At 42.3% G+C, this 72089-nt stretch overlaps 1 protein-coding gene across 1 annotated transcript; it reads right to left on the reverse strand.

Annotated features, from left to right (window-relative positions):
- Positions 1-17437: 17437 nt before the first annotated feature.
- LOC117720901 (uncharacterized) lies at positions 17438-23292 on the reverse strand. Its single transcript, XM_034519611.2, is given in 2 exon segments — positions 17438-20641; positions 20644-23292. Coding segments are annotated over 2 exon segments (5154 nt in total). The 5' UTR covers positions 22727-23292; the 3' UTR covers positions 17438-17570.
- Positions 23293-72089: the final 48797 nt, after the last annotated feature.

The raw sequence follows: 72089 nt of genomic DNA on the forward strand, positions 1-72089 counted from the left end.
ACCCCCAAAAAAGATAGCTACACAAACATAATTCCACCTCTAATAACATATATAACAGGAAGCAACAATCATTTTCCGTAATATCTCTTAACATCAATGTACTCAATTCTCCAATAAAAAGACATAGACTATAAGACTGGATACATAAACAGGACCCAGAATTTTGCTGCATGCAGGAAACTCACCTCAGTGACAAAGAAAGACACTATCTCAGAGTGAAAGGATGGAAAACAATTTTCAAGGAAATGGTCCCATGAAACAAGATGGAGTAGCCATTCTAATAGCAAATAAAATCGAATTTCAACCAAAATTAATCACAAAAGATAAGGAAGGACACTTCATACTTATCAAAGGAAAAATCTTCCAAGATGAAATACCAATTCTGAACATGAATGTTCCAAATGCAATGGCACCCACATATATAGAAGAAACTTTACTAAAGCTCAAATCACACATTGAAACCTCATACAATACTAGTGGGGGATTTCAACACCCCACTCTCAGCAATGGACAGATCATGGAAACAGAAACTAAACAGAGACACAATGACATTAACAGAAGTTATGAACCAGATGGATTTAACAGATATCTATAGAACATTTCATGCTAAAACAAAAGAATATAACTTCTTCTCAGCACCTCATGGTACCTTCTCCAAAATAGACCATATAATTGGTCACAAAACAGGCCGCAAAAAATACAAAAGGATTGAAATAATCCCTTGCATCCTATCAGATCACCATGGACTAAGGCTGGTCTTCAGTAATAACAAAAACAATGGGAAGCTCACATACATGTGGAAACTGAACAAGGCTCTACTCAAGGATGACTTGGTCAAAGGAGAAAGAAAGAAAGAAATCAGATACTTTTTAGAATTTAATGAAAATGAGGAATAATCATACCAAAACTTGTGGGTTTCCTTGAAAGCAGTTCTAAGAGGAAAACTCACAGCTCTAAGTGCCTACAAAAAGAAACTGGAGAGAGCATACACTAACAACTTGACAGCACACCTGAAAGCTCTAGAACAAATAGAGGCAAATACACCCAAGAGGAGTAGACAGCAGGAAGTAATCAAACTCAGGGCTGAAATCAACCAAGTAGAAACAAAAAACTATACAAAATATCAACAAAACCAGGAGCTGGTTCTTTGAGAAAATCAAAAGATACATAATCCCTTACCCAGACTACCCAGAGGGCAGAGAGACAGTATCCACATTAATAAAATCAGAATGGAAAAGGGGAGACATAACAACAGAAACTGAGGATATTCAAAAAATCATCAGATCCTACTACAAACGCCTATACTCAACAAAACAGGAAAATCTGGAAAAAAGCACAACTTTCTAGACAGATACCAGGTACCAAAGTTAAATCAGGAGTAGATAAACAATCTAAACAGTCCTATAACCCCTAAAGAAATGGTAACAGTCATTAAAAGTCTCCCCACCAAATTAATGGTTTTAGTGCAGAATTCTATCAGACCTTCAAGGAACACCTAATACCAATTCTCTTCAAACTATTCCACAAAATAAAAAAGAAGGAACACAACCCAATTTGTTTTATGAAGCCATGATCATGCCCATACCTAAACCACACAAAGACCCAACAAAGAAAATTTCAGACCAATCACTCTTATGTATATCAATGCAAAAATAATCCATAAAATTCTCACAAACCAAATCCAAGAACACATCAAAACAATCTTTCACCATGATCAAGTAGGCTTTATTCCAGGAATGCAGGGATGGTTCAATATATGGAAATCCACCAATGTAATCCACTGTATGAACAAACTCAAAGAAAAAAAACACATGATCATCTCACTGGATGCTGAGAATGCATTTGAGAAAATTCAACATCCCTTTATGGTAAAAGTCTTAGAAAGATCAGGAATTCAGGCCCATACCTAAGCACAGTAAAAGCAATATAGAGCAAGCCAGTAGCCAACATCAAATTAAATGGAGAGAAACTTGAAGCAATCCCACTAAAATCAGGCACTAGACAAGGCTGCCCACTCTCTCTCTCTCCCTATTCAATATAGTACTGGAAGTCCTATCCAGAGCAATTAGACAACAAAGGGAAGTCAAATGGATACAAATAGGAAAGGAAGGAGTCAAAATATCACTATTCGCAGATGGTATGATAGTGTACTTAAGTGACACCAAAACTTCCACCAGAGAACTCCTAACCAAGATAAAAAAACAAAACAAACAAACAAACAAAAAACCTTTTCAGCAAAGAGGCTGTTTATAAAATCAACTCAAACAAATCAGTAGCCTTCCTCTACTTGAAAGATAAACAGGCTGAGAAATATATTAGGGAATTGACAACCTTCACAATAGTCACAAATAATATAAAATACCTTGGTGTGAATCAAACCAAGCAAGTGAAAGATCTGTATGACAAGAACTTCAAGTCTCTGAAGAAAGAAATCCAAGAAGATCTCAGAAGATAGACAGATCTCCCATGCTACTGGATTGGCAGAATTAATATAGTAAAAATGGCCATCTTGCCAAAAGAGATCTACAGATTCAATGCAATCCCCATCAAAATTCCAAATCAATTCTTCATTGAGATACAAAGAACAATTTGCAAGGTCATTTGCATAACAAACACCCCAGGATATGGAGAACTATTCTCAACAATAAAAGAACTTCTGGGGGAATCACCATCCCTGACCTCAAGCTGTACTACAGAGCAATAGTGATAAATACTGCCTGGTATTTGTACAGAGACACGCAGGAAGATCAATGGAACAGAACTGAAGATCCAGAAATGAACCCAAACACCTATGGTCACTTGATCTTTGACAAAGGAGCTAAAACTGTCCAGGGGAAAAAGGACAGCATTTTCAACAAATGGTGCTGGTTCAACTGGAGGTCAGCATGTAGAAGAATGCAAATCGATCCATTCTTATCTCCTTGTGGAAAGCTCAAATCCAAGTGGATAAAGGACCTTCACTTAAAACCAGATACACTGACAGTAATAGAAGAGTAGGTGGGGAAGATCCTCGAATACCTAGGAACAGGGGGAAAAGTTCCTGAACAGAACACCAATGGCTTATGCTCTAAGATCAAGAATTGAAAAATGGGACCTCATAAAACTGCATAGCTTCTGTAAGGCAAAGATCACTGTCAATAGGACAAAGTGGCAAATAACAGATTGAGAAAAGATGTTTACCAATCCTACATCCAATAAAGGGCTAATATTCAATATATACAAAGAACTCAAGAAATTAGACTCCAGACAACCAAATAACCCTATAAAAAATGGGGAACAGAGCTAAACAAAGAATTCTCAACTGAGGAAACTGGAATGGTGGAGAACCACCTAAAGAAATGTTCAACATCCTTAGTCATCAGGGAAATGCAAATAAAAACAACCCTGAGATTCCACCTCACACCAGTGAGAATGGCCAAGATCAAAAACTCAGGTGATAGCAGATGCTGGGGAGGATGTGGAGAAAGAGGAACACTCCTCCATTGTTGGTGGGATTGCAAGTTGGTACAGCCACTCTGGAAGTCAGTCTGGCTGTTGCTCAGAAAATTGGACATAGCATTACCTGAGGACCCAGTTATACCACTCCTGGGCCTATACCCAGAATATGCTCCAACATATAACAAGGACACATGCTCCACAATGTTTATAGCAGCCTTATTTATAATAGGCAGGAGCTGCAAAGAACCCAGGTGTCCTTCAACAGAGGAATGGATACAGAAAATGTGGTACATTTACATGATAGAATATTACTCAGCTATGAAAAACAATAAATTTGAGAAATTCTTAGGTAAATGGATGGCACTAGAAACTATCATCCTGAGTGAGGTAACCCAATCACAAAAGAACACACGTGGTATGCACTCACTGATAAGAGGATATTAGCCCAAAAGCTCCCAGTATCCAAGATACAATCCACAGACTACATGAAGCTCATGAGCAAGGAAGAACAAAGTGTGGGTACTTCTGTCCTTCTTAGAAAGGGTAACAAAATCCTCATGGGAGCAAATATGGAGACACAGCATGGGGCAGAAACTCAAGGAGGGGATGTCTACAGACTGTTCCACCTGGGTATCCATCTCTTGTGCACTCATCAAAGGTAGACTCTGATGTAGATGCTAGGAAGTGCTTGCTGACAGGAGCATTATCTAGCTGTCTTCTTAGAGGTCTGCTAGAGCCTGAAATATACAGAGGCCGATGCTCACAGCTAACCATTGAACTGATCCTAAGGTTCCCAAGGAGGAGTGAGAGAGAAGACTGAAGGAGCTGAAAGGCTTTGCAGCCCCATGGGGAGAGCAACAATACCAACCAACCAGAGCTCCCAGGATCTAAACCACCAGCCTTTGAATACATAGGGAGGGACACATGTCCACAACTGTATATGCAGAGGAGGATGACATTGTCAGGCATAGGTGGGTGAGGAAGTCCTTGGCCCAGTGAAGGCTGGAAGCCCCAGTGTGGGGGAAATCGTGAGTGGGGAGGTGGGAATGGGTGGGGGCATATCCTCATAGAAGTAATAAGAGGGTGGATTGGATAGGCAGGTCTTGTGTGGGGGGTGGGGAATGGAAAAAGTGGATTACATCTGAAATATAAAGTATCCAATAAAAAAATTTTAAAAATTAAAAAAGAAAGGCTAAAAAATAAATAAATCTTTCAAAATAAAAATAATAAGATAATAAATAAAAAAATTTTTTAATTAATTAAAAAAATAAGTTTCTCTTGTTTTCCTTGTAAGGCTTCTATATTACCAATCCACTTTTTATTTGGGATTTTAAAGAAAATGATTTATGGCGATTAAGAATAAAGTACAAAATATGAAGATGATAAAAACCATAACCTGTATTGAGCCAATTGCAGTGCAGTCGTTCAGCTTTTCATTTTCTGTTAGGATTTTCAAGCCATCTAGAGTAGCACTATTCAAGGTCCTCAGACCTTCCAACAGGATGCTTCCCTACCTTAACTCTCCCAGTGAAGACCTCCCAGGTGACTTGCTAAAATGTGCTGACTTCTCAGTTTTTCCTCAGCAGGTATGATCTCTCTCTATGTCCATGAGTCTTGGCAGAAATAAGGAACATCAAAATGGTGTTTTAACAGACAAAAATCCCAGGCATTTACCTTTACCAAGGAAGGAAGACACATGAGCCAGATGCTGGGATGAGAGACTGCTGTTTCAGAGACACAAGCACTCAGCTTACCTCCCTACTCCACTGACATCTAGAAAGGGTACTATCTTTTTTTCAGACACAATCTGATGGTGTGTCTCACAGAGCCCTGTAAGCAATCCTGCTTTGGTGTTCTTGGTGCAGATAGGAGCGCCCCACACTCAGCCCAGAGCCTTTTTCATTGGTGGCTCAACTATTTCACTTTCTTGTGTCAAGAAATCTCCACACTGTTGCCAGCACCATGATGGATACACATGTCTGTCCCAGGGCATCTGGGGGGCAACTTTCACATAGCACATGGCTATCACTCAAACACATTGAAACCTGCCCTGCAGGCTCTTCCTAGATGTGCTTTCAAACAACCGTAAATGATGAGGCAGGACATCTGTCCCCCTCTACAGTCATCCTGGCATGATTTGTCAGCAGTCTTTAATGGTTCATATTGCAGAATAAGGACAACTGGAGGTAGGAATGAGACAAGGACTATCTGGGCAAGGCTTGGACAGGAAACACTCAGTTGCACACATAGGAATTACTTTGGTGTTTCCAACCAAGCCTGGAGCAAATCCTGGCTTTGTAAGGAGGAGGTGCTCCATGGCTATGTCCCAGGAGAGTCTCCAGGAAATGGTTCCTCAGCTTCCTGTCAGTGCAGGGAGAACATTAGCAGGGAGCCAAAGGCAGTTGCCCATGACATCAGCAGTTCCTTCTTGGACATTCTATTGTCTCCTAGAGACTCCTGGGCATCCCCTGTGATGTCACCATTGTTGTAGTGACGACAAGTGCAGCAACGTGTCTCACTCAATGTCTACAGGATATTGTAGAAACATGTTTTCTCGACTGAGGAGACATTTTCTGAGGGCAGAAGTGGACACGACAGAGACAAGGGAAAAGAGGAAGGAGGCTGGCCTTTCAGCTGAGAGGAATGAAGGACGAAGGAGGTGGTCTTGGCGAATGTGGAGTAAGTCCTGGGCAGTGCATGTTGAGAATCTGGGCAGGGCTGGGCTTGAGCTGGCCTTTCCAGCAATGGGCACAGGAACTGGAGTCTCTAGGAAGCAAAAGGATTTCCATGATTATCACAGTTCTTGAACTTGAATGATTTCAGAACATTACTTTCTCCATCCCTAAGGCAAGAGATGGCCAGTCCAAAGCTGTTATCCTGGGCAGTCCAAGTCTTTACTTTTACTGGGTATTATGGGTGTTTCATGGGGACAGAGTTATATCATCAGGAGTCACAGAGGGTCTAAGCTATGCCAATTTAGGGCAGGACATCACTGTACTTCACTCCCATGGCTACTTATAGCTTCAGTGGTTATGTGACAGTAGCTCCAGAGAGAGATTTGCGATCCTGGCCATGACCTTATGTTCTCAGAACTCCTCTGACCTTCTCTTTCTGAAAGTACTCACTTTAGCTTTCTTTATCACTGGTCCTGGGCAGCAAGCATTTCTCTACTGTAACCAAACACCTGTCAGACTTGATATACCCAGACAGAGACTGGATCCGTTTGTCCCTTATGGAAGGGTTGGTGTTTCAGTAGGAAGAATTGATCAGTGTGTTGACCATGTCCTTCCCCTGCATGCCATTTTAATTTCATGTCCTGGGCCTAGAGTAACAGGGTAGGAGATCTGACTACTCTATGCACTCAAGGACCTGTGGATAGTGAATTTATCATCTGCCTTGTGAGGCCACAGGATTGAGGTCTCTAAAGGTAAGTTGAACTTTGTACAGTTGATAATGATCCTGAAGAAGCCATCTCTCAGGTCACTATAACTATCTGTAGAGAGACCGAGGAAACACCTGGCTGCTAACATCTCCTGGTCTCCATTGATTGATGAGAGAGCTGAAATTCACTGAGGTGGCACCTCAAGCCTGAACCAAACTCTTTGTTGTGTTGTTCAGCTCCAGACATGTTTTCCTTGTGTTTTGGCCTCAGGGTGGTTGTTGGTAACCACACACTACCCCTAGCTTTGGGCCACTATGTTGTGGCCCACACTGCTCAACATGTGGGGCTAAGTGCTGTGGTATAGAGAGAGAGAGAGAGAGAGAGAGAGAGAGAGAGAGAGAGAGAGAGAGAGGCAAGAGATGGGAAGAATGGAGACAAAACTGAGGGTGTGACCAAGTCTCATTTACTGTCTCTTGTCTCCTACATTGCCTCCCTCTTATCATCTCCTCTTGTCTCCTTCTTATTGTCTCCTGTCTCTTGCCTCCCTTTTCCTGTCTCCTCATTGTCTCCTTAGTGTCTCCTGTGTCTTTCCTTTCTCTGACTGTCTCCTCCTACTGCAAGGAAATCCTGGGTATTTATAAGCACAAGCAGAGAAACACAGCTGAAGACTCTTTATCATGTGCACCATGCAGCTGGGGTCACTAAACAGCAAATGAAGATATGTGGGCAAAACTCGATGTTTGCCAGAGTGGGCTCAGCTGTTATAGGCTGTTGAAAACCAAGTCTCCTATCAGCGTAATATGGTTCGAGGTGGCTGCAAAGTTGATAGTCACTTTCCGCTAAAAGTTGGCTTCCAACAGGTGATCTATACATGCTCTATGCATTCTCACTATGCAAGTTCACTGGGTTTCCTCTACCTGCAGGGGTTGGCAGAAGGACATCATCCCCTTCAAGTGTCCTCATGAAGAAGCTGGCCAAGGAGGAAAAGGGGAGGCTGACAGAAGAGCTGCAGCTCATTACCCAGAAGAGAAAGGAAGAGAGAGACCAACTGATCTTTCTCACGGAGGAGGGAACCACTAAAAAGAGGTGTGCATTGCTCCAAACCTGTGGTGTCAGATGGGGTCTGCAATGTCACTCTCCTCTTATCCATTTAAGGTGGTGGGTTCTAGGAAGCTGTACCCCAGAACATCCTTGTGCCCTACCTCATGTCCCTAAATACTTCTTAGAGGAAAGGCAGAACCTGAAGCTTGTTCAGGAGGAAGTTGGGACATGCACTCTTCTGCTTCCTCCAATGAAAAGTTGAATTGTGGTCTGAGGAGAGAAGTCAGGGATGGAGGTCGTGGAGAGTGAGTTCCCAGCATGCATTTGGAAAGCCCTTACCAAGCTGTGGCTTTGTGAGGTTCTAGGTGCTGTTTATGGTGAGTCTTTGTGCTTGGATGTCAGGTGACTGAGTGCTGGATGCTCCTGGCAGCAGCTGGAGGGCCCTGGTCTCACAGTGTTCATCTCAGTGCTTGAGTAGAAGGCCTGAGCCTCAGGACTGTTCCTCTATGTCTGTGTGCCTTATACTCTGAGACAGCATTGTTGCATGCATTTCTTCTGCATCTCATTGCATTCTCTGGCTCTGTTCCCTTTTCCCATTCTTGTGGTTTTGTCCAATTTTGTGAGTCCAGGTATGTGTGTGCACATGCACATATATGTGCATACATTTTATATGTTTCCACTTCCCTCCACACTTTGGAATCTAGGGTTCTGTGATTTGGCCTGGGGGTTTACCTGTATAACAGTTTCAGGGTGCTGTGAGTGCTGAGGTCTGGGAGGCCCCACTATACACTGCACTGCTCTTTGCCTATGTCATCACAATTGTCCATACATTTGTATTCCGTGGGCAGACTACACAGCTGTGGAGATGTCTGGTCTCATCTCCAGAATTATGTGTAATGTCTGTCTCAACACTATAATTATCCAAGATGTAGAATCTTTTTTATGGGATTCTGTATTGTATCCCTGTTTTGGCTGGACAAATTCTTGTGACCTAGGCTCTTTGAGACCACACCAGTCTAGACTGCCCTCCATCCCTACAGAGTGAACATAGGCCATCCTCCATCTGGAATCCTAGCATTTGCTGTGCTGGGGCAAGTATAAAAGTGTTTCCAAAGGTGAAGAACATGCCAGTACATAGAATCAAGAATGTGGCCTTCCAAGGCTGGGGTAGTACAGAATCCAGGCAGAGTTCATGTGTTCCTGAAAGCCCATGTTCATGGAATCCAATCTTCCTGGGGCCAGGTCCTTCCCCAGGCTAAATCCACAGTATGAAGTACTGAAGTACAAAGAGAAGAAGGTCATGTCTTTTCGGCACAACTTAGAGAAGGACATCTTTAAGGCCTATGAAACCCAACAGCAGCTCAAGAAAGAAACTAACTTCTATAGGTAAGTACTGGTCAGGGAGACCTGCATTTGTGGAATGGCCATTTCTGCATTCCTTTGAGTCTGGACTAGAGAGTCTAAAGGTCTGTGTCTCTCCCTTCTGCTTTTTAGCCATGAGTGTGCCTTGGGCCTTTTGGACTGCATCTTCATAAGTCTGAAAGAGACTGTCACACCTCCCAGCATTGGTCAGGCATCCTCAGGAGCTTTTCCATAGAACAGGTTTCAGATCCTGAGAGGTGCATTATGCAGTACTCTGCCTCAGGGACTTAGGCAGGGTGTTACAGAGCTGAGTGGGATGGAAAACACAGATAGTATGTCCTCTCCTTGTTTCTACTGACCTACATTGATCGTATTTTTCCCCTACAAGTTGATGTTCCCCAAATGCATTGGGCTGTCATGAATAGATGGAGATTTCTCTCTCTCTCTCTTTTTTTTTTTTTTTTTTTGAGAGTCATGGGCCTTATTGTTATTTCGGCTGCAGCCATCATTTTTTTTCTTCCCTGAATTGGCTGTTTGCTGATTGTGCAGCTCTGATGGATTTAAAAGGTATATTGTGTTAGATCTTCATGGGAACCTGGGTCCTGGTGGAGTTAATGACACTTGGAAGTGGGAATGGGAGGAAGTAGGAGGCTGCAGGATCTTACCATGCCGATGTTGTTTTCAGCAAGCTGCAGAAGAGGATAATGATTGAGAAGGATCTTCTACATGAGCATTTGGACACACTGAACCAGGCAGTGTACATTGACTTTCGTGTAATCCAAAAATATTTGGTTGGCTTCAACCTAAATGATAAAGAGGACCAGGAGAAAACCAGCAACCTCCAGACCCAACACCATCAGGTAGGGACAAGCATCTGAGTTTGACTAATACTGTCTGATGACATTTGTACATTGGATCCATCTTTGCTTTAGCCCAACACCTTTCTAATCCATACTCCCAACCAGCCACCCACCTCATGCAATGTACTTGTTCATTGCTCTGTCTATGCACATGTATTCTGGGACATTACTCTTTTGTGAGACACTGAATTATGGGCAAGTGTACCTTGTTGTTCTGCTTGAGCTGTAGTTCAGTAAGTTAACAGATAAATAACCTGTCACATTCCTGCATTTTGTCATGATAGGAGGGTTGCTGTGCATAGCTTTGAGTGAGTTCTGGGTCCTGAGACAGGGCCATGCAGAGGTTCATGTGACATGATAGGTCCAAGCACCTTGGAGGGATTATAGCCAAGAGCAAATGTCAAATGAGTGGTTCTCATTGTTCTTAACATGGGTGGCATGCGGCCTTCTCCTTTCTTCCTGTAACCCAATGAGGTCTTTTCCACTGCCTTGTTCTTGGTTTGCACTGATAGAAGTCTGAGAGGCAGCTTCTTAGCCCATGTTTTTGTGAGTGTTGCTGGATATTTTGCCTGCCTGAAGATTTAGCAGCAGTGGTTTCACTTATAAAATCAATGTTGACTCTCTTGTGGTGGTGGGAGGCAGCAGCCTGAGAGCTGACATTCCATAGGTCTTTACCAACCCTATGTCTTAATAACTGCCTTCCTCTCCCAGGTCTCAGAAACTGCAAGAGAGCTGAAATTGGCCACATCCCAGAAAGAGCACCTCCTGCAGGATGAGTTGCCACCTCAGGAGCCCCCTGCTAAGCTCCATCCTCAAGAGCCAGAGAATCCCTTGGATAAATCTTCTTCCACATAGTTCCTTCATCAGTGTCAATAAGCCCTAAGTGAGCCAGCCTGGCTGATTTGGGCTCTGATTCCCTTTCCTGTCCTTTCAAGACCAGTTGAGAGAGAACTGAGGTGACTGTTGCCACCAACTGTCCAAGAGGAGAAACAGCTGTAGTCTGTGCTGCTAAGTGTGCAGTGAGAGAAAGCTGCTCAACAATGTTTTCTTTAGGGTTTGTTTCAAGTTTTGTTTTCCATTGTTTGCATTTTTATTATGTTATAGGGAAGTTCTATGTTCTTTTTATCATTTTTCATTTTTGGTTTTTGCTTTAAATTCTTTATATTAACTGTTCTTTTTAAGCATATTTTTAAAGTTTTCATTTATTTATGAATAAAAATTGATTTGCAACTCTTGACTCTTAAGATCATCTTCCTTATTCATGTGTTCTGTCCCCTCCTGCAGACCTAGAACACACAGGCAGAGTTGGATCTTTGTAAGTTCCAGGCAGACTGGCCTACTCAGAAAATTCAAGCCACCAAGAGTACACAGGTGATGATGTCTTTTCAGTGGATAATGTAGCTTCCACCATGGATACACACTTTATGATGTATTTCCTACTCCTAAAATATAGCTCTCTATAGCAGACATTCTCTACTGACCAGGTGAGCCAGATATTATGTAATATACTGGCATTGCTCTACAGCTGCTGAGGAAATAACAACATTCACAAAGGAGGATACAATAAATCAGGAATCCCAGAAGTATGTGCCTCAGCTTTTCTTGCAAAACATCATCAGTGATGACCACACAACAGATAAAATGACCTTCTATGTCATGCTCTGAAACAACTTTTGATAGATGCTATTGTTCTTGAACATACATTTGCTGGGTTTTGTTAGTATTGTTTAGATTTACTTTTATTATCTATGTGAATGGTTCTCTTTTCTACTGTATGTCTGCAGTCCCTCCTGAGTCTAGTTCCCTCAAAGGCCAGAAGAAGGTATAATAGCCATGTTGTAGATGATTGTTAGGCACCATGTGAGTCTTTTGAGAGAACAGCAGATGCTCTAAGCTGTGGGCCATCCCCATACTTCCTGCAGTTGGTTCCTTTCCTCCTAGGGCATGTGGTGTGTTAGGTGGACTGGATCACATCCAGTCAAGGGGGAAATGTAGGTAGATGTGTAGGTACAGGTGCTTGAGCTGCTCATGGTCTTTGTTGAGGCTTCCAGGTATTTATGCAGGTCTCTGTTGTGCCCAATGCTCTTTGTGTGTTCAGGATCATGCTCCAGCATCCCTTATTTTTAATTTTAGAGCAGATCTTTCACCTCTAATGTAGGAGGACAATGTAGATAATGCTTATACTTAAAACTGAGAACTGAGGGTAGCCTCATGTAGGAAGTGCAGGGACAATGAATTTGTCTTGATAACAAGAAAAGTATCTTAATCTACGCACTTTGTGGAGGAAGCTCAAGAGCAGCCACAGTCAATGGAGTGTGCAGCTGTGACCACATGTTTCTGATGGAGATGAACATGTGCAAGGGTGGAGCCTTGGAGGGACAGTTTAAGCTGCTCTTTTGTCGTAGCAGACAGATCTGGGAGTCCATTGAGGCTCCTTCCAGGTGACTGTTATGTGATATATGATATGTGGAATGGAAGTGACTGATGGAGACTGGAGATCAGTCAGAGAGTTAAAGTGTTAAGGAAGTATTCCACAGATAGTCACTGTAAAGCAGATCATGTAAAAGCTCAGCAGCCAGAGCATCAGGGAAGCAGCTTTGGTTCCTGTCTCTCATAGGTCTTCGGCTTCTTATGAGCTGATCCTGACATTGAAGCCATCAGCAGCAGCACTCTAGAGGATAGGTGAGATGAGATTTAGAACATTCCCATGTTACTGTTGTATTTGTGGGGTCCCCTTGGATATCCTAGTACCTTGAGAGGACTTGGCACTCACATCTGTGCCCTCACAACAGTGAGTGGTGTGTTTGGTAAATCCTACCAGATGCATACATTAACCTGAAGTTTTCTACTGGCACACATGACATGAGTCAATAGCTAATGTCAGCCTTTATCAGACTAACCTGTCCTTAATGTACAATGTGGACTGAGGTTTGTTATATTCTCTCCCACCTAGCTAAATATTCCCAATCTTGAAAGCATTTGGTAAGCCATTCTCATGAAGCAGTCTTGAGATGGCAACAGTGTCATCTGAGTATCTTCATCCAGCCTACCCTGTAATTGTTATAGAAGATGAATTGGTTTCCAGACCTGGAATGTAATTTAGAGGTGGAGTGTTTGCCTAGCTTTCACAATGTAGTAGGTTGACCCCTAGTCTGGGGGCTACAGGAGAAAAGCAATAAAATAAAGAACCCAATTGTATTTGAGATGTAACCTACAACAAAAGGAGAATCTTCATAGGTGCTTTCAAGTCACTCTAACCTCTTGGCTACCCCACAAACCCAGCATCCTCCATGGATTCCAATTTTAATGTATTTTCATTAATGCACACATAATTCTAAGTGTGCAAACAATGTGCACAATGTCAGGAATGCATCCACACACACACACACACACACAAACACATACATAGGCATCACTGAGAACATCAATGCAGATAAAAAGCTCATGAAATACCTTGGTTGAGTGTAGTGAGCCGCTGTTTCAGTGGCTACACACGTGCATTTTCCAAGATGGGGCTGGCCTCATGTTTCCCCAGCAGTAAACAATTATTCTGCTCAGCTGCTAGGCAGAAAGAGCGCCAAGTCACTGGCCTATCCCGAGGCGTAATATTGGGTGGTGAGTGAACAGCCATTCAGAAGTGAATACGTCACTCTAGGGTGTATTTAAATGAGCCTCTTCCGGTTTCTTCCGTCTTTCCGCTTTATCGTGTGGAGTAATAAAAGGTCCTCGTGGCAGTACACCCGATTACCACCTCCCTGTCCTTATTTGCGGGCGAAAAGGGATTTTGGTGGCTCTAGTTTCAACTGGAGCCGAAACCCTGGAATTTCAAGGCACCGCGGAAGACCCCCCAAGTTTTGGGGCGGGTTAAAAAACTACAGGATATGAGGTACACCTTTGGAAGGTATGCTTGGGGTAGAAACCTTCGTTTCGGGGGGATATTCACCCATTGCCACGGAAGCAATAGCTAGCTTCTTGATTGCGTTGCTTTCAGCTATTAAGGCAAGTCAAGAGGTTTCAAGAGAGGTCAGCTCCAGGCTATCAGAACCAGAGTGTGTTAGTGTTAGCCGTCATCAGGCCAAGGAGCCTGGAGGTCAGGCCAAGGAGCCTGGAGGTCAGGCCAAAGAGCCTGGAGAGATAGAGTACTCAAAAGGAAAAAGGGCTACTGCAGAGTCCATTAAGCTTGAGGACCCTCCACCGGATGGTGGAGAGAGAACAGAGGTCAAAAGGACCCCCCTGTACTTCATTAAGGAGCCTGACTCCATAGAACTGGGCAGCTCTGAGGAGGAGAGCATAGAGGAGGAAGTAGCCGCTTGTGCAAAGGATAGCCGTTCTGAGATAAGACTAAGAAAGATCTTAAGTCACTCAGCCCAGCCCCACCGACCTTGGCCGGTGCCAGCGGCTCACTCGGGCTGGAGGGTCCCCTGCTGTGCTTCTCGCCTTGGGCTGTGGGAACAGAGTCCCTGCGATGGGGCCTGGGTCAGACCGGTTGCAGAGGCGTCTGCGCTCTGCTACCTGCAGCAGCTTGCAACAAGGCAGAGCAAGAGAGCGTAGCGGGAAAGGCAGACAGAGGAGGGAGATAGTCTGCCCTGGGAAGCGCAGCGGGCACACAGGGAGTGTCCCGAGAGCTCAGAGCAAGCAATGCCAGTGATGGAACAGATGATCTTTGAGGATGTCATGGCTGGGTGCTGTGCAGCCATTGTCCCTTGTAAGAACAAGAGACTACAAGATTGGCTAAGGGCCTGCTGTGGCCCAGGGAGGGGGGCTGTTTGTGCTTATTCCACAGGTGAAAACAATTCAATTTGGGTCCCTATGCGGCTGGTGCAGATTGTGAAGAATGAAGCTAGGTTGCAAGATTACGGTTCTGAGTTGGTGATAAGTATACCACTGTGGGCCATAGTCAGATCTTAAACTGTTCTCTTGCCAGTATATTCAAATGCTGAAGTACTGCCTAGTTCAAAGTTATTGAGAGTTACTTGGTTGCCCTGGCCTCAGGCGGATCCGCCAAAAGCCTGGGTCATAAATGCTACAAGTTTTCCATTAGACTTTACACTTTGTTTTGTGGTGTAAGGCTCGGGAAGCCCCCAAAGGGGAACCCCACTCAAGTCACGGGATGGCGCGCACCCAAAGGACACACGGAAGACCAACTTGATGCAAGAACACGAGGTAGTTTAATGGCGGAACGTTCCGGGCCGACACGTGTCTCAATGTGGGAGACAGGGGCATCGACCTCGTGGCTCCAGGGTTTAGGGTTTATATAAGCTCGGAGTGGGGAAAAGGAGAAACTTTCGCGCGGGTGCATACGATTGGTTGTTTTCCAATTTGAACATCTGGCCAAACCGGTCCATGGGGGCGGGGAGCAGTTCCTTATCAGGATCTTCATTCCTGGGATGCATTCCTGGGATGCCTCGGTAGCCCATTGTCCTGTAACTCTGCATTCTTTGTTTACGGATTAACTGGCCTCTGGTTGGCAAACCAGAGGGGCAACTTTAGCTACTCAGGCTAGGGAAAAAGAATCTATAATTCATGGGACCCATAAAATTTTCTTTTATTTTCCCTCTCCCTCTCCTGAATAATTTTAACCTTAAAATATCTAGCCTAGGCTCTAAAAATCATTTTCTACCTTATCAGGATCTTCCTGTGGTTGGCACTGTAGTCTCAACACCATTAATTGGACAGCATCAACTCTATTTTTGACGATGGTCATAACTCTATTTATCACACATGGGCCGAAAATCAAAATTAAGCAAATTATCATCACCGGTCCAGCTAAGGCAGAAAATAAGGTAGTCATCCAGGGAGATCGTGAGAACCAGGACTCGAACCAGCCCTGTTGGGCATCTCGATCTTTTTGTCTCTTATCTAGTCTTTCTCTAAGCCTCTGCATCGAGTCTCTGACTACTCCAGTATGGTCAGCATAAAAGCAACACTCTTCTTTAAGGGCTGCACACAGTCCACTATCTTTTAAAAACAACAAATCGAGCCCTCGTCTGTTTTGGAGCACTACTTCTGTTAGCGATGATAAAGATTTTTCTAAGTTGGAAACAGATTTTTCTAGTATTTTTAGGTCTTCATCAATAGCAGTACTGAGAGCATTAAGGCCTTGCTGGCTGGTGGCCAGTGCGGCAGCTCCTGTTCCTATGCCAGCAGTAATGCCTGCACCCAGTAAGATGGCTAAAGTGAGGGAAACTGGCTCTCTCTTGTATATCTTTGGCCTAATATCGAATTTATCTTCGAAACTACCCACAGCATGATAATAAATTCTGGGTACCAGCTGCACAAGCACACAAAAGTCTGTAGTTGGTTCGAATACACTTGTAGACACACAAGGGGTGAGTCCTGTACTGCAAGCCCACCAACGGTTGGGCCCTGGTACCAAATAATAGGTAATAGATGTTTTAGGACGAGAGACTGTCTGATTACACAGATGTCTGTGGGAGGCAGGTGGGGTACCTAGGCAGAGTCCTGAACCTGACCCGGATACTTCAGTTAGAGTTAGTTTTCTCTCAGTTCCCCAAGTGCAGGAGTGATGGGAAGTGGTGTTATTAAAGGCACCGTTCATGGCGATTCCCTCATAGTATGGGGGTGTTATTGCTAAACATAGCCAGCAAGATTCAGTAGAGTCTGGGCTTGTATTATTTAGAGCGTGGAAGGCTCCAACGACCAAATTAAATAGTCTCTGTCCTGTCGAAGGATCGGGTGGTGTGGTCAAGATCTTGGGGCCTTGTGAGGGGGTAAAATAATAAGGACCAGCAGTCACTGGCGCAGGTTGCACTGGTGTTTGAGTAAGGGACTTTGGAGGGGGCCCCTAAGCAAGAAGGACTTTGTTAGGTCCCATAGGTGTTGGAGAGGGGGTTTCTAGGGTCAACTTAATTTTAAAAATTAACCCAGGGTCTTTTCCAGCAGCATCTATACGCAATCCCCAGTTGTTTCCCTTAAGCCAACTCCGATGGTCTCGTTTCCCTGCATCAGTGAATCTTATAACTATGGGGTTGCAGTAGCTGTTTTTACAGGCTCCATTGGGACTATTTTCAAATCCACACCCATTCTCAGGATATTTAGAACTATCTCTCTCTCCTTGGTTGGACTTATCATAGCTGCTGTTCCTCTTTACCGTAATCAAGTCCCATGTGGAAGTAGGATTCCAGTAGGCCTCACCGGTAGTTTCACATCCCCATGTAGCGCAATAAAAATCAGAGGTCCCCCCACACTTGTGTCGGAGCTTCCGATTGTGGCCCTGACCAGGGCAAACATAAAATCCTGAGGACCGGAGATTAGCCCGGTAGAATTGTCCTGAGCACCCAAGTGTGCCTCCTATCCCGTTAGGAACACACTGTCTTTCAGTGGGTGCTTTAGTTAGGTCTGTGTGGTCTGGAAGATCCCAGGTAAGCAATCCGGCTGCTAACTTACAAATATCAGGCGTAAGATCTGGCCACCAAGTCCATGGAGGATGTATAGCAGAAATTGACCACACAGTGTTTTCTTCTTCATTAATCACCTCCCAGGTTTGTCGCATCGGGGCATGGGGGTTGCTGTCCTGACTCAGGGTTGCGTTTACGACATAAACGCAACTTAAGAGGATTATTAGTCTTTTCCAAAATCCACTCATCTGGACTAGTTTCAGGAGGGGCCCTTTTGACATGTGAAGCATGAACCCAGGTGGGGATCCCTTCCACCTTAATGGCGGTTGGAGTTGTCAACAGTACCAGGTAGGGTCCTTTCCAGCGCGGCTCGAGATTTCCCGCCCAGTGTCTCCGCATCAGGACGGTGTCTCCAATCTCAAACTGATGGGGAACTGCAGGATCTCCGGCGGTGTAAGTGTCTTTCAGCTGTTCCCAAATATCTCTCCTGATCGTCTCAAGGGCCTTTAAACGGGCTAAAAAGTGGGTGGAAGGTATAAAATTATTGTCATCAGGGCGTGTCACACTATCTAGGGTTTCAAACAGAGGCGGAGGTGCACCAAACAGTATCTCAAAGGGTGTTAGTCCCAAAGGTCCGGGTGTGTTCCGGACCCGGAACAGGGCTAGGGAGAGAAGGGCTGTCCAGTCAATCCCGCCAGCCTCAATCGATAATTTTGTAAGGGTCTCTTTAATAGTTCTATTCATTCTTTCTACCTGTCCTGAGCTCTGGGGTCGGTAAGCACAATGTAACTTCCAATTTATCCCCAGTTGTCTGGCCAGTCCCTGACTTACCTGGGCGACGAAGGCAGGCCCATTGTCTGACCCAATTACCTTAGGTACTCCAAATCGGGGAAGGATGTCTTCCAGTATCTTCTTGGCCACTACATTTGCTGTTTCTTTCTTAGTGGGAAATGCTTCAACCCACCCTGAGAAAACATCTATGAAAACTAGAAGATATTTGTTGCCGTATCGGGCAGGTTTGACTTCTGTGAAATCGACCTCCCAATAAGTTCCAGGTCGATCTCCCCGTAGGCGCTTTCCCCCACTATGCCTGCTGGATCCGGCATTAGTGAGGGCACACGCCCTGCAGTTTCTTACCAGATCTTCGGCTGTCTTTTGGAGCCTAGGAATGTGGTAAGGGGATTTGTTGGATAGTTCTATCATTTTTCTGGCCCCCAGGTGGGTGAGGCGGTGCATACTGGTCAGGTATTCTAGCCCCTCTTCTTCTGTGAGGGCTCTCTTTTCCAGGGCCCTCTCATCCTGGCGGGATCCCACTTTGGCTATAAGAGTCATTGGTCCGTGTGCCGCCTCTTTAGCCATCTGATCTGCCATCTGGTTTCCCTTTTCAATAGGGCCAGTCCCCTTCTGGTGTCCTGGGCAGTGGATGATTGCCACCTTTCGTGGCAAGTGGATAGCCTCTAGTAAATCAAGAATCTCCTTTTTATTTTTAATGTCTCTGCCAGCAGACGTCAGCAACCCACGCTGTCTGTAAATTGCCCCATGAACATGGGCTGTTGCAAAAGCGTATCGGATATCAGTATAAATGTTTACAGACTTCCCTTCTGCCAGTTTTAGGGCTTGGATCAGAGCAATAAGTTCTGCTTTTTGTGCCGAAGTTCCTTCCGGCAGGCTGCTAGACCAAATGACAGTCCTTCCATCTACTACCGCTGCCCCAGCCCTTCGCTTACCTTCTTTCACGAAGCTACTTCTGTCGGTGAACCAGGTCTCCACCCCAGGCCACAGCTGGTCGGTCAAATCTGACCGGGTCCCTGCTTCTTCAGCCAGTATCTCCTCACACTGATGTACTGGGGTCTCATTGGCTTCAGGTAGCAGGGTAGCGGGGTTGAGGACGGCAGGTGGAGCAAAAGTCACTCGCTCTGTTAGTAACAAGCTCTGGTAATGGGTGATTCTAGCGTTGGTTATCCAGCGGTCTGGCGGTTGTCTGATGATGATTTCGAGAGCATGGGGGGCCACTACTGTCACTTTCTGGCCCAGAGTTAGCTTATCAGCATCTTTTATCAGTGTGGCTGTTGCAGCTATCGCTCGCAGGCAAGAGGGCCATCCGCTAGCCACAGGATCTAGTTTTTTTGACAGATAAGCCACCGGACGCTTCCAAGGTCCTAGAGCTTGGGTGAGGACCCCTCTGGCAACCCCCTTTCTCTCATCAATATATAGGGTAAAAGGCTTGCTTAAATCTGGCAGTGCTAGGGCAGGGGCCTGTAGCAGTGTCTTTTTAAGAGTTTTGAAAGCCACCTGGTGTTCTTTTGTCCAGATGAACTTCCCTTTTTCCTTTGTCAAGGGATATAATGGGGCTGCCAAAGTGGCGAATCCTGGAATCCAAAGCCTACAAAATCCCGCGGTCCCCAGGAATTCCCTTACCTGGCGAGGGGTGGTTGGGGTTGGGATTTGTGTGACTGTTCGTTTTCTGGCTTCTGTGAGCCACCGCTGTCCATTTTTTAGGGTATATCCCAAGTATGTCACCTCAGTTCAACATAGCTGTGCTTTCTTTGCAGAGACCCGATACCCCAACTCACCTAACTCAGCCAGGATCTTCTGAGTCCCCAGTTCGCAATCTTCTCGGGTCTCTGTGGCCAGCAAAATGTCATCAATATAAATGATAAGAGTCACCTGCGGGTTATTAGCGCGGAAGGGGGCAAGGTCCCGGTGTAGAGCTTCATCGAACAGTGTTGGGGAGTTTTTGAATCCTTGGGGTAACCTTGTCCGCGTGAGTTGTCCGGTTCTCCCACTCTCAGGGTCCCGCCACTCGAAAGCAAACAGGGGCTGGCTGTTTGGATGTAACCTCAGACAGAAGAAGGCATCTTTTAAATCTAAGACGGTATACCAGGTTCGAGTGGGTGGCAATGTACTGAGCAAGTTGTAGGGGTTGGGCACTGTAGGGTGGACATCTTGTACCCTCTTGTTGACTTCCCTAAGATCCTGTACCGGACGATAGTCGTTTGTCCCCGGTTTTTTTACTGGCAATAAGGGGGTGTTCCAAGAGGACCTGCAAGGGACTAAAATCCCCTGTTCTAACAGTCTCTTAATATGGGGGCGTATGCCCTCTCTGGCTTCCTTGCTCATGGGGTACTGTCGGACCCCAATGGGGGTGGCTCCAGACTTGAGCTCAATCACCACAGGGGGGGCCTGTCTAGCCATTCCGTGCCCCCTGTCTCAGCCCACGCCTGAGGAAATCAAAGTAACCATTCCTGAAGCTCCTCGGGGGGCTTCTCTCTCTCTTGGTATAGCCGGTATTCTTCTTCTAGCTGAAGGGACAATATTAACGTTTGGGGTATCTCAGTTCCCCATGACAGTTCCGGTCCAGAGGGGGCAAATTTTATCTGGGCCTTTAATTTGGTTAACAAGTCTCTGCCCAGTAAGGGCGTAGGGCACTCTGGTATTACTAAAAATGAGTGAGATACCTGGTTTCTTCCAAGATCCACTGTACGAGAAGTAGTCCACGGATACGGTTTTTGTCCTGTAGCCCCAATCACCAGCGTCTTTTTATCTTGTATCTTTCCCAGAGGTTTTTTAAGCACAGAATATTCTGCTCCCGTGTCCACCAAGAAATCTATAGGGGTCCCCTCTATTTTCAGAGTTACCCTAGGCTCGGAGAGGGGAACCGAACCCCGACTTCCCTAATCTTCATTATCTAAGGACAGCACTTTGGTCTCTTTCTTTTTAGGACACTCTCGGGCCCAATGGCCCTTCTCTTTGCAGTATGCACACTGATCTCTCTCTAGTAACAGCTGGTCTCTTTTGGGTCTCCTTGGCCCCTGCCTTCTGCCGTCACCCAGGTTCCCTGTCTGTCTAGCCCTACCAGTTCCCTGACGCCTTCCTTCTCCTACCACTGTGGCCAGTATCCTAGTTAGGTTCTCTTCTTGTCTCTTTTCCCTTCTATCTTCATCCTCAGCCCTTTCTTTTTTTTCTCTCTCCTGTTTCTCTTCCTCTGTCTCTCTCTTATGATACACTTTCTCAGCCTCCTTCACCACATCTCTGATAGTATAATCTTGCAATCCCTCAATACGCTGTAACCTCCTTCTAATGTCCGGGGCGGACTGCCCAATGAAAGCCATGATTACAGAAGCTCGCTGCCCCTCTGACATAGGGTCAAAAGGAGTGTACCTACGGTAAGCCTCCATGAGCCTCTCTAGGAACACAGAGGGGGGTTCAGTCGCTCCTTGCATAACCTCTCTTACCTTTGCCAAATTGGTGGGTTTTCTCGCTGCACCCCTGAGACCAGCCACGAGAGCCCGGCGGTAAATGGACAGCCGTTCCCTACCTGTTGCCGTGTGGTAATCCCACGGAGGACGGGTCAAGGGAAACCCCTTGTCTATAGCAGCCTGAGTGGCGGGGCGTCCTTGATTATCTCGGATATTTTTCCGAGCCTCAAGGAGAATCCTCTCCCTCTCTTCGGTAGTGAACAGTGTCTGTAGGAGCTGCTGACAGTCATCCCACGTGGGTTGGTGGGAAAACATCAGGGACTCTATCAGGCCTGTGAGTCCTGCAGGATTTTCTGAAAAAGGGGGATGGTTAACTTTCCAATTATAGAGATCAGAGGAGGAAAAAGGCCAATACTGCAGGAGCTGCAGCTCATTCTCGCCAGTTGGGGGCGGCCCAACGGCCCTAAGGGGCAGCGCCACGGTGGAGTCAGGTCCTACAGGAGTGGCTCCACGTCGGCTCCTAGTACCTGCTGAGGGCCCCCCTGTGGCCCCGGAGGCTGGGGCCAGTTCGGGGGCTGAGGGCAGGGCTGCAGGTTGGGGAGCTGAGGGGTAAGGTGGGGGCAGGGGAGTGGGCCATTCAGGGGGTTCTTCTATATCAGGGTATATCTTTGAAATGGACACCGGCGGGGTGCTGGGCTCGCCTTCATTCTGACGTGGTTTCGGTCTTCCTTCTGTGGAGCCCTCTCGCACAGCCAAGACCCGGGAGCTTGGTTGGCGAGGTGGGAGGAAAGGCTCGACCCACGGGGGTGGATATCGAGCCAAGTTTTCCCACACGGTGATGTATGGTTGATGATCTGGATGCGACCCTGATCCTTCCTGAAAAACAACTGCCCTAACGGCTCTAATGGTGGGTAAATCAAAAGTCCCTCGAGGTGGCCATCCCACATTGAAAGTTGGCCACTTAGAGGTGCAAAGGATCCGCCAAGGCCCCTTTTTTACAACTACTGACAATAAGCGTCCTCTGTCCCTAACATCCGACCAATGGTCCATAGACAAAGACAAGGGGGTTGTCACAGCCTGTCCCATCTCGTCCACCAGAAAACGCAAAATCCGGATAGGAACACAAGACCCTAGCACAAAAACAGGGTAAGAACACAAAACCCTATCACAAAAACAGGATAAGAACACAAGACCCTAGCACAAAAACAAATAAGAATGCAAAACCCTATCACAAAAACTGGATAAGAACACAAGACCCTAGCACAAAAACAAATAAGAACGCAAAACCCTATCACAAAAACAGGATAAGAACACAAGACCCTAGCACAAAAACAAATAAGAACGCAAAACCCTATCACAAAAACAGGATAAGAACACAAGACCCTAGCACAAAAACAAATAAGAACGCAAAACCCTATCACAAAAACAGGATAGGAACACAAGACCCTATCACCGCCAAACACACTCGCCCACGTTTAGTCTTATATAGTCAGCCAAATGCAAGTTCCGATGGGGCAGGTCCTCTTACCTTCCCCTATAGGAGGAGTGCTTCGTCTCCTTCATTCAAAAAAATGGGCAGTCAGGCTATCCTGACTCCCTACCACTTGGGACGTCTCCCAGATTTTTCAGCCTCAGGCCATTGGACCTCACGGTCTCACAACGGCAGCTGTCAGAACCTATACCAGAGCCAGAAACCAGAATCCACATCCAAACACCGCACTCAAATACACCTCACTCACAGACACACAGACACAGACTTAAACCCACCTCCAAGAGGTCTTCAGAGGTCCTAGGTGATCACGCAAACCCCGGACGAGTTTCCCGGCCAATGCACCAAGATGTAAGGCTCGGGAAGCCCCCAAAGGGGAACCCCACTCGAGTCACGGGATGGCGCGCACCCAAAGGACACACGGAAGACCAACTTGATGCAAGAACACGAGGTAGTTTAATGGCGGAACGTTCCGGGCCGACACGTGTCTCAATGTGGGAGACAGGGGCATCGACCTCGTGGCTCCAGGGTTTAGGGTTTATATAAGCTCGGAGTGGGGAAAAGGAGAAACTTTCGCGCGGGTGCATACGATTGGTTGTTTTCCAATTTGAACATCTGGCCAAACCGGTCCATGGGGGCGGGGAGCAGTTCCTTATCAGGATCTTCATTCCTGGGATGCATTCCTGGGATGCCTCGGTAGCCCATTGTCCTGTAACTCTGCATTCTTTGTTTACGGATTAACTGGCCTCTGGTTGGCAAACCAGAGGGGCAACTTTAGCTACTCAGGCTAGGGAAAAAGAATCTATAATTCATGGGACCCATAAAATTTTCTTTTAGTGGCAGCAAACTTTATAACATAAAGGTAATCCACTTGGTGTTGATTTGAGAGAAAATAGATTGCTTACATCGTTAAAGATTGGTTTTTTGATTTGCCTATGTTTATAGAGAAAAGATACAACATGTGTCTTTTAAGGTTTACAATTTAAATTTAAGGTTCAAAGCTAAAGCCAAAATGCACAATTCAGGCTTAGCCAAGCCTCAGAGAACAGGCCTGAGGGAGGTTACATTTACATTTGAATTAAGACAAAATGGACTGAGCTGCAGAAGCTCAGGTGTTAAAAGCTCCTTTTGCTCTGGGTCTTCAGACCAGGCCCTAGAAATGTGCTTAAGGGAATTTGTCTTTTGTTCTCATTGTTTCTTATGAGAGGAGGGGTAAACCTAGACCCAAAGATTTTACAACAGTCTGTGGGCTAAAGGTTATGATTGTACTGCAGAAATTAAAATTATGCCTACTTCCCTCCATGAGTATAGCTGTGCCTGCTGATAGAATATGGTTCAGGTTGTTTTAATTCCTCTGTATTTGGAATTGTTGAGGATGAGATGCTTTGGATTCCTTTAATGTGTATAACAATTATTAGAGAATAAGATTGGCTTTTATCCGATATTCTCATGGGACAAAAAAGATTGGTTATTAAATTAATCCAAAATAAAGTTCAAATTTAAGATTTATACAGCCTAACTTGTCTATTCCAGCTGCCATTTTAATAAATGCTTATAGAATTTTATAGATATAAAAAATGTTTTTATACCATCTCTTTACATTTCTGGTAAAGGTAAAAGGTTTACAATTAGTAAATTTATTCATAATTTTTAAGAGCCCATGAAGCGATATTTGTTAAAAATAATTGCTTCAAAAAATGGTTAATTGTTTTACATTTTATATATATACAAATATTGTTGTTGCTTTAATACAAAAAAATAAGAGGTTAAATCTTTTGATGTGTATTGTTCATTGTGTGATACTTTATTAGTGGATTTCTCTAAAGAAAATTTTTCTGCAAGCCATTGCTTCAATATAACGAGCTTTAAAAAAAAAAAATTTTAGAGTACTTGTTACTCCAAAAAAAGATTCAAAGACAGTGTCTTTCAATATTTGAGTCAATTGGCTCAGCCATTAAAGGCTGGTCTTAATTTAAAATATAAAGGCTAAACTCCCAGCGGCCACGTGGTGTCTCACAACCATTTGTGGTGGGGATCTAACGCCATCTTCTGGCTTGTGAGTGTACATGCAAAGGAAAATAGTTTACTTTTAATCTTGATTTGCTCTTAGTGATTTTTAAAAGTTGTTAAGAGATATTAATTGACTAAAACCTCATCTTAAGCTTAACATAGGAGGATTTAAAACCTCTGTTTAATGTTTTCAAAGGGATGTAAGTCCTAAATTAAATCATATGTGTATTTTCTTGAGTTTATCTTGCTTCAACACAATTAAATTATGTGTTGTAGCCACTGTTTAAAATGTTAAAAGGGGGTATATCTGCCTTTGTCTTGTTAAATATGGTTCATAAAGTGCAGAATATTTCGGCTACAAGATTTAATATCTCTAGCCATTTAAATAACATTAAAATTAATAAGGTATTTAAAAATACATCTGCACAACCCAACCGGTGTTGGTGTGTGTAGACCCTTCATTTTTCTTTATGTTATCCAACTTTCAGAATAATTCTGATATCTTAGATTGTAAGAATGTTACATGCTTTTAGCACAATGCTGGAATGGATCACTAGACCTAGCCTTGGTTGTGCACGTGCCTACCTTTGTGCCCATCCCAGTACATCATTATGGAGACTTAAAAGAGACTTTGGTCAATCAGAGAGTTAATTTGCTCCAAGCCCATGTGAAGCAGCTCACAGATGTGGTTCAAATAAGCTGCCTGTCAGCAACCCCACATCCAGGTATTACACTCTGAGATTTGTGAATGATACATTTATTTAAAGCCATAATCTTTCTGCTTATTTAAAAGAAAAGTGGACTGGGGAGCTGGACCAGGTACAACAACAATTGCAGATCTGGATCTTGAGCCTTGATGGAGTGCAGATGGACCCTGTTTCCCCTGGCGATTTTACTTCTTAAATTTCTTCTGCCTTTTCTTTCTTTCTTTCTAAAGAGCGGGAATAGGCCTGCTTGATACAGCCCTATGATGTGAATTAGTATTCATAGATGGTTGGTTTGTAAGCTCAAAGCCCAACAAAAACGTGACAAGGTAGCTTAAAGCCTAAGCACTCGCAGCCTTGGAGCAAGCATCCCTCCCTGAAATTTGACTATCTAGGCTGGAAAGGAGCCGATGACTGTGACCCTCAGTCTATGCACTCCAGGGGTTCGTCCCATTGCACTGGGTAGATGAGAGGTCTAAGTCCAGTCAGCCCTTGCCTGAATAACCTGTACCTGAGCAGTTAAGGTGTTTGCAAGTGGGTACTCGACAGGGAATGTTCCACGAGTGTGGATAGATTTCCTGAAAGTATGCCTGATTGCACAAAGGTTTGATGCCAAAAACCTCCCCTGGTGGCGCCCCAGGGTAGAGACTTCCTTTCCCCGTCAAAAGGCATCGAGATTGGGTATGGGAATTAAACCCATTACAATATCTCATTTTGCACAGGGGATCAGGCCTGTGCTTTCCCTCACTGAGTTGGTGCTGCGTTTAATGGGCAAAAGGCTGTTTTATATTAATAATTTAAACAGGGAGAGATGTAGTGAGCCGCTGTTTCAGTGGCTACACACGTGCATTTTCCAAGATGGCGCTGGCCTCATGTTTCCCCAGCAGTAAACAATTATTCTGCTCAGCTGCTAGGCAGAAAGAGCGCCAAGTCACTGGCCTATCCCGAGGCGTTATATTGGGTGGTGAGCGAACAGCCATTCAGAAGTGAATACGTCACTCTAGGGTGTATTTAAACGAGCCTCTTCCGGTTTCTTCCGTCTTTCCGCTTTATCGTGTGGAGTAATAAAAGGTCCTCGTGGCAGTACACCCGATTACCACCTCCCTATCCTTATTTGCGGGCGAAAAGGGATTTTGGGGGCCCTCGTTTCAGTTGAGATGATCAGCTGATGAGATGGATCAACTGGTATCCATCCATGGTGCCAAACTTAGAATCATTAGTTCCTTCTTTGAGAAAAAGAAACATAACTCCCACAGACATCTTCTGATGTATGTGTTTGTGTGTGTGTTTGGGTGTGTGTGTGTGTGTGTGTATGTGTGTGCATTCATAAATCCATTATAACTGTTTTGAATATGACTCAGAAGTGTCATATGTCATATTGAGGTGTGTACAGATTCTGTGCCTGGCCTAAGCATTTCATGGCCAATCTTCCTCAAGATCTATGACAAGATCCACATAAGAAGCCTGTGTCCTCCCCATCCTGTTGCTCTTCTTCACAGATGTGCCCTGTTTCTGCCTTGTAATTCATTGTAGAAACAGTCAGTCGACAAGCAGGAAGTAGCCATCATACCAAGTCAACTTCAAACCTCCATCTCCTTGTTCCAGTGTCTGGTATCTAAGCATGCTCTGGGCACCTCCAAGAGCATAGGCCATTTCTCCAGCAATGCATACTTCTCTCCATTCCGTTGGTGATGTTCAGGATAGTGAACCCATAATACTGGCATCACTAACTTGATGGTTCTGTTGCAACAGGATTTCACTAATATCCTCTCATAGACTCTCTTCATGTGTCTAGGTTCAACTTATCTGCAAGAGCCCTTTAGTCCTGGGACATCAGCTGCAACTGAGGCTTCACTTTCACTCATGGTCTTCCCTTGTCTCTCACACTGCCAAGCCTCAGCTGCCCTTCATGTCTCCTTCGTATTTACAAACAGTCCCACCGGGTGATCCTTATGTATTATTACCTAATCCGTATAACCACTAAATGTATAGCCTTCACTATCTCTGGAACAGTTTATGTGTTCTCTTTGAACACAGTCCCCAGATTTCACCTCAGTGGTGTTAGTTTCTTCTTAACAACTGCTAATTTCCAAGCTCCTGCTAGGCAGCATCAATTGTTCCAGTAACCCCATGGACTCTTGACCCTAACAGCAGAGCCATGGGCCTGAACCTGCCAAGTTCTACTTCTTGCTGGGCCTGGAACATGCAACCTTGTGCTATTACATCCTCACCAGATTTCAGTTTTAATGATTCCATTCACTGCCTAAGCTTCACAGACATGGAACTTGTTCTCTAGACTGACCTTGAACTTAGACATCTGATGGCTCTGTCTCCTCAGTGATGGGACTAAGGGCATAATTTACCATGCCTGGACCTAAGCTTTTGTCTGCCTGGAACGCTCTCTCTTCTAGACTGGCCTTGAATTTGGAGATCTCCTTAAGATTTCCATGGTCACTATTCTTCAAGGTCTAGATCAAAAGACTGTGCTTCCAGCCTAAAGTTCTGGACCAAAAATGTGCTCTCCATTTTGGAATAGAACTTTGTAACACATATAAAGGACAAATAAAAACAATAAGCAGTTAATAACACTGAATGTGACATAACTATTGCGAGTTCATATTCAAACACAATAAACTTAGCTGGTCGGGATCTTTCTGTGAGATCATTGTTTCTTGAATCTGGTTATCTCCTTCAACACAGGATCCAGCCCCATTGAACTTCCTAGTGCTCCTTTATGGATTGCACCTCACAGTTTGGACTTTCCTTTATCAGCTTGGTAAAACTTCATCAAAACATTTTTCATGAAAGTGAACCAGAGGACAGTGTATGCTGGGTTTTGTTAGACTTCCTTTTCAGGCAATGACTCTGACTCTCTTCATGCTAGCCTGTGCCTCCTCAATCTCAGATAAGGGTAGAAACAGCCTTCTTCATCACCATCATACCACACAAACAGTATCTATGCCTCATTCTGATATCCTATTCTACTTAATCCTCTTGGGCCATGTCTGCCCAGTTCAACTCAATCCTAGCAATGAAAGCTGTCATATTCTTACTGGAATAGACCATGGAGAAACATATAATGTGTTCCATGGTTTTTCAAATCAAATGGGCCAAAATCCACATTGTTCCAGTCAAATCATGGTCAGACCTATCACAGGAATATGCCATTCCATGTACCAATTTCTGTCTAAGGTAGAGTTTTACTGCTGTGGACAGATACCATGACCAAGGCAACTCTCCTAAAAGACAAAATTTCATTGGGAGTGACATAGTGGTTCAGAGGTTAAGTCAATTATCATCAAGGTGGGAACAATTCAGGATCCAGGCAGGCATGGTACAGGAGGAGCTGATAGTTGTACATTATCTGAAGCCTGCTAGCAGAATACTGGCTTCCAGGTGGCTAGGAGTAAGGTATTAAAGGCTGAGCCTACAGTGACACAACTACTCCAACAAAGACACACCTCCAAATAGTGACACTCCCTGAGCTGAGCATATACAAACCATCACACAAGGATAGCTAAAGCAATCTGGCAAAATACAAGAAATTGTGGAGGTATCACTGTTTCTGATTTAAGCTGTAATATACAGGAATATTAGAATCTCTTTTCAATTGACCTTGCTTATCACAATGAAAACATCTACCATCTTCAGTTTTCTTAAGAGTTTTAGAAGTTACTTCTCTTATCCAATCAGCATTATAAATGTGAGGTCCAGTATCAATTGTACCTTTAATCTATTCCTCTTTTAGTGCTGATCTTGCCTTGCCTTTAAAGGTTGAATCAACGGTTTGCATTCTGAACTGGATTCTTCAAAAGCGAAAGATTTAATCCATATTCTTTAGGCTTCTGAATCTAATAGTCTTCTATTTACCACTGAAGTCAATTTTTTTTTTTTTTGCAAAAAATTAGCGAAGGCTTTCTATGGTATTTGGATATTTTTAGTAAGTGACTCGGTCCTCTTTTCTGAGAATTTAATCCCAAACTTTTTTTTCAATTTTTTTCTTTTTTTATTTTATTTCATATTTTATTTACATTTAAGATGCCATCCCCTTTCCCCATTTCCCCTCCGTAGAAAACCAGTGTCCCATGCCCCCTTTTCCTTTTTGCTTTTATACAATTTTTTTAAAATGTTAATCAAAGGATTTATAAGTTTGGCAATGCTCAATCAGAAGTGTAACCCAATACCCAACCTAGATGTAAAAACTACCTTTGACTGGTGGAGACATGTGAACATCTGCCTCCATGCCCCCTCTCTCGTTCTCTCTCTCATCACCTAGCTTCTCCTCTCCATCTTCTCTGCTTACTCCATCTCTTCCTCTCAGTACTGCTTCCCACTTAGCTCCTCCTACATATCACTCTTCCTGTTAAAGTAAAACTTTTCTCTCAAAATACAATTAGAGCATATTTATTCCTTATTGTACCAGTGAGGAACAAGATAGTCCTAATACCCAGTCCATCATTTTATTGATTAACCAGAAACTCTGTCATCTCTTCTAACTAAAACACTTACTTTTGATCCTGACTTTTTTTGGCTTTAGAATGAATGTCAGCTGAAAACCATCTACTCAGATCTTTTCTCTCAAAGTAAATAGCCAGGATTGGCTATGAGACTATAGGTCTTCAACCCCGTCAGAAATCCAGAATGACTGAGTTAACTGAAGTTATGGGAAGCACTAAACATAAGTTCTAAAACTTAGCCAATTTATAGAGACCGCTAAACACCTGAAAAGCCCCTATACTACGGAACCTTGGAGCATCAAACCTTCAGCCTTCTGGCCCAGAGTCATCTGACAGACCTTAGTGATGCAGGATTATTAAGGGCTGATTACTCTGTCTAGGCAGATATAATCAGTCGACTATTCTGCATGTGTGTCCTCTTCTAGACAGTAATTTGTCTGTAGATGGAAAGAGGCAATTCTTGCCTAGTGGCTGTCACCACACAACTGGAGTAATTCCAAGGATGCTCAATTTCTTCTTAGAATCCACGACAGGAAGCTGTCAGGAGCAGACAAGTCTCTAATCAGAATGGACATTAATATAGAAATATTTGTAGCATCAATTCTATGGACTTCTGATGTTTTGCAAACCAACTATCCATGTAAGGTAACCTGGACTGTTGTCTGTTCACTCCTCTCAGCTGTTTCTAAATAAAATATGGGAAACCTCCTAACAATAAGCTCAAAGCCATGAAATTGCTATAGTCCCTTAACTCATAGGTTAACCATCCCAAATCACTTAAAAAATTAAAGAAGGACTGGGTCTAGGCCTTGTATTCCTAAATGTGTTATACAGGCACAATGCCCATGAGAGTATCAATATTCATCTCACTTTTATATGAATAAGAACTTGTACCAATGAAAACCTTAAATTTGAAATCAAAGTAAATTTTGTACCATTTAAGAAATTATAACTTCATCTTGATAATAATTATACAGATTTCTACCAATAGGTTATGGCTATGCAATAGGTCATAGCTAATCATCCCTGTTCCAACAAAACCACTACTTTCCCTAGAAAGACAGACCATTATTAAACCACATTAGTCCCCAAGCTCAGGGAATAGGGGCGCTGACACTTCTTTAACTTCTTCAAGCTGATTAAGGGCGTTGAGATATTAGAAGAGGGGTGGGGGGAAGAGTAAGTTGATAAGCCTCTGACACTGTGTCTTCACTGAATCCAGATGGAATTCCGGGACATTGGAGGTTTGGGCAGGTCTGCTCAGTATGCTTGATGAGTAGATACACCAAGGCTGTGTATTCTGCAATATACAATTCTCAGAACAAGTTTTAGTATCAAAAAAAAAAAAAATTCCCACCTAGGGGGCTGACATTTTTTAAAATATGTTGGTTCTAACAACTTTTCTTTTTTTTTTCCTCTTTTTAAAATTGGTTGTAATATTTTCATTTCAGATTTTATCCTCTTACCCCACTTCCTCCCACCACTCAGAAACCTCCCATGCCATCCCCCTCCTCATACTTCTATGAGGCAGTGACAGCACCTACCCCCCCACTATCCCTTCCCCACCCTCACATTCCCCACCACCACTCTGTGTTTATTTTTTTATGGGACCAAGAAATTCCTCTCCCACCTATGCCCTACAAGGCTATCCTCCCCTACATATACCACTGGAGCCTTGGGTCCCTCCCTATGTGTTCCCAGACTGCTGGTTTAGACCCTGGGGGGCTCTGGTTCTTTGGTATTGTTGCTTTCCTCCTGGGGTCACAAAACCTTTCTGCTCCTTCAGTCCTCTCTCTAAGTTCTCTATTGGGAAACCCCTGATCATATCAGTGGTTAACTGTGAATATCGTCCTCTGAGTGTGTTAGTCATTGGCAGACCTCTAAGGAGACAGCTATATCATGTTCCTCACATTATGCACTTCCAGCCATTCACAACAGTGTTTAGCTTAGGTGGCTGTACATGGGATGAATACCCAGATAGAATGGTCTCCTGATGGCCCCTCCTTCAGTTTCTGTCCCATGTTTTGTTTCCATATTTGCTCCCTTAAGCATTTTTGTTACTCATTCTAAGTAGAACTGAGGTATCCCCTCTTGGTCTTCCTTCTTCATGAGCTTCATGTGGTCTGCGGGTTGAGTCTTGGCTAATCCAAGCTTTTGGGCTAACATCCACTTAACAGTGAGTAAACACCCTGTGTGTTCTTTTGGGATTGGGTTAACTCACTCGAGATGATAATTTCTAGATTCATCCATTTACCTAAAAATTTCTCGAATTCATTATTTTTAATAGCTGAGTAATACTCCATTGTGTAGATGTACCACATTTTTTTCTCCATTCCTCTGTTGAGGGACATCTTGGTTCTTTCCAGCTTCTGGCTATTATAAATAAGGCTGCTATGAACATAGTGGAGCATATGTCTTTATTATATGTTGGAGCATCTTCTGGGTATATGCCCAGGAGTGCTATAGCTGGATCCTAAGGTAATGCTATGTCCACTTTTCTGAGGATCCTCCAGACTGATTTCCAGAGTAGTTGTATCAACTTGCCATCCCACCAACAATGGAGGAGTGTTCCTCTTTCTTTGCATCCTCGCCAGCATCTACTATCACCTGAGTTTTTGATCTTAGCCATTCTGACTGGTGTGAGGTGGTATCTCAGGGTTGTTTTGATTTGCATTTCCCTGATGACTAAGGATGTGGAGCATTTCTTAAGGTGCTTCTCGGCCATTCGAGTTTCCTCTGTTGAGAATTCTTTGTTTAGCTCTGTACCCCATTTTTAAATAGGATTATATGGTTGTCTGGAGTCTAATTTCTTGAGTTCTTTGTATATCTTGGATATTAGCCCTCTATAGGATGTAGGATTGGTTAGGATCTTTTCCCAATCTGTTGGTTGATGATTTGTCTTATTGACAATGTCCTTTGCCTTACAGAAGTTTTGCAATTTGGTGAGGTCCCATTTGTCGATTCTTGATCTTGGAGCATAAGCAATTGGTGTTCTGTTCAGGAACTTTTCCCCTGTGCCTAGGTATTCAAGGGTCTTTCCCACCTTCTCTTCTATTAGTTTCAATGTATCTGATTTTAAGTAAAGGTCTTTTATCCACTTGGATTTGAGCTTTGTACAAGGAGATATGAATGGATTGATTTGCATCCTTCTACATGTTGACCTCCAGTTGAACCAGCACCAATTGCTGAAAATGCTGTCCGTTTTCCACTGGATGGTTTTAGCTCCTTTGTCGAAGATCAAGTGACCATAGGTGTGTGAGCTCATTTCTGGATCTTCAGTTCTATTCCATTGATCTTCATGCCTGTCTCTGTACCAATACCATGCAGTTTTTATTACTATTGCCCTGTAGGATAGGTTGAGGTCAGGTATGGTAATTCCCCCAGAAGTTCTTTTGTTGTTGAGAATAGTTCTGGCTATCCTGGGTTTTTTGTTGTTCCAAATAAATTTGCAAATTACTCTTTCTATCTCTATGAAGAATTGGTTTGGAATTTTGATGGGGATTGCATTGAATCTATAGATTCCTTTTGGCAAGATGGCCATTTTTACTATATTAATCCTGCCAATCCATGAGCATGGGAGATCTTTCCATCTTCTGAGATCTTCTTCGATTTCTTTCTTCAGAGACTTGAAGTTCTTGTCATATAGATCTTTCACTTGCTTAGTTAGATTCACTCCAAGATATTTTATATTATTTGTAACTATTGTCATTTCCAGAATTTCTTTCTCAGCCTGCTTATCTTTTGAGTATAGGAAGGCTACTGATTTGTTTGAATTGATTTTATATCCAGCCACTTTACTGAAGTTGTTTATCAGGTTTAGGAGTTCTCTGGGGGAAGTTTAGGGTCACTTAAGTATACTATCATATCATCCAAAATAGTGAAATTTTGACTTCTTCCTTTCCTATCTGTATCCCTTTGACTTCCTTTTGTTGTCTAATCGCTCTAGCTAGGACTTCCAGTACTATATTGAATAGGTAGGGTAAGAGTGGGCAGCCTTGCATGGTCCCTGAACTTAGTGGGATTGCTTCAAGTTTCTCTCCATTTAATTTGATGTTGGCTACTGGCTTGCTATATATTGCTTTTACTATGTTTAGGTATGAACCTTGAATTCCTAATCTTTCCAAGATTTTTAACATGAAGGGATGTTGTATTTTGTCAAATGCTTTCTCAGCATCTAGTGAGATGATCATGTGGTTTTTTTCTTTGAGTTTATTTATGTAGTGGATTACATTGATAGATTTCTGAATATTGAACCATCCCTGCATTCCTGGGATAAAGCCTACTTGATCATGATGGATGATTGCTTTGATGTGTTGTTGGATTTGGTTTGCGAAAATTTTATTGAGTATTTCTGCATCAATATTCATAAGAGAGATTGGTCTGTAGTTCTCCTTTGTTGGGTCTTTCTGTGGTTTAGGTATGAGCATAATTGTAGCTTCATAGAACGAATTGGGTATTGTTCCTTCTGTTTCTATTCTGTGGAATAGTTTGAAGAGAATTGGTATTAGGTCTTCCTGGAAGGTCTGATAGAATTCTGCACTAAAACCATCTGGTCCTGGACTTTTTTTGGTGGGGAGGTTTTTAATGACTGCTTCTATTTCTTTAGGGGTTATGAGACTGTTTAGATGGTTTATCTGCTCCTCCTTTAACTTTGGTAGCTGGTATCTATCTCGGAAATTGCCCATTTCATCCAGATTTTCCAATTTTGTTGAGTATAGGCCTTTGTAGTAGGATCTGATGGTTTTTTTAATTTCCTCAGTTTCTGTTGTTATGTCTCCCTTTTCAGTTCTGATTTTATTAATTTGAGTACTGTCTCTGGGCCCTTTGGTTAGTCTGGCTAAGGGTTTCTCTATCTTGTTGATTTTCTCAAAGAACCACCTCCTGGCTTTGTTGATATTTTGTATAGTTCTTTTTGTTTCAACTTGGTTGATTTCAGCCCTGAGTTTGATTATTTCCTGCCATCTACTCCTCTTGGGTATATTAGCTTCTTTTTGTTCTAACTCTTTCAGGTGTGCTGTCAATTTATTAATGTACGTAATTTCCATTTTTTTTTTTTTGTGGGCACTTAGAGCTTTGATTTTTCCTCTTAGTACTGCTTCGATGGAGTCCCAAAAATTTTGATATGATGTGTCGTCATTTTCATTTAAATCTAAAAAGTCTTTAATTTCTTTCTTTATCTCTTCCTTGACCAAGTTATCATTGAGTAGAGCATTGTTCAGTTTCCACGTGTATGTGGGCTTTCTATTGTTTTTGTCCATGTCAAAGACAAGTCTTAGTCCATGGTGGTCTGATAGGGTACAAGGCATTATTTCAATCTTTTTGTATCTGTTGAGGCCTGTTTTGTGACCGATTATATGGTTTATTTTGGAGAAGGTACCATGAGGTGCTGAGAAAATATTCTTTTGTTTTAGGATGGAATGTTCTATAGATGTCAGTTCAAGTCCAATTGGTTCATAACTTCTGTTAGTTTCATTGTGTCTCTGTTTAGTTTCTGTTTTCATGATCTGTCCATAGCTGAGAGTGGGGTGTTGAAATCTCCCACTATTATTGTGTGAGTTGCAATGTATGCTTTAAGATTTAGTAAAGTTTCTTTTATATATGTGGGTGCTCTTGCATTTGGAGCATAGATGTTTAGAATTGCAAGTTTCTCTTGCTACATTTTTCCTTTGATGAATATGAAGTGTCCTTCTTTATGTTTTTTGATTACTTTTGGTTGAAAAACGATTTTATTTGATACTAGAATTGCTACTCCAGCTTGTTTCTTGGGGCCATTTGCTTGGAAGATTGTTTTCCAACCTTTTACTCTGAGGTAGTGTCTGTCTTTTTCACAAAGGTGCATTTCCTGTATGCAGCAAAATGTTGGGTCCTGTTTATGTATCCAATCTGATAGTCTATGTCTTTTTATTGGAGAATTGAGTACCTTGATATTAAGAGATATTAAGGAAAAATGAATGTTGTTTCCTGTTATTTTTGTTATCGGCGGTGGTGTTATGTTTGTATATCTACCTTCTTTTAGGGTTGTTGGAAGATTACTTTCTTGCTTTTTCTAGGTTGTAGTTTCCCTTTTTGTGTTGGAGATTTCCACCAATTATCCTTTGAAGGGCTGGATTTGTGGTAAGATATTGTGTAAATTTGGATTTGTCATGGAATATTTTGGTTTCTCCAACAATATTGATTGAGAGTTTTGCTGGGTATAGTAGTCTGGGCTGGCATTTGTGTTCTCTTAGGGCCTGTATGATATCAGTCCAGGATCTTCTGGCTTTTATAGTCTCTGGTGAGAAGTCTGGTGTAATTCTTATAGGTCTGCCTTTATATGTTACTTTACATTTTTCCCTTACTGATTTTAGTATTTTTCTTTGTTTTGTATATTTGATGTTTTGATTATTATGTGACAAGAGGTATTTCTTTTCTGGTCTAGTCTATTTGGGGTTCTGTAGGCTTCTTGTATATTTAAGGACATCTCTTTCTTTAGGTTAGGGAAGTTTTCCTCTATAATTTTGTTGAAGATATTTACTGGTTTTTTAAGTTGGGAGTCTTCACCCTCATCTATACCTATTATCCTTAGGTTTGGTTTTCTCATTGTGTCCTGGATTTCCTGGATGTTTTGGGTTAGGAGCTTTTTGCATTTTGCATTTTCTTTGACAGTTGTGTCAATGTTTTCCATGGTATCTTCTGCACATGAGATTCTCTCTTCCATCTCTTGTATTCTGTTGGTAATGCTTGCATCTATGACCTCTGGTCTTTTTCTTAGGTTTTCTATCTCCAGATTAGTCTCCTTTTGTAATTTCTTTATTGCTTCTGAAGACCCCCATACTCGGGAGACCCTTCCTCAAGCCTCCGGAATCGCGACCACCCAAAAATCACAAGAAACCATACCTGGATGCAATCAGCAGAGGTTTATTAGGGGAGGAGCCGGCGGTCAAAAACGACAAGCTCTTTAGCTCCAAGAGCAGGGTTTTTGGCCCCATGTGGTGGGATAAAGGGTCTTTTATAGCATGGGGTTGGGGGAGGAAGGCATTTTCGCACGCTTACACATGATTGGTTGTTTTACAAATTTTGAACATTGCACTGGGAAGACCAAGGGAGGGGTAACCAAGAACAGTGGAACATTTCAGAGAAACTAGCCCAAATGATAGCATCTTTATCTGTAGTGAGGAATGCCTTCCTGCCTTGGGTGAGGCTTGGGGAATGTAATCCAGCAAGTGTCCTTTACCTGGAATGTGAAGGCCTGAAATCTTATTTTCAGTTCCGAGTTCTGTGAAAAATCTACACGTATTTCATAAAATGGCCTTTATAATTTTTCACTCTACATCCCCACTTCTTCTAATTTGGTTGTTTTTAATCATAAAAACTCAATTATTAATAAGTCTATTCTCACCCCACTTCTTCCGGTTAGGATCTTTAGAAAAGTTTAAACCCCAGTGTCATAATAATTACCATTTTCTTGACCCAAAGTCTTATATTGGTGGCGCAACACAAAAAGGTGAACAGCATTTATCCTTTCTCTAACAAAAGTTACTAATCTATTTAAAATGTAGGGGCCTATGGTTAAAATCAAAAGTAAAATCACAAAGGGTTCAGCAAGGGAGGATTGAACCAACTCTCAAATCAACGTTGCTGTGCCTCTCTATCTTGTCTCTGGTCTAACCTTTTTCTGAATTTACTCTCTGGTCACTCTTGAATGGTCTACATAATAGTAACCTTTTTTTTAGAGCAGCACACAGACTTTCTCCTTTAAGAAACAGGAAGTCTAGTAACAACTTAACTTTGTTACTGACTGTTCTAGGGCTCTCAAATCTACATCAGTGGCAGCTCTCAGCTGATGAAAATAATGAGGTGTCTGTATCAATGTAGTTACACCTGTCTCTATACCTATGGCCACTCCTAGTCACAATGTAACAGCTAGAGTCAAGGAGAATAGGCTCTCTGCAGAATCATCTAGGGTGTATCTCAAACTCAGTTCAAGAGTACCTGCGGGATCTAGCTGGACAAGTACACAATAATCTTTGTTTTCATCAAAGATAGCAGTGGAAACACATGGTGTTAACCCGGAGCTGTAAGTCTACCATTTATCAATTTTAGGCACTAGGTATCTGTTAGCAGGGGTTCTTGGGCTCTATTCTATTGACTAGGGGTTTCAAAACATTTCCTTTTCTTTGTAACACACTTTCAAAGTTGTCTTCTGACTTTTCCACATTTTGTGGCACATAGCTGTCTAAATATATATAAAACCACATATATAATAAAGAGAAATTGCAAAAGGAACAAATCTATATAACTCTAGATTCACATTTCAACTTCAATCTTGTAATCACAAGCTGTTGTTTAACCTTGGGTGTACACACACTAAGTCCCACCCTCCAAGGCAGCATTTTCCCTGTGCCTCTGGGGTGGTCTCAGGAGTCAAGGCCTGCTGCTTCTTTAGCCTTGTAGAATAGCAGAAGATCTGGAGCTAAAGAGTAGGGGGTTGTTCAGGCATCTGGATCTTCTCCAGTTGGCATCAATCACAGGTGGTGATGGTGAACTTCAAGGAGGTCAGATGGTCCACAGCACCAGGAACAGTCTTTTAGTAGCCTGAAAAATCATTTCTCACACAAAATGGACATTCTGGGTATGGAGCAAGGACAAGGGACACTCTAGCCAGTGCCAGTTCCCAAGGGTAGTTTAATTTTAAGGTCCTGTATATTCTCTCTACCTGTCCTGAGCTTTGGAGACAATATAAACAGTGGATCTTCAATTCCTGACTTACCTTAAAACTGCTCTCTGATCTAATTACCTAGGACACTTGAAACCTCGGGAAGGTCCCTATTCTAGGCTGTTTTCTCCTAGGTATTTCTTATCTACTCTAAGTCTTATTATTTCTCTGGCTCAAAACCTAAGGTCCCTTATATGCTTTAAGTCTCTTGGCTGCTTGGTTGCACTCATATCTTAAGAGTCCATCTGTGTATTTAGCCTGGTAAACCCTTTGCTTTCTGGGGAGTATAGTTCTCCCTTCTTGTGTGCACCATTTTCTCTTTTTCTCTAGATAGTATCTGGCAGGATGGCTAGCAATCTGAGTTCTTTCTCTTATTCTGTGCTTTAAGTGAGGCCATCTCTTAGGCCCACAACTGGAACAGGCTCCCATATCAAGACACTTGATTTGTCCAGTTATTGCCTCAGGCCGGGGAGTCTCCTCCCTTGGTGTCCTGGGCAACAAATATTTACAGCTTCTGGTTTCATCAGGGTTTTCCTCTCTTGGCATATAGCCTTGCGGGCATGGGCTGTGGCAAAAGCATACCTGCTTGTCGACCCCAGGTTCCAAGGTTGTTCTCTGCACCAATGATCTCAGTCCACATGACATGTGTCCACCACAGTAGCGCTGGCTTGTCTCTGACCAGCATGGAGAAAACTGCTCCCGTCTGTAAAGCAGGTTACCTTGGCTCCTGGCTGAAGTCAGTCTTCTATCCGTTGAATTCTTGTCAGCTAGTTGCAGCCCAGGAAGTGTTGTATCTGGATGTCCATCCTAGGGAGTATCCCCTCAACCAGACAGGGGATAGGAGCAGCCTAGGATGACCATAAATGAATGGGATACCCAGCCCATCTCTTTCGGGTAGTCCATGAATACCTTTTGACCCATTGGCCTGGAGGAAGCCCCTGTGTCTATCAAAAGTTGGGTGGCTCCAAGCTGCCCTGTCTATCTCAATAGCCGTCTTCACACAGAGCTGTTATCTTCGCAACTTGGGGTGTTTTTCGAGGCCTGGGATTTTCTGGCCCTGGCTTCTATTTGTTAGGGCCCTCTTGGACCCTGAAGCTGGCTCCTTTACTTGCAATGCACACACTGGTCTTTTTCAAAGAGTTTTATCTCTCTTTGATTGGAGTCCCTTTTTTCTGCTTTCTGTAAATTCTTTCCTGTCACCTTTCTCTTTCTTTACCTCTCTCTAGTCTCCTCTATTCCTCTCTATTCCTCTGGACTCACAGCAACTTATCTCTATTCTTCTTCTCTACTCTTTTCTTCTAGACTTACACTAAACCTTCTCTATTCCTCTTCTCTATTCCTTTCTGTAAAATCTTCTCTCACTTGCTATTACCATCAATAATTTTAATATGTAGTATACTTCCTAAATCTTTCAATGACTTATCTTGTAGTCTCTGTAGCCTCTGGAGCCTTGTCTACACTGACAGAATGTCTCTATGAGCTAGTCTAGAAAGGCTGTGGGTAACTTATCTGATCTCTGCTTAACCTCATGTGTCCAGATCAAAATTAGTGGGGTCTCATGTAACCCTCTCTCTCAAGATCTATCAGCGGGATCTGGCGTGGGCCTTTGGGTGTCCCTTACCTTCTGTCACATGAAGGTCTCAGTCACATCTGGTCCAAATTGACCCGCTGCTGACCACGTCCTGATCAATTGATGGGGTCCCCATGTCTGAGGCTTCACTCCTGAAGACTAGAACCTACAAGGGTCTTGTGGAGAAAAGGCTTTTACCTTATTTATTGCTTTGAACTCTGTGTAGACTGATGCATTTGTGAAGCTGCATGACTGCTGTTCACATCACACTAGAGACCATAACCTAATTCAGTCTGCAAACAGTACCTTGTCCACAGGTGTAATGTGAGCTCACCTCTGAAGCTCTAAGAAAGAAACCAAATCAGAATGAATAGCCTTATCTGTAGCATTTCACAGCAAGGACTATTAAGATGTTGCAGGTTCACACATTTATTAACAATTTTTTAAAAGGCAACTTGAGTTACATTTGACACATATTTGAATTTAACTTTTAACAAAATAGAAACTTTGGTCATAGTTCTATAAAAACCTTTTAAAGAGTTATTTCTGATTACAACAAGAACAATAAAGTAAACATTTTTATGTCTAACATAAGAGCACAAGTCTTCACCACTTCTTTAATTTTATCTTGTCTGGACGCTCATCTTTGAACCAAATCTTAATGAAAATCTCATATAAATAATGAAATTGTCTAAAACGGTAATGGCTAGAAAATCCATCAAAACTGAAGGATATATATATATATATTTCTGACTCAGGGCAGCCTATAACTTTTAAGCTGTAATTTTAGAAAAAAGCACTGCTTTACTTATTAAACTGGGAAAAATCATTATCAACTTTCTTATTACAGAAGCTAAAAAACTGCTGGCCCCCTTTTTTTCTGCTTTCTGCTGGTGCCCTTCTCCTGGCCACAGAGCAGGGCGAATTATCAGTTTTTCTTGTCTCTTTTTTTTAAAAAATAATTAACTCTCAGGTGAACAATCTTGCTTCGGCTGTTTGTCTAGCTGTCCTGGCTCCACTGCCAGGTTTTTATCACCTGGGTTCTCATCTATCTTCATAGGCGGCAGGTGGAAAACCGCCATTTGTTGCACTAGTGACCTCAAGGTACCCAGTACAGCCAGGAATACCAAACTAGGTAGCTGTTGCATGCTGTTGCTGTGCTGGGGAACCACGAGTTGTCGCCCGCCAAGTGCGGGCTGGGTGAGGGCACCCTCCATGTGCTGTTACCTGAAGCATACCCTACATGCGGTAGGCTGGCTGTAGGAACAGGAACCGCGAGCACGAACCGAGGTAGCTGCCCCTTATTAAAGGACCTGCCCGCCTTTCTGCAGCTGTATTCTTGTACCAGTGGCTTCATTCCTGTCTCTGCCGGCAATCATGTTACCTATTTTTAATTCAAGATGTTTAACACAGTAGATTAACAGCTAACACACAGATGATTTGCCAAGAAAAGACACACACATATAAAAAAACAACACAAATAGCTCACCCCTCTCACGGGTGGTACATAAAACACAGATAGCTCACCCCTGCCACGGGTGGCACAAATAACACTTAACCACATTTGGTCACGACCCCAGATGGAGAAGGATTCCACGTCTTCTCCCAAGTAGGAGCGCTCAGTCTCTTAAAACCTGACAGTCAGATCCCCTGACCTTCTGGAAGGCCTCTCGCCTTCCAAGTAAGATTCCAATAACCAGACAACGCGGTCAGTCTTCACAGATTCAGATTTAACAGATTCAGACAACTTGGTCAGCCTATGCTGGACCAAGTCTACCAGATTTCTAACACGCCAGCAATGAACAACCCAAAAATAGACACACTTCCATGAGAGCATAACAACCACGGTGGCCATTTCTGACCTTTTCTCTCTAGTTTTCATTGTTAACACACAAAAAGACTAACAAAAAACCCGTCTCAATCGCCAGTGCCAGCCAAGAGGGATTCCACATCCTCTCCGGCACCTAGATGCAAACCTGTGCCAGCCTAGAGGGATTCCACGTCCTCCCTGGCACCTAGATGAACCCCCAAACGTCTCTGGGGGTGCAGCAGCTAGTGACTCTCCCGCATGTCTGCTAATCACTCATTTGTCTCCTCTCGAAATAAAAATGGTTTACTGCCCCACACGAGACAGAAACAGCTGCCAGTCCAAACCGAAGTGCACTTTTCAGAAACCAAATAATTCAGACAGACGGACACAAACAACTTAACCAAATAACTTAAACAAACCTAGACAAAACAGCACACAAGACATCAGACGATTTAGGCAAACCCGCACATGAAAAACCAGAAACCAGTACATGAAAAACCAGGCAATTTATATAAAAGGTCACACAACAACCAGACAGAAAAACCGCGGTGTCCCTTTACCTCCCAGCGTGGTTCTTGGATTAAGGTGCTCGCATATCCAGGACGAGCCCCCAAATGAAGACCCCCATACTCGGGAGACCCTTCCTCAAGCCTCCGGAATCGCAACCACCCAAAAATCACAAGAAACCATACCTGGATGCAATCAGCAGAGGTTTATTAGGGGAGGAGCCGGCAGTCAAAAACGACAAGCTCTTTAGCTCCAAGAGCAGGGTTTTTGGCCCCATGTGGTGGGATAAAGGGTCTTTTATAGCATGGGGTGGGGGGAGGAAGGCATTTTCGCACGCTTACACATGATTGGTTGTTTTACAAATTTCGAACATTGCACTGGGAAGACCAAGGAAGGGGTAACCAAGAACAGTGGAACATTTCAGAGAAACTAGCCTAAATGATAGCATCTTTATCTGTAGTGAGGAATGCCTTCCTGCCTTGGGTGAGGCTTGGGGAATGTAATCCAGCAAGTGTCCTTTACCTGGAATGTGAAGGCCTGAAATCTTATTTTCAGTTCCGAGTTCTGTGAAAAATCTACACGTATTTCATAAAATGGCCTTTATAATTTTTCACTCTACACTTCTACTTCCATTTTTATATCCTGGACAGTTTTGTTTAATTCCTTCATCTGTTTGGTTGTGTTTTCTTGCATTTCTTTAAGGGCTTCTACCTGTTTACCTGTGTTCTCCTCATATTCTTTGATAGTGTTATTTATGACCTTCTTAAAGTCCTCTAACATCATCATGAGAAGTGATTTTAATTCTGAGTCCTGCTTTTCTGGTGTGATATTGTGTTCAGGACTTGTTATGTTGCAGGAACTGGGTTCCAGTGATGCCAAGTAACTTTGGTTTCTGTTGTTTACATTCCTGTGCTTGCCTTTCGCCATTTGGTTAGCTGTGGTTCTACTCACACTCACTGGTTCTGACTGGAGTCTGCCTTTCCAGTTACCTTGGTTGTATCAGAACTCCTCAGGGTACTGATGACTCTATGATCCTGAGCTCTAGCTCCTCTGGGTTCAGTGGCTCCTCTAGGATATTTCAGGATATGGAGTCTCCACAGTGATAGACCAGCTAGGTGTTTGCTGTTCTGAATGTACTTGATCCTCTAGGATGCTTTGGGATATGGTGTCCCCTGATCTGCTGCTCTGTGGGCCATGTCCTCTCTAGGATGCTTGCAGCTCTAGGGTCCTTGACCTCTCTTGGATGCCTCTGCAGCTCTGAGGTCTGTGCCTTCCCTAGGGTGCCTCAGGATTCAGTTTCCAGCTGGGAGGCTGCTCAAGCCACCTTTATCCTGGCCAGAGCTAATCCCAAACATTTACAGCTGCTAAATAAGAAGCTCATACCAATGAAAGGCTTAAATTTGAAATCAAAGTAAATTTTGTACCATTTAAGAAATTATAACTTCATCTTGATAATAATTATACAGATTTCTACCAACAGGTTATGGCTATACAATAAGTCCTAGCTAATCCTCCCTGTTCCAACAAAACCATGACTTCCTACCAAGGTTTCATCATCCAATTCAAGCTGGCTTTATGACTCAGCATATTTACCTTTACCATAAACAGGACCCAGATTTTTCCTGCATACAGAAAATGCATCTCAGTGACAAAGACAGACACTATCTCAGAGTGAAAGGATGGAAAACAAGGTTCTAAGCAAATGGTCCCATGAAACAAGATGGAGTAGCCATTCTAATAGCAAATAAAATGGACTTTCAACCAAATTTGATCAAAAAAGATAAGGAAGGACACTTCATACTTATCAAAGGAAAAATCTTCCAGGAAGAAGTATCAATTCAGAACATCTATGCTCCAAATGCAAGGGCACCCACATATATAAAAGAAACTTTACTGAAGCTCAAATCACACATTGCACCTCACACAATATTAGTGGGGGATTTCAACACCCCAGTCTCAGCAATGGAAAGATCATGGAAACAGAAACTAAACAGAGACACAATGACATTAACAGAAGTTATGAACCAGATGGATTTAACAGATATCTATAGAACATTTCATGCTAAAGCAACAGAATATACCTTCTTCTCAGCACCTCGTGGTACCTTCTCCAAAATAGACCATATAATTGATCACAAAACAGGCTGCAAAAAATACAAAAAAATTGAAATACTCCCTTGCATCCTATCAGATCACCATGGACTAAGGCTGGTCTTCAGTAATGACAAAAACAATGGGAAGCTCACATACATGTGGAAACTGAACAACGCTCTCCTCAATGATGACTTGGTCAAAGAAGAAAGAAAGAAATCAAAGACTTTTTAGAATTTAATGAAAATGAGGAATAATCATATCAAAACTTGTGGGATTCCTTGAAAGCAGTTCTAAGAGGAAAACTCTCAGCTTTAAGTGCCTACAAAAAGAAACTGGAGAGAGCATACACTAACAACTTGACAGCACACCTGAAAGCTCTAGAACAAATAGAGGCAAATACACCCAAGAGGAGTAGACAGCAGGAAGTAATCAAACTCAGGGCTGAAATCAACCAAGTAGAAACAAAAAAAACTATACAAAATATCAACAAAACCAGGAGCTGCTTCTTTGTGAAAATCAACAAGATAGATAAACCCTTAGACAGCCTATCAAGAGGGCAAAGAGAGAGTATCCACATTAGTAAAATCAGAACAGAAAAAGGGAGACATAACAACAGAAACTGAGGAAATTCAAAAAATCATCAGATCCTACTACAAAAGCCTATACTCAACAAAACAGGAAAATCTGGAAGAAATGGACAACTTTCTAGACAGATACCAGGTACCAAAGCTAAATCAGGAACAGATAAACCATCTAAACAATCCTATAACCCCTAAAGAAATAATAGCAGTCATTAAAAGTCTCCCCACCAAATTAATGGTTTTAGTGCAGAATTCTATCAGACATTCAAGGAACACCTAATACCAGTTCTCTTCAAACTATTCCACAAAATAGAAAAAGAAGGAACATTACCCAATTTGTTTTATGAAGCCATGATAACGTGCATACCTAAACCTCACAAAGACCCAACAAAGAAAGAAAACTTCAGACCAATCTCCCTTATGAATATTGATGCAAAAAAACTCCATAAAATTCTCACAAACCAAATCCAAGAACACATCAAAACAATCATTCACCATGATCAAGTAGGGTTTATTCCAGGAATGCAGGGATGGTTCAATATATGGAAATCCACCAATGTAATCCACTATATGAACAAATTCAAAGAAAAAAACACATGATCATCTCACTGGATGCTGAGAATGCATTTGAGAAACTTTAACATCCCTTCATGGTAAAAGTCTTAGAAAGATCAGGAATTCAGGCCCATACCTAAGCATAGTAAAAGCAATACACAGCAAGCCAGTAGCCAACATCAAACTAAATGGAGAGAAACTTGAAGCAATCCCACTAAAATCAGGCACTAGACAAGGCTGCCCACTCTCTCTCTCTCTCTCTACCTATTCAATATATTACTGGAAGTCCTAGCCAGAGCAATTAGACAACAAAGGGAAGTCAAAGGGATACAAATAGGTAAGGAAGGAGTCAAAATATCAGTCTTTGGAGATGATATTATAGTATACTTAAGTGACACCAAAATTCCACCAGAGAACTCCTAACCAAGAAAAAAAAAAAAAACCTCAGGAAAGAGGCTGTTTATGAAATCAACTCAAACAAATCAGTAGCCTTCCTCTACTTGAAAAATAAACAGGCTGAGAAAGAAATTACAGAAATGACACCCTTCACAATACTCACAAATAATATAAAATACCTTGGTGTGAATCTAACCAAGCAAATGAAAGATGTGTATGACAAAAACTGCAAGTCTCTGAAGAAAGAAATCCAAGAAGATCTCAGAAGATGGACAGATCTCCCATGCTGGTGGATTGGCAGGATTAATAGAGTAAAAATGGCCATCTTGCCAGAGAGATCTACAGATTCAATGCAATCCCCATCAAAATTCCAAATCAATTCTTCCTTGAGATACAAAGAGCAATTTGCAAGTTCATTTGCATAACAAACACCCCAGGATAGGGAGAACTATTCTCAACAATAAAAGAACTTCTGGGGAAATCACCATCCCTGACCTCAAGCTGCACTACAGAGCAATAGTGATAAAAAAAACTGCCTGGTATTGGTACAGAGACAGGCAGGAAGATCAATGGAAGAGAACTGAAGATCCAGAAATGAACCCACACACCTATGGTCACTTGATCTTTGACAAAGGAGCTAAAACTGTCCAGGGGAAAAAGGACAGCATTTTCAACAAATGGTGCTGGTTCAACTGGAGGTCACCATGTACAAGAATGCAAATCCATCCATTCTTATCTCCTTGTACCAAGCTCAAGTCCAAGTGGATAAAGGACCTTCACTTAAAACCAGACACACTGACAGTAATAGAAGAGTAGGTGGGGAAGACCCTCAAATACTTAGGCAAAGGGGAAAAGTTCCTGAACAGAACACCAATGGCTTATGCTCTAAGATCAAGAATTGAAAAATGGGATCTCATAAAACTGCAAAGCTTCTGTAAGGCAAAGGTCACTGTCAATAGGACAAAGTGGCAACTAACAGATTGAGAAAAGATGTTTACCAATCCTACATCCAATAAAGGGCTAATATTCAATATATACAAAGAACTCAAGAAATTAGACTCCAGACAACCAAATAACCCTATAAAAAATGGGGAACAGAGCTAAACAAAGAATTCTCAACTGAGGAAACTGGAATGGTGGAGAAGCACCTAAAGAAATGTTCAACATCCTTAGTCATCAGGGAAATGCAAATAAAAACAACCCTGATATTCCACCTCACACCAGTGAGAATGGCCAAGATCAAAAACTCAGGTGATAGCAGATGCTGATGAGGATGTGGAGAAAGAGGAACACTCCTCCATTGTTGGTGGGATTGCAAGTTGGTACAGCCACTCTGGAAATCAGTCTGGCTGTTGCTCAGAAAATTGTACATAGCATTACCTGAGGACTCAGCTATACCACTCCTGGGCCTATACCCAGAAGATGCTCCAACATATAACAAGGACACATGCTCCGCAATGTTTATAGCAGCCTTATTTATAATAGGCAGGAGCTGCAAAGAACCCAGGTGTCCTTCAATAGAGTAATGGATACAGAAAATGTGGTACATTTACACAATAGAGTATTAATCAGCTATGAAAATAAATTTGAGAAATTCTTAGGTAAATGGATGGCACTAGAAACTATCATCCTGAGTGAGGTAACAATCAGAAAAGAACACACATGGTATGCACTCACTGATAAGTGGATATTAGCCCAAAAGCTCCCAGTATCCAAGATACAATGCACAGACCTCATGAAGCTCATGAGCAAGGAAGAACAAAGTGTGGGTGCTTCGGTCTTTCTTAGAAAGGGTAACAAAATACTCATGGGAGCAAATAAGGAAACAAGCATGGGGCAGAAACTCAAGGAGGGGATGTCTAGAGGCTGTTCCACCTGGGTATCCATCTCTTGTGCACTCATCAAAGGTAGACTCTGATGTAGATGCCAGGAAGTGCTTGCTGACAGGAGCATTATCTAGCTTTCTTCTTAGAGGTTTGCTAGAGCCTGAAATATACAGAGGCAGATGCTCACAGCTAACCATTGAACTGATCCTAAGGTTGCCAAGGAGGAGTGAGAGAGAAGACTGAAGGGGCTGAAAGGCTTTGCAGCTCCATGGGGAGAGCAACAATACCAACCAACCAGAGCTCCCAGGATCTAAACCACCAGCCATTGAGCACATAGGGAGGGACCCATGTCCACAACTGTATATGCAGAGGAGGATGACATTATCAGGCATAGGTGGGTGAGGAAGTCCTTGACCCAATGAAGGCTGGAAGCCCCAGTGTGGGGGAAATTGTGAGTGGGGAGGTGGGAGTGGGTAGGGGCATATCCTCATAGAAGTAATAAGAGGGTGGATTGGATAGGTGGGTTTTGTGTGTGGGGTAGGGAATGGAAAAAGTGGATTACATCTGAAATATAAATAAAGTATCCAATAAAAAATTTTTAAAAATTCAAAAAGAAAGTCTAAAAAGTTAAATAAATCTTTCAAAATAAAAATAATAAGAAAATGTATAAAAATAATTTTTTAATTAATTAAAAAAATAAGTTTCTCTTGTTTTCCCTGTAAGGCTTATATATTACCAATCCACTTTTTCTTTGGGATTTTAAAGAAAATGATTATGGCGATTAAAAATAAAGTACAAAATATGAAGATGATAAAAACCATAACCTGGATTGAGCCAATTGCAGTGCAGTCGTTCAGCTTTTCATTTTCTGTTAGGATTTTCAAGCCATCTAGAGTAGCACTATTCAAGGTCCTCAGACCTTCCAATAGGATGCTTCCCTACCTTTACTCTCCCAGTGAAGACCTCCCAGGTGACTTCCTAAAATGTGCTGACTTCTCAGTTTTTCCTCAGCAGGAATGATCTCTCTCTATGTCCATGAGTCTTGGCAGAAATAAGGAGCATCAAAGTGTTGTTTTAACAGACAAAAATCCCAGGTATTTACCTTTACCAAGGAAGACACATGAGCCAGATGCTGGGATGAGAGACTGCTGTTTCAGAGACACAGGCCAACACTTAGCTTACCTCTCTACTCCACTGACATCTAGAAAGGATACTATCTTTTTTTCAGACACAATCTGATGGTGTGTCTCACAGAGCCCTGTAAGCAATCCTGCTTTGGTGTTCTTGGTGCAGATAGGAGCGCCCCACACTCAGCCCAGAGCCTTTTTCATTGGTGGCTCAACTATTTCACTTTCCTGTGTCAAGAAATCTCCACACTGTTGCCAGCACCATGATGGATGCACATGTCTGTCCCAGGGCATCTGCGGGGCAACTTCGAATGCTAAGCACATGGCTATCACACAAACACATTGCAACCTGCCCTGCAGGCTCTTCCTAGATGTGCTTTCAAACAACTGTAAATGATGAGGCAGGACATCTGTCCCCCTCCACATTCATCCTGGCATGATTTCTCAGCAGTCTTTAATGGTTCATATTGCAGAATAAGGACAACTGGAGGTAGGAATGAGACAAGGACTGTCTGGGCAAGGCTTGGAAAGGAAACACTCAGTTGCACACATAGGAATTACTTTGGTGTTTCCAACCAAGCCTTGAGCAAATCCTGGCTTTGTAAGGAGGAGGTGCTCCATGGCTATGTCCCAGGAGAGTCTCCAGGAAAGGGTTCCTAAGTATCCTGTCAGTGCAGGGAGAACATTAGCAGTGAGCCAAAGGCAGTAGCCCATGACATCAGCAGTTCCTTCTTGGACATTCTATTGTCTCCTAGAGAGTCCTGGGCATCCCCTGTGATGTCACCATTGTTGTAGTCACGACAAGTGCAGCAACATGTCTCACTCAATGTCTACGGGATATTGTAGAAACATGTTTTCTCGACTGAGGAGACATTTTCGGAGAGCAGAAGTGGACACGGCAGAGGCAAGGGAAAAGATGAAGGAGGCTGGCCTTTCAGCTGAGAGGAATGAAGGACAAAGGAGGTGGTCTTGGCGTATGTGGAGTAAGTCCTGGGCAGTGCATGTTGAGAATCTGGGCAAGGCTGGGCTTGAGCTGGCCTTTCCAGCAATGGGCACAGGAACTGGAGTCTCTAGGAAGCTAAAGGATTTCCATGATTATCACAGTTCTTGAACTTGAATGATTTCAGAACATTACTTTCTCCATCCCTAAGGCAAGAGATGGCCAGTCCAAAGCTGTTATCCTGCACACTCCAAGCATTTACTTTTACTGGGTATTATGGGCGTTTCATGGGGACAGAGTTATATCATCAGGAGTCACAGAGGGTCTAAGCTATGCCAATTTAGGGCAGGACATCATTGTACTTCACTCCCATGGCTTCTTATAGCTTCAGTGGTTATGTGACAGTAGCACCAGAGAGAGATTTGTGCTCCTGGCCATGACCTTATATTCTCAGAACTCCTCTACCTCTTCTTTCTGAAAGTACTCTCTTTAGCTTTCTTTATCACTGGTCCTGGGCAGCAAGCATTTCTCTACTGTAACCAAACAACTGTCAGACTTGATACACCCAGACACAGACTGGATCTTGTTGCTCCTTCTTGGGGGGTTGGTGTTTCAGTAGGAAGAATTGCTCAGTGTGTTGACCATGACCTTCCCCTGCATGACATTTTAATCCCATGTCCTGGGCCTAGAGTAACAAGGTAGGAGATCTAAGTACTCTATGCACACAAGGACCTGTGGATACTGAATTTACCATCTGCCTTGTGAAACCACAGGATTGAGGTCTCTAAAGCCAAGTTGAACTTTGTACAGTTGATAATAATCCTGAAGAAGCCAACTCTCAGATCACTATAAGCATGTGTAGGGAGACCGAGGAAACACCTGGCTGCTAACATCTCCTGGTCTCCATTGATTGATGGGAGAGCTGAAATTCACTGAGGTGGCACCTCAAGCCTGAACCAAACTCTTTGTTGTGTTGTTCAGCTCCAGACATGTTTTCTTGTGTTTTGGCCTCAGGGTGGTTGTTGGTAACCACACACTACCCCTAGCTTTGGGCCACTATGTTGTGGCCCACACTGCTCAACATGTGGGGCTAAGAGCTCTGGTCGAGAGAGAGAGTAGAGATGGAGGGACAAGAGATGGGAAGAATGAAGACAAGACTGAGAGTGTGACCAAGTCTCATTTACTGTCTCTTGTCTCCTACATTGCCTCCCTCTTATCATCTCCTCTTATTGTCTCCTTCTTATTATCTCCTGTCTCTTGCCTCCCTCTTCTTGTCTCCTCATTGTCTCCTTAGTGTCTCCTGTCTCTTTCCTTTCTCTGACTGTCTCCTCCTACTGCAAGGAAATCCTGGGTATTTATAAGCACAAGCAGAGAAACACAGCTGAAGACTCTTTATCATGTGCACCATGCAGCTGGGGTCACTAAACAGCAAATGAAGATATGTGGACAAAACTAGATGTTTACCAGAGTGGGCTCAGCTGTTGTAGGCTGTTGAAAACCAAGTCTCCTATCAGGGTAATATGGTTCCTGGTGGCTGCAAAGTTGATAGTCACTTTCTGCTAAAAGTCGGCTTCCAACAGGTGATCTATACATGCTCTATGCATTCTCACTATGCAAGTTCATTGGGTTTCCTCTACCCACAGGGGTTGGCAGAAGGACATCATCCCCTGCAAGTGTCCTCATGAAGAAGCTGGCCAAGGAAGAAAAGGAGAGGCTGACAGAAGAGCTGCAGCTCATTACCCAGAAGAGAAAGGAAGAGAGAGACCAACTGATCTTTCTCACAGAGGAGGGATCCATGAAAAAGAGGTGTGCATTGCTCCAAACCCTGTGGTGTCAGATGGGGTCTGCAATGTCACTCTCATCTTATCCATTGAAGGTGGTGCGTTCTAGGAAGCTGTACCTCCAGAGCATCCCTGTGCCCTACCTCATGTCCCTAAATACTTCTTAGAGGAAAGGCAGAACCTGAAGCTTGGTCAGGAGGGAGTTGGGAAATGCACTCTTCGGCTTCCTCCAATGAAAAGTTGAATTGTGGTCTGAGGAAAGAAGTCAGGGATGGAGGTCGTGGAGAGTGAGTTCCCAGCATGCATTTGGAAAGCCCTTATCAAGCTGTGGCTTTGTGAGGTTCTAGATGCTGTTTATGGTGAGTCTTTGTGCTTAGATGTCAGGTGACTGAGTGCTGGATGCTCATGGCAGCAGCTGAAGGGACCTAGTCCCACATTGTTCATCTCAGTGCTTGAGTAGAAGGCCTGAGCCTCAGGACTGTTCCTCTATGTCTGTGTGCCTTATACTCTGAGACAGCAATGTTGCATGCATGTGTTATGCATCTCATTGCTTTCTCTGACTCTGTTCCCTTTTCCCATTCTTGTGGGTTTGTCCAATTTTGTGAGTCCAGGTATGTGTGTGCACATGCACATACATGTGCATACATTTTGTATGTTTCCACTTCCCTCCACACTTTGGAATCTAGAGTTCTGTGATTTGGCCTGCGGATTTACCTGTATAACAGTTTCAGGGTGATGTGAGTGCTGAGGTCTGGGAGGCCCCACTATACACTGCACTGCTCTTTGCCTATGTCATCACAATTGTCCATAAATTTGTATTCCGTGGGCAGACTATACAGCTGTGGAGATGTCTGGTCTCATCTCCAGAATTATGTGTAATGTCTGTCACAACACTATAATTGTCCATGATGTAGGATCCCTTTTATGGGATTCTGTATTGTATCCCTGTTTTGGCTGAACAAATTCTTGTGGCCTAGGCTCTTTGAGACCACACCAGTCTAGACTGCCCTCCATCCCTACATTGTGAACATAGGCCATCCTCCATCTGGAATCCTACCATTTGCTGTGCTGGGGCCAGGATAAAAAGTTTCCAAAGGGGAAGAACATGCCAGTACATAGAATCAAGAATGTGGCCTTTCCAGGCTGGGGTAGTACAGAATCCAGGCTGAGTTCATGTGTTCCTGAAAGTCCATGTTCATGGAATCCAATCTTCCTGGGGCCAGGTCCTTCCCCAGGCTAAATCCACAGTATGAAGTACTGAAGTACAAAGAGAAGAAGGTCATGTCTTTTCGGCACAACTTAGAAAAGGACACCTTCAAGGCCTATGAAACCCAACAGCAGCTCAAAAAAGAGACTAACTTCTATAGGTAAGTACTGGTCAGGGAGACCTGCAGTTGTGGAATAGCCATTTCTGCATTCCTTTGACTCTGGACTAGGGAGTCTGAAGGTCTGTTTCTCTCCCTTCTGCTTTTTAGCCATGAGTGTGCCTTAGGCCTTTTGGACTGCATCTTCATAAGTCTGAAAGAGACTGTCACACCTCCCAGCATTGGTCAGGCATCCTCACGAGCTTATCCATAGAACAGTGTTTTAGATCCTGAGAGGTTTATTATGCAGTACTCTGCCTCAGGGACTTAGGCAGGGTGTTACAGAGCTGAGTGGGATGGAAAACATAGGTCCTATGCCCTCTCCTTGGTTCTACTGACCTGCACTGATGGTATTTGCCCCCTACAAGATGATGTTGCCCAAATGCATTGGGCTGTCATGAATAGATGGAGATTTCTCTTCCTTTTTTTTGAGAGTCATGGGCCTTATTGTTATTTGGGCTGCAGCCATTATTTTTTTTCTTCCCTGAATTGGCTGTTTGCTGATTGTGCAGCTCTGATGGATGTAGGAGGTATATTGTGTTAGATCTTCATGGGAACCTGGGTCCTGGTGGAGTTAATGACACTTGGAAGTACGAATGGGAGGAAGTAGGAGGCTGCAGGATCTTACTATGCAGATGTTGTTTTCAGCAAGCTGCAGAAGAGGATAATGCTTGAGAAGGATCTTCTACATGAGCATTTGGACACACTGAACCAGGCAGTGTACATTGACTTTCGTGTAATCCAAAAATATTTGGTTGGCTTCAACCTAAATGATGAAGAGGAACAGGAGAAGACCAGCAACCTCCAGACCCAACACCATCAGGTAGGGACAAGCATCTGAGTTTGACTAATACTGTCTGATGACATTTGCACATTGGATCCATGTTTGCTTTAGCCCAGCACCTTTCTAATCCATACTACCAACCAGCCACCCACCTCATGTAATGTAGTTGTTCATTGCTCTGTCTATGCACATGTATTCTGGGACATTAATCTTTTGAGAGACACTGAATTATGGGCAAGTGTACCTTGTTGCTCTGCTTGAAGCTTCAGTCCAGTAAGTTAACAGATAAATAACCTGTCACATTCCTGCATTTTGTCATGATAGGAGGGTTGCTGTGCAGAGCTTTGAGTGAGTTCTGGGTCCTGAGACAGGGTCATGCAGAGGTTCATGTGACATGATAGTGGAGGGTTGCTGTGCAGAGCTTTGAGTGAGTTCTGGGTCCTGAGACAGGGTCATGCAGAGGTTCATGTGACATGATAGTTCCAAGCACCTTGGAGGGATTATAGCCAAGTGCAAATGTCAAATGTGTGGTTCTCATTGTCTTTGACATGGGTGGCATGTGGCCTTCTCCTTTCTTCCTGTAACCCAATGAGTTCTTCTCCATTGCCTTGTTCTTGGTTTGCACTGATAGAAGTCTGAGTGGCAGTTTTTTAGCCCATGTTTTTGTGAGTGTTGCTGGATATTTTGCCCTGACTGCAGATTTAGCAGCAGTGGTTTCAGTTAAAAGATCAATGTTGACTCTCTTGATGTGGTGGTGGGAGGCAGCAGCCTGAGAGCTGACATTCCATAGGTCTTTACCAACCCTATGTCTTAATAACTGCCTTCCTCTCCCAGGTCTCAGAAACTGCAAGAGGGATGAAATTGGCCACATCCCAGAAAGAGCACCCCCTGCAGGATGACTTGCCACCTCAGGAGCCCCCTGCTAAGCTCCATCCTCAAGAGCCAGAGAATTCTTTGGATAAATCTTCTTCCACATAGTTCCTTCATCAGTGTCAATAAGCCCTAAGTCTCAGCCAGTGAGCCAGCCTGGCTGATTTGGGCTCTGATTCCCTTTCCTGTCCTTTCAAGACCAACTGAGGGAGAACTGAGGTGACTGTTGCCACCAACTGTCCAAGAGGAGAAACAGCTGTAGTCTGTGCTGCTAAGTGTGCAGTGAGAGAAAGCTACTCAACAATGTTTTCTTTAGGGTTTGTTTCAAGTTTTGTTTTCCATTGTTTGCATTTTTATTCTCTTGTAGGGAAGTTCTATGTTCTTGTTTTCATTTTTCGTTTTTGGTTTTTGCTTTAAATTTTTTATATTAACTGTTCTTTTTAAGCATGTTTTTTAAAGTGTTCATTTATTTATGAATAAACATTGATTTGCAACTCTTGACTCTTAAGATCATCTTCCATATTCATGTGTTCTGTCCCCTCTTGTAGACCTAGAACACACAGGCAGAGTTGGATCTTTGTAAGTTCCAGGCAGACTGGCCTACTCAGAAAATTCAAGCCACCGAGGGTACACAGGTGATGATGTCTTTTCAGTGGACAATGTAGCTTCCACCATGGATACACACTTTATGATGTATTTCCTAATCCTAAATTATAGCTCTCTATAGCAGACATTCTCTACTGACCAGGTGAACCAGATATTATGTAATATACTGGCATTGCTCTACAGCTGCTGAGGAAATAACAACATTCACAAAGGAGGATACAATAAATCTGGAATCCCAGAAGTATGTGCCTCAGCTTTTCTTGCAAAACATCATCAGTGATGACCACACAACAGATAAAATGACCTTCTAAGTCATGCTCTGAAACAACTTTTGATCGATGCTATTGTTCTTGAACATACATTTGCTGTGTTCTGTTAGTATTGTTTAGATTTACTTTTATTATCTATGTGAATGGTTTTTTTTTTGCTACTGTATGTCAAAAGTCTTCCATATCCAACTACCCCAAATAAAAGGCCCGGAACACTTAGGTTTAAGGCAGAACTGGACCAGTCTTTTAATGAAGACCTAAGACCAATAATCCTCCAACTATTCCACTAAATATAAATAAATTGAACATTGCCAAACTCCTTTTCTCAGGCCACAATCTAACTGGTAATTAAATCACACAAAGATACAACATGAAATGGGAATTAGAGAGAAACTTCCACCATGAACATTGAAGGAAAAACACTCACAGAATCCAAGAACACATGAAAGACAGCATCAAGGATGACCAAGTTGATTCATTGTAGAGATACAGGGGTGATTCAATACAGGAACATCCATAACTGAATCCAGAAAAATAATCCACTGGTAAAAAACTACATTGTCATCTTATTAGATGCCGAAAAGCCTACATATCTTCTTGTTAAAAATCCTGTGGAGTGGGGGGATACAAGATGCATACCTATATATAATGTAAAATAAGATATTATATAATTATTATATATAATATAATTATATATATAATATGATATAAAAGCAATAAACTCAAGCCAATAAAAACATCAAATCAATGAAGAGAAACTTAAAGCAATTTCACTAAATTCATGGCCAAGACAAGGCTACTAACTCCCTATCTCTTCAACAGAGTTCTTGAATTTTTAGCTAGAGCAATAAGACATCAAAAATACATCAAAAGGATGCACATGGGAAAGAAAATCACACAGGAAGTGATAGTATAAGTAAGTGAGTGCAGAGGGTTTACCAGAAAACACCTTCAGCTCATAAACACCTTCAGCAAAGTGGCTGGATAAATAAAGAACTAAAAAATCATAAGCACTCTTTATCCAAAAGATAAACAGATGGAGACAGAAAAAAGGAAAGCATCACACTTTAAAATTGTCAGAAATAATAGAGTTTCTTTGTGTAACTCCAAGGAAGCAAGTGAAAAATTTTATGACATCATCTTCAAGTCTGAAGAAAGAAACAGAGGAAGATATCATGAGAAGGAAAGATCTGCCATCCTCACTCTATAAGATGGGAATGGATTCTTAAGACTTGGAGTCTGTAGTCCAACTAACCCAACAACTGGCAGCAGTGAAGGGCAAGTCCAAAACCCTTTGATTTGCTCAGTCCCACAAGGCTAGTCTTTCCTCCCAACTTGTGAAGAAGCTGGGACCCTGAAGGAGAAGGTTCCAATACAAATGCTGGCAAGTTAATACAAGCAGGTGAAGAAGAGAGAGTCTTCCTTGTTCCAATGTCCTTCCAGAAGCCTCCAGTAGAAGGTGTAGCCCAGATTACAGACGTGTGCAATCACACCTGAATGTGAAACTTGCTTTGTTCCAGGCTGACCTTGAACTCAGATATGCTTTCTTCAGACTCCTGTGATTTGAGGCATGTACACAGTGCCTGGGCCTAAGCATTTCATGGCCAATCTTCCTCAAGATCCATGACAAGATCCGCATAAGAAGCCTGTGTCCTCCCCATCCTGTTGCTCTTCTTCACAGATGTGCCCTGTTTCTGCCTTGTAATTCATTGTAGAAGCAGTCAAGTTGACAAGCAGGAAATAGCCATCATACCAAGTCAACTTCAAACCTCCATCTTCTTGTTCCAGTGTCTGGTATCTAAGCATGCCCTGGGCACCTCCAAGAGCATAGGCCACTTCTCCAGCAATGCATGGTTCTCTCCATTCCTTTGGTGATATTCATGATAGTCAACCCATAATACTGGCATAACTAACTTGGTGGTTCTGTTGCAACAGGATTTCACTAATATCCTCTCATAGACTCTCTTCATGTGTCAAAATTCAACTTATTTGCAAGAGCCCTTTAGTCCTGGGACATCAGTTGCAACTGAGGCTTCACTTTCACTCATGGTCTTCCCTTGTCTCTCACACTGCCAAGCCTCAGCTGCCCTTCAGGTCCCCTTCGTATTTTCAAATAGTGCCACTGGGTAATCCTTGCATATTACCTAGTCCAGTATAACCAATAAATGTATAACCTTCACTTTCTCTGGAACAGTTTCTGTTTTCTCTTTGAACACAGTCCCCAGATTTCACCTCAGTGGTGCTAGTTTCTTCTTAAGGACTGCTAATTTCCAATATACTGCTAAGCAGCATCAATTGTCCCAGTAACCCCATGGACTCTTGACCCTAACAGCAGAGCCATGGGCCTGAACCTGCCAAGTTCTACTTCTTGCTGGGCCTGGAACATGCAACCTTGTGCTATTACATCCTCACCAGATTTCAGTTTTAATGATTCCATTCACTGCCTAAGCTTCACAGACATGGAACTTGTTCTCTAGACTCACCTTGAACTCAGACATCTGATGGCTCTGTCTCCTCAATGATGGGACTAAGGGCATAATTTAAAATTCCTGGACCTAAGCTTTTGTCTGCCTAGAACTCTCTCTTCTAGACTGACCTTGAATTTGGAGATCTCCTTAAGATTTCCATGGTCACTATTCTTCAAGGTCTAGATCAAAAGACTGTGCTTCCAGCCTAAAGTTCTGGACCACAAGTGTGCTCTCCATTTTGGAATAGAACTTTGTAACACATATAAAGTACAAATAAAAACAGTAAGCAGTTAATAACACTGAATGTGACATAACTATTGCGAGTTCATATTCAAACACAATAAACTTAGCTGGTCGGGATCTTTCTGTGAGATCATTGTTTCTTGAATCTGGTTATTGCCTTCAACACAGGATCCAGCTCCATTGAACTTCCTAGTGCTCCTTTATGGATTGCACCTCATAGTTTGGACTTTCCTTCATCAGCTTGGTAAAACTTCATCCAAATATTTTTCATGAAAGTGAACCAGAGGACAGTGTATGCTGGGTTTTTGTTAGACTTCCTTTTTCAGGCAATGACTCTGGCTCTCTTCATGCTAACCTGTGCCTCCTCAATCTCAGATAAGGGTAGAAACAGCCTTCTTCATCACCATCATACCACACAAACAGTATCTATGCCACATTCTGATATCCTATTCTACTTAATCCTCTTGGGCCATGTCTGCACAGTTCAACTCAATCCTAGCAATGAAAGCTGTCACATTCTTACTGGAATAGACCATGAAACAACATTTAATGTGTTCCACGTTTTTTCAAATCAAATGGGCCAAAATCCACATTGTTCCAGTCAAATCATGGTCAGACCTATCACAGGAATATGCCATTCCATGTACCAATTTCTGTCTAAGGTAGAGTTTTACTGCTGTGGACAGATACCATGACCAAGGCAACTCTCCTAAAAGACAAAATTTCATTGGGAGTGACATAGTGGTTCAGAGGTTAAGTCAATTATCATCAAGGTGGGAACAATTCAGGATCCAGGCAGGCATGGTACAGGAGGAGCTGATAGTTGTACATCATCTGAAGCCTGCTAGCAGAATACTGGCTTCCAGGTAGCTAGGAGTAAGGTATTAAAGGCTGAGCCTACAGTGACACACCTACTCCAACAAAGACACACCTCCAATTAGTGACACTCCCTGAGCTGAGCATATACAAACCATCACACAATAGCTAAAGCTATTATTTAGGATTATATATTTATTATTATATATTTATTATTATATATTTAGGATTTATTATATTTAGATTAGCTAAAGCAATCTGGCAAAATACAAGAAATTGTGGAGGTATCACTGTTCCTGATTTAAGCTGTAATATAGAGGAATATTAGAATCTCTTTTCAATTGACCTTGCTTATCACAATGAAAACATCTACGATCTTCAGTTTTCTTAAGAGTTTTAGAAATTACTTCTCTTATCCAATCAGCATTATAAATGTGAGGTCCAGTATCAATTGTACCTCTAATCCATTCCTCTTTTAGTGCTGATCTTGCCTTGCCTTTAAAGGTGGAATCAACCGTTTGCATTCTGAACTAGATTCTTCAAAAGCCAAAGATTTGATCCATATTCTTCAGGCTTCTGAATCTGATAGTCTTCTATTTACTACTGAAGTCAATTTTTTTTTTGCAAAAAATTAGGGAAGGCTTTCTTTGGTATTTGGATAATTTTAGTAAGTGACTCAGTCCTCTTTTCTGAGAATTTAATCCCAAACATTTTTTTCAATTATTTTTCTTTTTTTGTTTTATTTTATATTTTATTTATATTTAAGATGCCATCCCTTTCCCCATTTCCCCTCCCTAGAAAACCACTGTCCTATGCCCTCCCTTTCCTTTTTGCTTTTATACAATTTTTTTAAAAATGTTAATCAAAGAATTTATAAGTTTAGCAATGCTCAAACAGAATCGTAACCCAATACCCAACCTAGATGTAAAAACTATCTTTGACTGGTGGAGACATGTGAACATCTGCCTCCATGCCCCCACTCTCTTTCTCTCTCTCTCATCACCTAGCTTCTCCTCTCCTTCATCTTCTCTCCTTACTCCATCTCTTCCTCTCAGTACTCCTTCCCACTTAGCTCCTCCTACATATTACTCTTCCTGTTAAAATAAAACTTTTCTCTCAAAACACAATTAGAGCATACTTATTCCTAATTGTACCAGTGAGGTACAAGATAGTCCTAATACCCAGTCCATCATTTTGTTGACTAACCATTACCTCTGTCATCTCTTCTAACTAAAACACTTACTTTTGATCCTGGCTTTTTTGGCTTTAGAATGAATGCCAGCTGAAAACCATCTACTCACATCTTTTCTCTCAAAGTAAATAGCCAGGATTGGCTATGAGACTATAGGTCTTCAACCCCGTCAGAAATCCAGAATGACTGAGTTAACTATAATTGTGGGAAGCACTAAACATAGCTTCTAAAACTTAGCCAATTTATAGAGACTGCTGAATACCTGAAAAGCCCGTATACTACTGAACGTTGGAGCTTCAAATCTTCAGCCTTCTGGCCCAGAGTCATCTGACAGACCTTATTGATGCAGGATTATTAAGGGCTGATTACTCTGTCTAGGCAGATATAATCAGTGGACTATTCTGCATGTGTGTCCTTTTCTGGACAGTAATGTGTCTGTAGATGGAAAGAGGCAATTCTTGCCTAGTGGCTGTCACCACACAACTGGAGTATCTCTAAGGATGCTCAATTTCTTCTTAGAATCCACGACAGGAAGCTATCAGGAGCAGACAGGTCTCAAATCAGAATGGACATTAGTATATAAATATTTGTAGCGTCAATTCTATGGACTTCTGATGTTTTGCAAACCAACTATCCATGTAAGGTAACCTGGACTGTTGTCTGTTCACTCCTCTCAGCTATTTCTAAATAAAATATGGGAAACCTCCTAACAATAAACTCAAAGCCATGAATTTGCTATAGTCCCTTAACTCATAGGTTAACCGTCCCAAATCAGTTAAAAAAATTAAAGAAGGACTGGGTCTAGGCCCTGTATTCCTAAATGTGTTATGCAGGCACAATGCCCATGAGAGTATCAATATTCATCTCACTTTTATATTAATAAGAACTCGTACCAATGAAAACCTTAATTTGGAAATCAAAGTAAATTTTGTACCATTTAATAAATCATAACTTCATCTTGATGATAATTATACAGATTTCTACCAGTAGGTTATGGCTATGCAATAGGTCCTAGCTAATCCTCCCTGTTCCAACAAAACCACTACTTTTCCCTAGAAAGACAGGCCATTATTAAACCACATTTGTCCCCAAGCCCAGGGAATAGGGGCGCTGACTCTTCTTTAACTTCTTCAAGCTGGTTACGGGCGTTGAGATATTAGAAGAGGGGTGGGGGGAAGAGTAAGTTGATAAGCCTCTGACACTGTGTCTTCACTGAATCCAGATGGAATTCCGGGACATTGGAGGTTTGGGCAGGTCTGCTCAGTATGCTTGATGAGTAGATACACCAAGGCTGTGTATTCTGCAATATACAATTCTCAGAACAAGTTTTAGAATCAAATATAAAATTTTCATCCCTTAGGGGGCTGACATTTTTTTAAAGGTGTTGGTTCTAACAACTTTTTTTCCCCTTTTTAAAATTGGTTGTAATATTAACATTTCAGATTTTATCCCCATACCCCACTTCCTCCCACCACCCTGAAACCTCCTATCCCATCCCCTTCCTCATGCTTCTATGAGGCAGTGACTGAACCTACCCCCCCCCACTATCCCCTCCCCACCCTCACATTCCCCCCAACTCTGTGTTTATTTTTTTATGGGACCAAGAAATTCCTCTCCCACCTATGCCCAACAAGGCTATCCTCCCCTACATATACCACTGGAGTCTTGGGTCCCTCCCTATGTGTTCCCAGGCTGCTGGTTTAGACCCTGGAGGCCTCTGGTTCTTTGGTATTGTTGCTTTCCTCCTGGGGTCACAAACCCTTTCTGCTCCTTCAGTCCTCTCTCTAAGTTCTCCATTGGGAAACCCCTGATCATATCAGTGGTTAACTGTGAGCATCGTCCTCTGAGTGTGTTAGTCATTGGCAGACCTCTAAGGAGACAGCTATATCATGTTCCTCACCTTATGCACTTCCAGCCATTCACAACAGTGTTTAGCTTAGGTGGCTGTACATGGGATGAATACCCAGATGGAATGGTCTCCTGATGGCCCCTCCTTCAGTTTCTGTCCCAGGTTTTGTTTCCATATTTGCTCCCTTGAGCATTTTTGTTACTCGTTCTAAGTAGAACTGAGGCATCCCCTCTTGGTCTTCCTTCTTCATGAGCTTCATGTGGTCTGCGCGTTGAGTCTTTGCTAATCCAAGCTTTCAGGCAAACATCCGCTTAACAGTGAGTAAATACCCTGTGTGTTCTTTTCGGATTGGGTTAACTCACTCAAGATGATAATTTCTAGATCCATCCATTTACCTAAAAATTTCTTGAATTCATTATTTTTAATAGCTGAGTAATACTCCATTGTGTAGATGTACCATATTTTTTGTATCCATTCCTCTGTTGAGGGACATCTTGGTTCTTTCCAGCTTCTGGCTATTATAAATAAGGCTGCTATGAACATAGTGGAGCATATGTCCTTGTCATATGTTGGAGCATCTTCTGGGTATATGCCCAGGATTGCTATAGCTGGATCCTAAGGTAATGCTATGTCCAGTTTTTTGAGGAACCACCAGACTGATTTCCAGAGTGGTTGTATCAGCTTGCAATCCCACCAACAATGGAGGAGCATTCCTCTTTCTCCACATCCTGGCCAGCATCTACTATCACCTGAGTTTTTGATCTTAGCCATTCTGACTGGTGTGAGGTGGTATCTCATGGTTGTTTTGATTTGCATTTCCCTGATGACTAAGGATGTGGAGCATTTCTTAAGGTGCTTCTCAGCCATTCGAGTTTCCTCTGTTGAGAATTCTTTGTTTAGCTCTGTACCCCATTTTTAAATAGGGTTATATGGTTGTCTGGAGTCTAATTTCTTGAGTTCTTTGTATATCTTGGATATTAGCCCTCTATAGGATGTAGGATTGGTTAGGATCTTTTCCCAATCTGTTGGTTACCGATTTGTCTTATTGACAATGTCCTTTGCCTTACAGAAGCTTTGCAATTTGATGAGGCCCCATTTGTCAATTTTTGATCTTAGAGCATAAGCAATTGGTGTTCTGTTCAGGAACTTTTCCCCTGTGCCTAGGTATTCGAGGGTCTTTCCCACCTTCTCTTCTATTAGTTTCAGTGTATCTGGTTTTAAGTAAAGGTCTTTTATCCACTTGGATTTGAGCTTTGTACAAGGAGATATGAATGGATTGATTTGCATCCTTCTACATGTTGACCTCCAGTTGAACCAGCACCATTTGCTGAAAATGCTGTCCGTTTTCCACTGGATGGTTTTAGCTCCTTTGTCGAAGATCAAGTGACCATAGGTGTGTGAGCTCATTTCTGGATCTTCAGTTCTGGATATTCTATTGATCTTCATGCCTGTCTCTACCAATACCATGCAGTTTTTATTACTATTGCCCTGTAGTATAGGTTGAGGTCAGGGATGGTAATTCCCCCAGAAGTTCTTTTGTTGTTGAGAATAGTTCTGGCTATCCTGGGGTTTTTGTTGTTCCAAATAAATTTGCAAATTGCTCTTTCTATCTCTATGAAGAATTGGTTTGGAATTTTGATGGGGATTGCATTGAATCTATAGATTCCTTTTGGCAAGATGGCCATTTTTACTATATTAATCCTGCCAATCCATGAGCATGGGAGATCTTTCCATCTTCTGAGATCTTCTTCGATTTCTTTCTTCAGAGACTTGAAGTTCTTGTCATATAGATCTTTCACTTGCTTAGTTAGATTCACTCCAAGATATTTTTTATATTATTTGTAACTATTGTCATTTCCAGAATTTCTTTCTCAGCCTATTTATCTTTTGAGTATAGGAAGGCTACTGATTTGTTTGAATTGATTTTATATCCAGCCACTTTACTGAAGTTGTTTATCAGGTTTAGGAGTTCTCTGGGGGAAGTTTTAGTGTCACTTAAGTATACTATCATATCATTCACAAATAGTGATATTTTGACTTCTTCCTTTCCTACTTGTATCTTTGACCTCCTTTTGTTGTCTAATCACTCTAGCTAGGACTTCCAGTACTATATTGCATAGGTAGGGTGAGAGTGGGCAGCTTGTCTGGTCCCTGATCTTAGTGGGATTGCTTCAAGTTTCTCTCTATTTAATTTGATGTTGGCTACTGGCTTGCTATATATTGCCTTTACTATGTTTAGGTATGGACCTTGAATTCCTAATCTTTCCAAGACTTTTAACATGAAGGGATATTGTATTTTGTCAAATGCTTTCTCAGCATCTAGTAAGATGATCATGTGGTTTTTTTTCTTGAGTTTATTTATGTAGTGGATTACATTGATGGATTTCCGAATATTGAACCATCCCTGCATTCCTGGGATAAAGCCTACTTGTTCATGATGGATGACTGCTTTGATGTGTTGTTGGATTTGGTTGCGAGAATTTTATTGAGTATTTTTGCATCAATATTCATAAGAGAGATTGGTCTGTAGTTCCTTCTTTGTTGGGTCTTTCTGTGGTTTACATATGAGCGTAATTGTAGCTTTATAGAATGAATTGGGTATTGTTCCTTCTGTTTCTATTCTGTGGAATAGTTTGAAGAGAATTGGTATTAGGTCTTCCTGGAAGGTCTGATAGAATTCTGCACTAAAACCATCTGGTCCCGGACATTTTTTGGTGGGGAGGTTTTTAATGACTGCTTCTATTTTTTTAGGGGTTATGAGACTGTTTAGATGGTTTATCTGCTCCTCCTTTAACTTTGGTAGCTGGTATCTATCTAGGAAATTGTCCATTTTATTCAGATTTTCCTATTTTGTTGAGTATAGGCCTTTGTAGTAGGATCTGATGGTTTTTTAAAATTCCTCAGTTTCTGTTGTTATGTCTCCCTTTTCAGTTCTGATTTTATTAATTTGAGTACTGTCTCTGGGCCCTTTGGTTAGTCTGGCAAGGGTTTGTCTACCTTGTTGATTCTCTCAAAGAACCAGCTCCTGGTTTTGTTGATATTTTGTACAGTTCTTTTTGTTTCAGCTTGGTTGATTTCAGCCCCAAGTTTTATTATTTCCTGCCATCTACTCTTCTTGGGTATATTAGCTTCTTTTTGTTCTAACTCTTTCAGGTGTGCTGTCAATATATTAATGTATGTTCTTTCCATTTTTTTGTGAGCACTTAGAGCTATGATTTTTCCTCTTAGTACTACTTTCATGGAGTCCCAAAAATTTTGATATGATGTGTTCTCAGTTTCATTTAAATCTAAAAAGTCTTGGAGTCCTAAAAATTTTGATATGATGTGTCCTCATTTTCATTTAAATCTAAAAAGTCTTTAATTTATTTCTTTATTTCTTCCTTGACCAAGTTATCATTGAGTAGAGCATTGTTCAGTTTCCACATGTATGTGGGCTTTCCATTGTTTTTGTCCATGTCAAAGATAAGTCTTAGTCCATGGTGGTCTGATAGGGTACAAGGGATTATTTCAATCTTTTTGCATCTGTTGAGGCCTGTTTTTTAAAATAATTTTTTCTATTAGATATTTTATTTACACTTCAGATGCCATTCCCTTTCCCCATTCCCCCTCCCCTTAGAAAACCCCTATCCCATGCCCCCTTTTTCTTTTTGCACATATACATTGTTTTAAAAATGTTAATCATAGGCTTTATAAGTTTGGTATTGCTCAATCAGAGGTGTAACCCACTACCCAACCTAGATATATCAACTATCTTTGACTGGTGGAGATACATGAACATCTGCCTCCCTGTCTCCCCCCTCTTTCTCTCTTTCATCACCTAGCTTCTCCTCTCCTACTTCTCCTCCTCTTCTTACTCCTTCTCTTCCTCTCAGTACTCCACCCACCTTAGCTCCTCCTACATATCACCCTTCCTGTTAAAAAGAAACTTTTCTCTCAAAATACAATTAGAGCATAGTTATGCCAATTTGTGCCCATGAGGTACAAGGTAGTACCCAGTCCAACATTTTGTTGACTAACCAGAACCTCTGTCATCTCTCCTAACTAAAACACTTAGTTCTGAACCTGGCTTTTTCCTTGGCTTTAGGATGAATGTCAGCTGACGACCATCCACTCAAATCTTTTCTCTCAAGGTAAATAGCCAGAATTGGCTATGAGGCTATAACTTTTCAACCCTGTCAGAAATCCAGAATGACTGAGTTAACTATAATTGTGGGAAGCACAAAGCATAGCTTCTAAAACTTAGCCAATTTATAGAGACCTCTGAACACCTGGACACTCCCTCTACTACATAACATTGGAGCATCTGTTCTTCCGCCTTCTGGCCCAGGATCATCTGACAGACCTTAGTGCTGCAGAATTATTAAGGGCTGATTACTCTGTCTAGGCAGATATAATCAGTTGACTATTCTGTGAGTGTGGCCTTTTCTGGAAAGTAATTTGTCTGCAGATGGGAAGAGGCAATTCTTGTCTAGTGGCTTTCTCACCACAACTGGAGTAACTCCAAAGATGCTCAATTTCTTCTTAGAATTCAATATATGAAGCTGTCAGGAGCAGACAGGTCTCTAATCAAAATGAACATTAATACAGAAATGTTTGTCATGTCAATTCTGTGGACTTCTGATGTTTTGAAAACCAACTATCCATGTAAGGTAATCTGGACTGTTGCCTGTTAACTCCACTCAGCTATCTCTAAATAAAGCATAGAAAACACCCTAACAATAAACTCCAAGCCATGATTTTGCTATAGTCCCTTAACTCACAGGCTGTTCATCTCAAATCAGTTTAAAAAGTTAAAGAAGGACTGGGTCTAAGCCTTGTATTCCTAAATGTGTTATACTGGTACAATGCCTATGAGAGTAACAATATTCACCTCGCTCATATCAATAAGAAGCTCATACCAATAAAACTTGTAATCAAAGTAAATTGGTGCTGTTTAAGTATTTATATCTTCATCTTGATACTAATTATACAGATTTCTGCTAATATGTTATGGGTATGCAATAAACCCTAGCTAATCCTCTCTATTCCCATAAAACCACTACTTTTCCCTAGAAAGACAGCCCAATATTTACCACCTTAGTCCCCAAGCCCAGGGAATAGTGGTGCTGACTCTTCATTAGCTTCTTCAAGCTGAATATGGGCGTTGAGATATTAGAAGAGGAGTTGGGGGAAGAGCAAATTGATAAGCCTCTGATGCTGTGTCTTCACTGCCTCCAGATGGAGTTCCCTGACCTCAGAGGTTTGAGCAGGTCTGCCCAGCTTGCTTGTTGAGTAGATACACCAAGGCTGATCATTCTGCAATATACAATTCTCAAAACAAATTTTAGTATCAAGATAGTTTTTTTTAAAAAGAGGGCTGACATTTTATTAAGGATGTTGGTTCTAACCACTTTTCTTTTTTCCCCTCTTTTATTGGATATTATATTTACATTTCAAATTTTATCCCCTTACCACATTCCCCCCACCTCCCAGGAACCCCTTATCCCATCCCCCCTCCTACTTGCTTCTATGAGGGTGTTTACCCACCTACCCCCAATCTTTCTCCCCACCCTCAGATTAACTCCCCCACACTCAGTGCTCAGCCTTCAAGGTACCATTGACCTCATCTCCCACCTATGCCCAACATGGCCATCCTCCCCTACATGTACAGCTGGAGTCATGTGGCTCTCCATATGTGCTCCTAGGCTGGTGGTTTAGACCCTGGGGAGCTCTGGCTGGTTGGTATTGTTGCTCTCCTCATGAGGCCACCAACCCTTTAGGCTCCTTCAGTTTACTCTCTAACTTCTCCATTGGGAACCTTTGATCAGATTAATGGTTAGCTGTGAGTATCTGCCTCTGGGTATGTCAGACTCTGGGGGACCTCTAAGGAGACATCCTTATCAGGCTGCTGTCAGCTTTCCCTTCCTGACATCCATATCAGCGTCTATTTTTGGTGACTGCACATGGAATGAATACCCAGGTGGAATGGTCTCCATATAACCTCTCCTTCAGATTCTGTCCCACACTTTGTCTCCATATTTGCTCCCTTGAGTATTTAGTTACTCCTTCTAAGAAAGACCTAGGCATCCTCACTTGTTCTTTCTTCTTCATGAGCTTCATGTCATCGGGTAGTTGAATCTTTGTTGTTTCAAAATTTGGGCTAATCTCTGCTTATCAGTGAGTAAATACCATGTGTGTTCTTTTGTGATTGGATTACCTCACTCAGGATGATATTTTCTAGTTCCATCCATTTACCTAAGAATTTCTCAAATTCATTATTTTTAATAGCTGCGTAATATTCCATTGTGTAAATGTACCACATTTTTTGTATCCATTCCTCTGTTGAAGGGCATCTCGGATCTTTCCAACTTTTAGCTATTATAAATAAGGCTGCTATGAACATAGTGGAGCTTATGTCTTTGTTATATGTTGGGGCATTTTCTGGGTATATGCTTAGGAGTGGTATAGCTGGGTCCTCAGGTCGTGTTATGTCCAATTTTCTGAGGAACCGCCAGACTGACTTCCAGAGTGTTTGTACCAGTTTGCAACCCCACCAACAATGAAGGAGTGTTCCTCTTTCTTCACATCCTCGCCAGCATCTACTATCACCTGAGTTTTTGATCTTAGCTATTCTGACTGGTGTCAGGTGGTATCTCAGTGTTGTTTTGATTTGCATTTCCCTGATGATTAAGGATGTTGAACATTTCTTAAGGTGTTTCTTGGCCATTTGTGTTTCCTCAGTTGAGAATTATTTGTTTAGCTCTTTACCCCATTTTTAATGGAGTTATTTTGTTGTTTGGTGTCTAATTTCTTGAGTTTTTTGTATATATTCGATATTAGCCCTCTATCGGATGTAGGATTGGTAATGATCTTTTCCAAATCTGTTGGTTGCAGTTTTGTCTTGTTGACAGTGTCCTTTGCCTTACAGAAGCTTTGCAATTTGATCAGGTCCCATTTGTTGATTCTTGATCTTAGAGCATAAGCCATTGGTGTTCTGTTCAGGAACTTTTCCCCTGTGCCTAGGTATTCAAGGGTCTTCCCCAACTTCTCTTCTATTAGTTTCAGTGTATCTGGCTTTATGTGAAGGTCCTTTATCCACTTGGAGTTGAGCTTTGTACAAGGGGATAAGAATGGATTCATTTGAATCCTTCTACATGTTGACCTCTAGTTGAGCCAGCACCACTTGTTGAAAATGCTGTCCTTTTTCCACTGGATGGTGGTAGCTCCCTTGTCAAAGATCCAGTGACCATAGGTGTGCGGGTTCATTTCTGGGTCTTCAATTCTATTCCATTAATCTTCCTGTCTGTCTCTGTACCAATACCATGCGGTTTTTATCACTACTGCTCTGTAGTACAGTTTGAGATCAGGGATTGATGCGTCCCATACTGCCCGGCTTTGTGGGCCAAAATGTGGTGGCCTGCTCCGCTCCACGCTTGGCGGCCACTGTGTCCTGGCCCAAGCTGCCACTCCGGTCCAAGGGTCAGGGTCTAGCAAGAGAGAGAGTGGGAATAAAGGGAAAGAGACGCAAAGAATGGAGACAAGACAGAGATTCTGATCAAGTCTCGTCTATTAAAGGGAATTCTGAGGTATTTATAGGCTTTTGCCACGTGCCTTATAGGCGCATGCCTTGCAGGTGTGGATATGACGTAATCCTTACAGGTGTCTATAGCATAGACAGCACGTGCACCATGTGCCTTGCAGGCTTGGGTAGCACATGCTCCTTATAGGCATGTATGGTGTGGATAGCTCATGGATAGCTCGTGGACAGCACGTGAACTGCATGCCTTGCAGGCGTGACTACCACGTGCGCCTTGCAGCTGGGGGCAATAAACAGCAAAACAAACTGTGTGGGATATCAGAGTGTGCTTCAGCTGTTGTAGGCTATTGAAAACCAAATCTCTTATCAGGGTATATGGTTCCAGAAGGCTGCAAAGATGATCTAGCCGCTTTCTGCTAAAAGTCTGCTCCCAACAAGGGATGGTGATGCCCCCGGAAGTTCTTTTATTGTTGAGAATAGTTCTCACTATCCTAGGTTTTTTGTTATTCCAAATGAATTTGTAGAGTGCTCTTTCTATCTCTATGAAGAATTGATTTGGAATTTTGATGGGTATTGCATTGAATCTGTAGATTGCTTTTGGCAGGATGGCCATTTTTACTAAGTTAACGCTGCCAATCCAGGAGCATGGGAGATCTTTCCATCTTCTGAGATCTTCTTGGATTTCTTTCTTCAGACACTTGAAGTTCTTGTCACACAGTTCTTTCACTGCTAGGTTATATTCACTCCAAGATATATTATTTTGTTTGTGGCTATTGTGAAGGGTGTCATTTCCCTAATTTCTTTCTCAGCCTGTTTATCCTTTGAATAGAGGAAGGCTACTGATTTGTTTGACTTGATTTTATATCCAGCCACATTGCTAAAGTTGTTTATCAGGTTTAGGAGTTCTCTGGTGGAAATTTTAGGGTCACTTAAGTATACTATCATATCATGTGCAAATAGTGAAATTTTGACTTCTTCCTTTCCTATCTGTATCCCTTTGACTTCCTTTTGTTGTCCAATTGCTCTAGCTAGGACTTCCAGTACTATATTGAATAGGTAAGGTGAGAGTGGGCAGCCTTGTCTAGTCCCTGATCTTAGTGGGATTGCTTCAAGTTTCTCTCCATTTAGTTTGATGTTGGCTACTGGCTTGCTGTATATTGCTTTTACTATGTTTAGGTATGGGCCTTGAATTCCTGATCTTTCCAAGACTTTTAACATGAAGGGATGTTGAATTTTCTCAAATGCTTTCTCAGCATCTAGTGAGATGACCATTTGGTTTTTTTCTTTGAGTTTATTTATGTAGTGGATTACATTGATGGATTTCCAAATATTGAACCATCCCTGCATTCCTGGGATAAAACCTACTTGATCTTGATGGATAATTGTTTTGATGTGTTGTTGGATTCAGTTTGCGAGAATTTTATTGAGTATTTTTGCATCAATATTCATAAGAGAGATTGGTCTGTAGTTCTCTTTCTTTGTTGGGTCTTTCTGTGGTTTAGGTATGAGTGTAATGGTAACTTCATAGAACGAATTGGGTAGTGTTCCTTCTGTTTCTATTCGATGGAATAGCTTGAAGAGGATTGGTATTAGGTCTTCCTTGAAGGTCTGATAGAATTCTGCACTAAAACCATCTGGTCCCGTACATTTTTTGGTGGGAAGATTTTTAATGACTGTTTCTATTTCTTTAGGAGTCACGTGACTGTTTAGATGGTTTATCTGATCCTCCTTTAACTTTGGTAGCTGGTATCTATCTAGAAAATTGTCCATTTCATCCAGATTTTCCAATTTTGTTGAGTATAGGCCTTTGTAGTAGGATCTGATGATTTTTTTAATTTCCTCTGTTTCTGTTGTTTTGTCTCTCTTTTCAGTCCTGATTTTAATTTGAATGCTGTCTCTGGGCCCTTTGGTTAGTCTGGCTAAGGGTTTC

Source organism: Arvicanthis niloticus, chromosome 15 (assembly GCF_011762505.2).
Source record: "Arvicanthis niloticus isolate mArvNil1 chromosome 15, mArvNil1.pat.X, whole genome shotgun sequence".
Classification (NCBI taxonomy): domain Eukaryota; kingdom Metazoa; phylum Chordata; class Mammalia; order Rodentia; family Muridae; genus Arvicanthis; species Arvicanthis niloticus.